Below are 72,089 nucleotides of genomic sequence, written 5' to 3' on the forward strand. Positions count from 1 at the left end.
GGACTTTTGTCCTTGTTTGTTTTTTGCATTTTGTTCCAGTTCACAGCTGCAGTTTCGTTTCTGTGTCTGGAAAGCTCTTGTGATCTGAAATTGCCACTCTGATGTTATGAGTTAATACTAGAGTCTTAAAGTAATTTCAGGATGGTGTATTGATAGGGTTTTCAGCTGACCATGAAAGTACCCTTTCTGTCTTCCTGCTATCTAGTAAGCGGACCTCGATTTTGCTAAACCTATTTTCATACTACGTTTGTCATTTTCATCTTAAATCACCGCCAATATATGTGGGGGCCTCTGTCTGCCTTTCGGGGAAATTTCTCTAGAGGTGAGCCAGGACTATATTTTCCTCTGCCAGGATTAGTTAGTCCTCCGGCCGGCGCTGGGCGTCTAGGGATAAAACGCAGGCTACGCTACCCGGCTACTGTTAGTTGTGCGGCAGGTTTAGTTCATGGTCAGTTTAAGTTTCCATCCTTCCAAGAGCTAGTTCCTATGTATGCTGGGCTATGTTCTCTTGCCATTGAGAACCATAACACAAATCAATGCCCAGCCTAGCACAAAAGGCCCGCCAAAACCTAGAAACAAACTGGGAACCTCTGTCGGACACAATATTCTCCGGAATACCATGCAAACGAACCACAATCTGAAAAAACAACGGAACCAACTCTGAAGAGGAAGGCAATTTAGGCAAAGGCACCAAATAAACCATCTTAGAAAACCGGTCACAAACAACCCAGATAACCGACATCCTCTGGGAAACCGGAAGATCAGAAATAAAATCCATAGAAATATGCGTCCAGGGCCTCTCAGGGACCGGCAATGGCAAAAGTAACCCACTAGCACGGGAACAACAAGGCTTGGCCCGCGCACAAGTCCCACAGGACTGCACAAAAGAACGCACATCACGTGACAATGAAGGCCACCAAAAGGACCTACCAACCAAATCTCTGGTACCAAAAATACCAGGATGACCAGCCAACACAGAACAGTGAACCTCAGAAATCACTCTACTAGTCCATCTGTCAGGAACAAACAATTTCCCCACAGGACAGCGGTCAGGTCTATCAGCCTGAAATTCCTTAAGAACCCACCGTAAATCAGGGGAAATGGCAGAAAGGACCACCCCTTCTTTCAGAATGCCGACCGGTTCAAGGACCTCAGGAGAATCAGGCAAAAAACTCCTAGAAAGGGCATCAGCCTTAATATTCTTAGAACCCGGAAGATACGAAACCACAAAATCAAAACGGGAAAAAAACAAGGACCATCGAGCCTGTCTAGGACTCAGCCGTTTGGCAGACTTACATAGTTACATAGTTACATAGTTATTAAGGTTGAAGGAAGACTGTAAGTCCATCTAGTTCAACCCATAGCCTAACCTAACATGCCCTAACATGTTGATCCAGGGGAAGGCAAAAAAACCCCATGTGGCAAAGAGTAACTCCACCATGGGGAAAAAAATTCCTTCCCGACTCCACATACGGCAATCAGACTAGTTCCCTGGATCAACGCCTTATCAAGGAATCTAGTGTATATACCCTGTAACATTATACTTTTCCAGAAAGGTATCCAGTCCCCTCTTAAATTTAATTAATGAATCACTCATTACAACATCTTAAGGCAGAGAGTTCCATAGTCTCACTGCTCTTACAGTAAAGAATCCGTGTCTGTTATTATGCTTAAACCTTCTTTCCTCCAGACGTAGCGGATGCCCCCTTGTCCCTGTCACCGGTCTATGATTAAAAAGATCATCAGAAAGGTCTTTGTACTGTCCCCTTATATATTTATACATTAAAATAAGATCACCCCTTAGTCTTCGTTTTTCCAAACTAAATAGCCCCAAGTGTAATAACCTATCTTGGTATTGCAGACCCCCCAGTCCTCTAATAACTTTGGTCGCTCTTCTCTGCACCCGCTCCAGTTCAGCTATGTCTTTCTTATACACCGGAGACCAGAACTGTGCACAGTATTCTAAGTGTGGTCGAACTAATGACTTGTATAGAGGTAAAATTATGTTCTCCTCATGAGCATCTATGCCTCTTTTAATACATCCCATTATTTTATTTGCCTTTGTAGCAGCTGCCTGACACTGGCCACTGAATATGAGTTTGTCATCCACCCATACACCCAGGTCTTTTTCATTGACGGTTTTGCCCAGAGTTTTAGAATTAAGCACATAGTTATACATCTTATTACTTCTACCCAAGTGCATGACCTTACATTTATCACCATTAAAGCTCATTTGCCATTTATCAGCCCAAGCTTCTAGTTTACATAAATCATCCTGTAATATAAAATTGTCCTCCCCTGTATTGATTACCCTGCAGAGTTTAGTGTCATCTGCAAATATTGAAATTCTACTCTGAATGCCCCCTACAAGGTCATTAATAAATATGTTAAAAAGAAGAGGGCCCAATACTGACCCCTGTGGTACCCCACTGCTAACCGTGACCCAGTCCGAGTGTGCTCCATTAATAACCACCCTTTGTTTCCTATCCCTGAGCCAGCTCTCAACCCACTTACACATATTTTCCCCTATCCCCATTACTCTCATTTTATGTAACAACCTTTTGTGTGGCACCGTATCAAAAGCTTTGGAAAAGTCCATATATACTACGTCCACTGGGTTCCCTTGGTCCAGTCCTGAACTTACCTCTTCATAGAAGCTGATCAAATTAGTCTGACATGAATGGTCCCTAGTAAACCCGTGCTGATACTGGGTCATGAGGTTATTCCTCTTCAGATACTCCAGCATAGCATCCCTTAGAATGCCCTCCAGGATTTTACCCACAGTAGAGGTTAAACTTACTGGCCTATAATTACCGAGTTCAGTTTTTGCCCCTTTTTTGAATATTGGCACCACATTTGCTATACGCCAGTCCTGTGGTACAGACCCTGTTATTATGGAGTCTTTAAAGATTAAAAATAATGGTCTATCAATGACTGTACTTAGTTCCTGCAGTACTCGGGGGTGTATCCCATCCGGGCCCGGAGATTTGTCAATTTTAGTTATTTTTAGACGCCGCTGTACTTCCTGCTGGGTTAAGCAGGTGACATTTAATGGGGAATTTTTATCACTAGTCATTTTGTCTGCCATGGGATTTTCTTTTGTAAATACTGATGAAAAAAAGTCATTTAGCATATTGGCTTTTTCCTCATCCTCATCCACCATTTCACCCAGACTATTTTTAAGGGGGCCAACACTGTCATTTTTTAGTTTCTTACTATTTATATAGTTAAAGAATATTTTGGGATTATTTTTACTCTCTCTGGCAATGAGTCTCTCTGTCTCAATCTTTGCTGCCTTGATTTGCTTTTTACAGAATGTATTTAATTTTCTGTATTTATTTAATGCCTCCTCACTACCTACTTCCTTTAATTCTCTAAATGCTTTCTTTTTGTCCCTTATTGCGCCCCTTACAGCTCTATTTAGCCATATTGGTTTCCTCCTATTTCTAGTATGTTTATTCCCATACGGTATATACTGTGCACAGGCCCTATCCAGGATGCTAATAAATGTCTCCCATTTTCTTTGTGTATTTTTGTGTCTCAGGATATCGTCCCAGTTAATTGCACCAAGATCCTCTCTCATCCGTTGGAAATTTGCCCTCCTGAAGTTTAGTGTCCTTGTCACCCCCCTACTACCCATCTTATTAAAGGTTAAAGGAAAACTTATTATTTTGTGTTCACTATTCCCCAAGTGACCCCCAACCCTTATATTTGATATGCAGTCTGGCCTGTTGGTTAATATTAGGTCTAGCAGTGCCCCCCTCCTTGTTGGGTCCTGAACCAGTTGTGAAAGGTAATTGTCTCTCATAGTTGCCAAAAACCGATTACCTTTGCTGGAACTGCAGGTTTCTGTTCCCCAATCTATTTCAGGGTAGTTGAAGTCCCCCATAATAATGACTTCTCCTTGAGTCGCAGCTTCATCTATTTGCTTTATGAGGATATTCTCCATTGCTTCCATTATTTTTGGAGATTTATAACAAATCCCTATCAGTAATTTATTATTTTTTCCCCCTCCCCTTATCTCCACCCACAGGGACTCTACATTTTCATTAAATTCACCTATATTATCACGCAGGATGGGTTTTAAGGAAGATTTTACATATAGACACACCCCTCCCCCTCGCTTATCTGTACGGTCATTTCTGAACAGGCTATAGCCCTGCAAGTTAACAGCCCAGTCATGGCTCTCATCCAGCCACGTCTCAGATATCCCCACCATGTCATAATTATGTTCCAACAACATTAGTTCTAATTCATCCATTTTGTTGGCGAGGCTTCTGGCATTAGTATACATGCACTTGATGTTACTCTCTGTACCTCTATTCTTTCTTAAATTACTAACTGTTCTAACCCCACCCCCCATGCCACCGCCACCCCCAACTTCCTTATTTGTGCCCAGGTCTCTATCTGCACTATCTTCCCCTCCTATAAAATGAATACCCTCCCCCCCAATCCCTAGTTTAAACACTCCTCCAACCTTCTAACCATTTTCTCCCCCAGCACAGCTGCCCCTTCCCCATTGAGGTGCAGCCCGTCCCTAGCGTAGAGCTTGTAGCCAACTGAGAAGTCGGCCCAGTTCTGAAGGAACCCAAACCCCTCCTTCCTACACCAATTCTTGAGCCACTTATTAACCTCCCTGATCTCCCGTTGCCTCTCTGGCGTGGCACGTGGTACAGGCAGTATTTCGGAAAATACCACGTTGGAGGTCCTTGCTTTCAGCTTGCAGCCTAATTCCCTGAAATCATCTTTAAGGACCTTCCACCTACCTCTAACTTTGTCATTTGTGCCAATGTGCACCATGACCGCTGGGTCCTCACCAGCCCCTCCCAGTAATCTATCCACCCGATCAGCGATGTGTCAGACTCGAGCGCCAGGTAGGCAGCACACCGTCCGACGATCCCTGTCTTTGTGACAGATTGCCCTATCTGTTCCCCTAATAATTGAGTCCCCCACTACCAGCACCTGTCTGGCCTGCCCTGCTCTCCTATTTCCCTCCTTACTGGAGCAGTCACTCCTCCGGCTTTCAGAGGAAATCAAATTCTTATGATCGGTCAGGACCACAATACAGTGCTTAGCTCCCTCAAGCCAATGTCGCCACTCCTCAAACGCCCACTTCATAGCCAACAACTCCCGATTGCCGACATCATAATTGCATTCAGCAGGCGAAAACTTGCGGGAGAAGAAGGCACACGGTTTCATCAAAGAACCAACAGAATCCCTCTGAGACAAAACGGCCCCTGCCCCAATCTCAGAAGCATCAATCTCAACCTGAAACGGAAGAGAAACATCTGGTTGGCGCAACACCGGAGCAGAAGTAAATCGGCGTTTAAGCTCCTGAAAGGCAGAGACAGCCGCAGAGGACCAATTCGCCACATCAGCGCCTTTTTTCGTCAAATCAGTCAAGGGTTTAACCACGCTGGAGAAGTTAGCAATGAAACGGCGATAAAAATTTGCAAAACCCAAAAATTTCTGAAGGCTCTTCACGGATGTGGGTTGAATCCAATTATGAATGGCCTGAACCCTAACTGGATCCATCTCCATAGATGAGGGAGAAAAAATAAAGCCCAAAAAAGAAACCTTCTGCACCCCAAAGAGACACTTAGACCCCTTCACAAACAAAGCATTGTCACGAAGGATCTGAAATACCATCCTGACCTGTTCCACATGAGACTTCCAATCATCAGAAAAAATCAAAATATCGTCCAAATATACAATCAAGAATTTATCAATATAAGTCCGGAAGATATCATGCATGAAGGATTGAAAAACAGATGGAGCGTTAGTGAGCCCGAATGGCATCACAAGGTATTCAAAATGGCCTTCGGGCGTATTAAACGTAGTTTTCCATTCATCACCCTGCTTAATACGAACAAGATTATATGCCCCCCGAAGGTCAATCTTCGTAAACCAACTAGCCCCCTTAATCCTAGCAAACAAATCAGAAAGCAAAGGTAAAGGGTATTGAAACTTGACCGTGATCTTATTCAAGAGGCGATAATCAATACAAGGTCTCAAGGAACCATCCTTCTTAGCAACAAAAAAAACCTGCTCCCAACGGTGAAGAAGATGGTCGAATATGCCCTTTCTCCAATCACTCCTTAACATAACTCCGCATGGCGGTATGTTCAGGCACAGACAGGTTGAAAAGTCGGCCCTTAGGAAACTTACTGCCTGGAATCAAGTCAATCGCACAATCACAGTCCCTGTGCGGTGGAAGGGAACTGGACTTGGGCTCATCGAATACATCCTGAAAATCAGACAAAAACTCTGGAATTTCAGAAGAGGAAGAAGAGGAGATTGACATCAAAGGAACATCATTATTAACCCCCTGACAACCCCAACTAGTCACAGACATAGATTTCCAATCCAACACAGGATTATGTACCTGCAACCACGGGAAACCCAGCACGATAACATCATGCAAATTATGCAGCACCAGAAATCGACAATCTTCCTGATGGGCTGGTGCCATGTGCATGGTCACCTGTGTCAAAAACTGGGGCTTATTTTTAGCCAAAGGTGTAGCATCAATCCCCCTTAAAGGAATAGGGTTCTGCAAAGGCTGCAAGGGAAAACCACAACGCCTGGCAAACTCAAAATCCATTAAGTTCAAGGCGGCACCTGAATCCACAAACGCCATGACTGAAAATGATGACAATGAGCAGATCAAGGACACCAATAACAGAAATTTAGGTTGTACAGTACTGATAGTAAATGAACTAGCAATCCTTTTTGTCCGCTTAGGGCAGACTGAAATGACACGAGAAGCGTCGCCACAATGACTTTGCTCTAAGGACGACGCCACAGCGTGCACAGTTTGACGCTCCCGCAAGCGCTGATCAATCTGAATGGCCAGAGACATAGAATCACTCAGACCGGAAGGCGTGGGAAACCCCACCACAACATCTTTAACGGATTCAGAAAGACCCTTTCTAAAACTTGCCGCCAAAGCATCATCATTCCATTTAGTCAACACAGACCATTTTCTAAATTTCTGACAATACAATTCTGCCGCCTCTTGACCCTGAGACAGGGCCAACAAGGTTTTCTCCACTTGATCCACAGAATTCGGTTCATCATATAATAATCCTAAAGCCTGAAAAAAGGAATCTACATTAAGCAAGGCCGGATTCCCAGATTCCAGGGAAAATGCCCAATCCTGTGGATCGCCACGCAGCAGGGAGATGACAATTTTAACCTGCTGAATGGAATCACCGGAGGATCACGGTCTCAGAGCAAAAAACAGTTTACAATTGTTTTTAAAACCCCAAAATTTGGACCTATCACCAAAAAACAAATCAGGAGTAGGAATCTACGGCTCTGAAGCAGGAGTCTGAACAATATAATCAGAAATACCCTGTACCCTAGCAGCAAGCTGGTCTACACGAGAAGCTAATTCCTGAACATCCATGCTGGCACAAGACTCCTCAGCCACCCATAAATAAAGAGGGAAGAAAAGACAAAACAGACTACAGAAAAAAATGGCTCAACACCTTTCTTCCCTTCTTCTGAGATGCATTTAACTCATTAATGGCCAGTTGTACTGTTATGATCTGGTGACCTTGGAGCCGCATGAAACTTTCTGTGGAGTCGGTGGACCCTGTACTGACCGCAAATCCTGAACTAACACTGCAACTAGAAGTAGCCATGGGGTGTGCCTAACAAGCCCTAGACACCTTGACACAGCCGGACTAAATACCCCTATAGATGGAAATAGGAATGCTACCTTGCCTCAGAGCAGACCCCCAAAGGATAGGCAGCCCCCCACGAATAATGACTGTGAGTAGGAGAAGAATAGACACACGCAGGTAGAAAACAGGATTTAGCAAAAGAGGCCACTCTAGCTAAATAGGAAAGGATAGGACAGATAACTAGGCGGTCAGTATTAAAACCCTTCCAAAAATATCCACAGCAGATAATACAAAAAGTTCCACAATCTAACTAAAGACATGGAAGGTATATCTGCCACTCCAGAGAATCCAACAAGACTGAGAAAATACTGACACAATCTAAGCTGGACAAGAAAACACAAATAATAACACTGAATTGTGAAGCACATAGCATGTGTGCCACAGGAAAAAAAAACAGACACTTATCTTTGCTGATTTGGCAGAAAGGCAGGAGGAACCAAGCAGAGGTCCAACACCTCCCAACAACAATTGACAACTGGCAAGGACTAATAAATCCTGCACGCCTAAATACCCCAGTCAAAACTGCAATCAGCAGATACACCTGACCAGGACTGCAACTCAGGGGCAACTGCATTACCACCTACAACCACCGGAGGGAGCCCAAAAGCAGAATTCACAACAGCCAGAGTGCGTCCTGTTATGGTTCTCAATGGCAAGAGAACATAGCCCAGCAAACATAAGTACTAGCTCTTGGAAGGATGGAAACTAAACTGACCATGAACTAAACCTGCCGCACAACTAACAGTAGCCGGGTAGCGTTGCCTACGTTTTTATCCCTAGACGCCCAGCGCCGGCCGGAGGACTAACTAATCCTGGCAGAGGAAAATATAGTCCTGGCTCACCTCTAGAGAAATTTCCCCGATAGGCAGACAGAGGCCCCCACATATATTGGCGGTGATTTTAGATGAAATGACAAACGTAGTATGAAAATAGGTTTAGCAAAATTGAGGTCCGCTTACTAGATAGCAGGAAGACAGAAAGGGCACTTTCATGGTCAGCTGAAAACCCTATCAAAATACCATCCTGAAATTACTTTAAGACTCTAGTATTAACTCATAACATCAGAGTGGCAATTTCAGATCACAAGAGCTTTCCAGACACAGAAACGAAACTACACCTGTGAACTGGAACAAAATGCAAAAACAAACGAGGACTAAAGTCCAACTTAGCTGGGAGTTGTCTAGCAGCAGGAACATGCACAGAAAGGCTTCTGATTACAATGTTGACCGGCATGGAAGTGACAGAGGAGCAAGGTTAAATAGCGACTCCCACATCCTGATGGAAACAGGTGAACAGAGGGGATGATGCACACCAGTTCAATTCCACCAGTGGCCACCGGGGGAGCCCAAAATCCAATTTCACAACAGTACCCCCCCCTCAAGGAGGGGGCACCGAACCCTCACCAGAACCACCAGGGCGATCAGGATGAGCCCTATGAAAGGCACGGACCAGATCGGAGGCATGAACATCAGAGGCAGTCACCCAAGAATTATCCTCCTGACCGTATCCCTTCCATTTGACCAGATACTGGAGTTTCCGTCTGGAAACACGGGAGTCCAAGATTTTTTCCACAACGTACTCCAACTCGCCCTCAACCAACACCGGAGCAGGAGGCTCAACGGAAGGCACAACCGGTACCTCATACCTGCGCAACAATGACCGATGAAAAACATTATGAATAGAAAAAGATGCAGGGAGGTCCAAACGGAAAGACACAGGGTTAAGAATCTCCAATATCTTGTACGGGCCGATGAACCGAGGCTTAAACTTAGGAGAAGAAACCCTCATAGGGACAAAACGAGAAGACAACCACACCAAGTCCCCAACACAAAGCCGAGGACCAACCCGACGCCGGCGGTTGGCAAAAAGCTGAGTCTTCTCCTGGGACAACTTCAAATTGTCCACTACCTGCCCCCAAATCTGATGCAACCTCTCCACCACAACATCCACTCCAGGACAATCCGAAGATTCCACCTGACCAGAAGAAAATCGAGGATGAAACCCCGAATTACAGAAAAAAGGAGACACCAAGGTGGCAGAGCTGGCCCGATTATTGAGGGCAAACTCCGCTAAAGGCAAAAAAGCAACCCAATCATCCTGATCTGCAGACACAAAACACCTCAAATATGTCTCCAAGGTCTGATTCGTCCGCTCGGTCTGGCCATTTGTCTGAGGATGGAAAGCAGACGAGAAAGACAAATCTATGCCCATCCTAGCACAGAATGCTCGCCAAAATCTAGACACGAATTGGGTTCCTCTGTCAGAAACGATATTCTCCGGAACACCATGCAAACGGACCACATTTTGAAAAAACAGAGGAACCAACTCGGAAGAAGAAGGCAACTTAGGCAGGGGAACCAAATGGACCATCTTAGAGAAACGGTCACACACCACCCAGATGACAGACATCTTCTGAGAAACAGGAAGATCCGAAATAAAATCCATCGAGATGTGCGTCCAGGGCCTCTTCGGGATAGGCAAGGGCAACAACAATCCACTAGCCCGAGAACAACAAGGCTTGGCCCGAGCACAAACGTCACAAGACTGCACAAAGCCTCGCACATCTCGAGACAGGGAAGGCCACCAGAAGGACCTTGCCACCAAATCCCTGGTACCAAAGATTCCAGGATGACCTGTCAACGCAGAAGAATGAACCTCAGAAATGACTTTACTGGTCCAATCATCAGGAACAAACAGTCTACCAGGTGGGCAACGATCAGGTCTATCCGCCTGAAACTCCTGCAAGGCCCGCCGCAGGTCTGGAGAAACGGCAGACAATATCACTCCATCCTTAAGGATACCTGTAGGTTCAGAGTTACCAGGGGAGTCAGGCTCAAAACTCCTAGAAAGGGCATCCGCCTTAACATTCTTAGAACCCGGCAGGTAGGATACCACAAAATTAAACCGAGAGAAAAACAACGACCAGCGCGCCTGTCTAGGATTCAGGCGTCTGGCGGACTCAAGATAAATTAGATTTTTGTGGTCAGTCAATACCACCACCTGATGTCTAGCCCCCTCAAGCCAATGACGCCACTCCTCAAAAGCCCACTTCATGGCCAAAAGCTCCCGATTCCCAACATCATAATTCCGCTCGGCGGGCGAAAATTTACGCGAGAAAAAGGCACAAGGTCTCATCACGGAACAATCGGAACTTCTCTGCGACAAAACTGCCCCAGCTCCGATTTCAGAAGCGTCGACCTCAACCTGAAAAGGAAGAGCAACATCAGGCTGACGCAACACAGGGGCGGAAGAAAAGCGGCGCTTAAGCTCCCGAAAGGCCTCCACAGCAGCAGGGGACCAATCAGCAACATCAGCACCCTTCTTAGTCAAATCAGTCAATGGTTTAACAACATCAGAAAAACCAGCAATAAATCGACGATAAAAGTTAGCAAAGCCCAAAAATTTCTGAAGACTCTTAAGAGAAGAGGGTTGCGTCCAATCACAAATAGCCTGAACCTTGACAGGATCCATCTCGATGGAAGAGGGGGAAAAAATATATCCCAAAAAGGAAATCTTTTGAACCCCAAAAACGCACTTAGAACCCTTCACACACAAGGAATTAGACCGCAAAACCTGAAAAACCCTCCTGACCTGCTGGACATGAGAGTCCCAGTCATCCGAAAAAATCAAAATATCATCCAGATACACAATCATAAATTTATCCAAATAATCACGGAAAATGTCATGCATAAAGGACTGAAAGACTGAAGGGGCATTTGAAAGACCAAAAGGCATCACCAAATACTCAAAGTGGCCCTCGGGCGTATTAAATGCGGTCTTCCACTCATCCCCCTGCTTAATTCGCACCAAATTATACGCCCCACGGAGATCTATCTTAGAGAACCACTTGGCCCCCTTTATGCGAGCAAACAAATCAGTCAGCAGTGGCAATGGATATTGATATTTAACCGTGATTTTATTCAAAAGCCGATAATCAATACACGGTCTCAAAGAGCCATCTTTCTTAGCCACAAAGAAAAAACCGGCTCCTAAGGGAGATGACGAAGGACGAATATGTCCCTTTTCCAAGGACTCCTTTATATATTCTCGCATAGCAGCATGTTCAGGCACAGACAGATTAAATAAACGACCCTTAGGGTATTTACTACCCGGAATCAAATCTATGGCACAATCGCACTCCCGGTGCGGAGGTAATGAACCAAGCTTAGGTTCTTCAAAAACGTCACGATATTCAGTCAAGAATTCAGGAATCTCAGAGGGAATAGATGATGAAATGGAAACCACAGGTACGTCCCCATGCGTCCCCTTACATCCCCAGCTTAACACAGACATAGCTTTCCAGTCAAGGACTTGGTTATGAGATTGCAGCCATGGCAATCCAAGCACCAACACATCATGTAGGTTATACAGCACAAGAAAGCGAATAATCTACTGATGATCCGGATTAATCCGCATAGTTACTTGTGTCCAGTATTGTGGTTTATTACTAGCCAATGGGGTGGAGTCAATCCCCTTCAGGGGTATAGGAGTTTCAAGAGGCTCCAAATCATACCCACAGCGTTTGGCAAAGGACCAATCCATAAGACTCAAAGCGGCGCCAGAGTCGACATAGGCATCCGCGGTAATAGATGATAAAGAACAAATCAGGGTCACAGATAGAATAAACTTAGACTGTAAAGTGCCAATTGAAACAGACTTATCAAGCTTCTTAGTACGCTTAGAGCATGCTGATATAACATGAGTTGAATCACCGCAATAGAAGCACAACCCATTTTTTCGTCTTAAATTCTGCCGTTCACTTCTGGACAGAATTCTATCACATTGCATATTCTCTGGCGTCTTCTCAGTAGACACCGCCAAATGGTGCACAGGTTTGCGCTCCCGCAGACGCCTATCGATCTGGATAGCCATTGTCATGGACTCATTCAGACCCGCAGGCACAGGGAACCCCACCATAACATCCTTAATGGCATCAGAGAGACCCTCTCTGAAATTCGCCGCCAGGGCGCACTCATTCCACTGAGTAAGCACAGCCCATTTACGGAATTTCTGGCAGTATATTTCAGCTTCGTCTTGCCCCTGAGATAGGGACATCAAGGCCTTTTCCGCCTGAAGCTCTAACTGAGGTTCCTCATAAAGCAACCCCAAGGCCAGAAAAAACGCATCCACATTGAGCAACGCAGGATCCCCTGGAGCCAATGCAAAAGCCCAATCCTGAGGGTCGCCCCGGAGCAAGGAAATCACAATCCTGACCTGCTGAGCAGGATCTCCAGCAGAGCGAGATTTCAGGGACAAAAACAACTTGCAATTATTTTTGAAATTTTGAAAGCAAGATCTATTCCCCGAGAAAAATTCAGGCAAAGGAATTCTAGGTTCAGATATAGGAACATGAACAACAAAATCTTGTAAATTTTGAACTTTCGTGGTGAGATTATTCAAACCTGCAGCTAAACTCTGAATATCCATTTTAAACAGGTGAACACAGAGCCATTCCAGGATTAGAAGGAGAGAGAGAGAGAGAAAGGCTGCAATATAGGCAGACTTGCAAGAGATTCAATTACAAGCACACTCAGAACTGAAGGGAAGGGAAAAAAAAAAAATCTTCAGCAGACTTCTCTTTTCTCTCCTTTCTCTGTCAATTAATTTAACCCTTTTTGGCCGGTCAAACTGTTATGGTTCTCAATGGCAAGAGAACATAGCCCAGCAAACATAAGTACTAGCTCTTGGAAGGATGGAAACTAAACTGACCATGAACTAAACCTGCCGCACAACTAACAGTAGCCGGTTAGCGTTGCCTACGTTTTTATCCCTAGACGCCCAGCGCCGGCCGGAGGACTAACTAATCCTGGCAGAGGAAAATATAGTCCTGGCTCACCTATAGAGAAATTTCCCCGATAGGCAGACAGAGGCCCCCACATATATTGGCGGTGATTTTAGATGAAAATGACAAACGTAGTATGAAAATAGGTTTAGCAAAATTGAGGTCCGCTTACTAGATAGCAGGAGGACAGAAAGGGCACTTTCATGGTCAGCTGAAAACCCTATCAAAATACCATCCTGAAATTACTTTAAGACTCTAGTATTAACTCATAACATCAGAGTGGCAATTTCAGATCACAAGAGCTTTCCAGACACAGAAACGAAACTACAGCTGTGAACTGGAACAAAATGCAAAAACAAACGAGGACTAAAGTCCAACTTAGCTGGGAGTTGTCTAGCAGCAGGAACATGCACAGAAAGGCTTCTGATTACAATGTTGACCGGCATGGAAGTGACAGAGGAGCAAGGTTAAATAGCGACTCCCACATCCTGATGGAAACAGGTGAACAGAGGGGATGATGCACACCAGTTCAATTCCACCAGTGGCCACCGGGGGAGCCCAAAATCCAATTTCACAACAGCGTCCTGTCTACCCTTTCTTTAACATTGGGCATGCAGGCCATGTGGATGTATGCGGATGCCTCCGCATGCGTCTTGATACTGCGCTGACCTGCATCGAACGCAACATGTTGCATTTTGTTGCTGTTGGTGCAGGGTCAAAACGACGCATGTGGAGGCATCCGCATACATCCGAATGGCCTGTGTACCAAAATGTTAAAGATATGGTATGCAGGACACATGCAGACGTAGGCAGAGCTGAAGGAAGAGGCGCAGCAGTGGGCAGGGCTTAATGGACAAATAAGGATTTCATCTGCAGCCTTGCCGAACGCTAGTGTAAAACTAGCCTAATATAGATTTAGGCCATCTGATTGAGCTGCAACAAGTGGGTTGTGATGCCATGCTTGAAATTCATGTTGCATTCACCCACAAGTGTGTGCTTACATGTTTATAAAGAAGTCTAGTCTGGGATAATCAACACTCTAGTTACCAAAAATGTGGCAGCTATTAAGCAGAAATCACATACACCAAATGATGTGGGCTTAGCTCCAAAATATTGTCAAATCATATGTGGATTAAATGTACATTTCATAATTGGATTAAACTTTTTAGCAGACTGAGGTTATACCTAGGAAGAACTGATATGTAAAACTTTCCTTCTAGCTAAATCATCAGCTGACAAATGCAGCAGCATAACTATTTACTGTAAAATACAATACAAGAAAAAATAGGAATGCACTCACCGGTCTGTTGAAGCAAAAAAAATTTCCTTTATTGGGGCATGTGCAGGAGACGTCAGGGAGAACGTGGAATGAAAGGACAACGATCGTTTCGCGCTGCTGCCCTTCTACAGGTTTAGGACCCATAGAAGCGCAGCAGCGCGAAACGATCGTCGTCCTTTCATTCCACGTTCTCCCTGTCGTCTCGTGCACATGCCCCAATAAAGGAAATTTTTTTTGCTTCAACAGACCAGTGAGTGCATTCCTATTTTTTCTTGTATTGTATTTTACATTATCTCTGGATCTTTGCACCTGAGGGTCTTGATTGTTCAGGCAGTTGTGGTAATAGCAGCGACATTAAGCGGTGGAGGTACAGACTCTGGGTCTCAGCGGTGCCGATTTTTTTCTTTTACTGGACATAACTATTTACTGTATTTACAAGCCTGCTTAATCAGCTTGTAATTGATGTTTTTACTTAAGTAGCTCTGCCAAGCCTATTAAACCAATCTTCTTTCCTTGCACTGAAAAGTAACTATACATTCCTTAATTATCTGATGTACACTGCCTTGCGAAAGTATTCAGCTCCCTGGAACTTTTCAACCTTTATCCGCATATCATGCTTCAAACATAAAGATAACAAATGTAAATTTTTGGTGAAGAATCGATAAGTGGAACGTAATTGTGAAGCTGAACGAAATTTATTGGTTATTTTTAATTTTTGTGGAAATTCAAAAACTGAAAAGTGGGGCGTGCAGTATTATTCGGCCCCTTTACTTTCAGTGCAGCAAACTCACTCCAGAAGTTCATTGTGGATCTCTGAATGGTCCAATGTTGTCCTAAATGCCTAATGATGATAAATATAATACAACTGTGTGTAATCAAGTCTCTTTATAAATGCACCTGCTCTGTGAATGTCTCAGGGTTCTGTTTGAAGCACAGAGAGCATCATGAAGACCAATGAACACAACAGACAGGTCCATGATACTGTTTTGGAGAAGTTTAAAGCCGGATTTTGGTACAAAATGATTTCCAAAACTTTAAACATCCCAAGCAGGACTGTGCAAGTGATCATATTGAAATGGAAGGAGTATCATACAACTGCAAATCTACCAAAACCCAGCCGTCCCTCTAAACTTTCATCTCAAACAAGGAGAAGACTGATCAGAGATGCAGCCAAGAGGCCCATAATCACTCTGGATGAATTGCAGAGATCTACAGCTGAGGTGGGACAGTCTGTCCATAGGACAACAATCAGTCGTACAAATCTGGCCTTTATGGAAGAGTGGCAAGAATAAAGCCATTTCTCAAAGATATCCATAAAAAGTGTAATTTAAAGTTTGCAACAAGCCCCCTGGGAGACACACCAAACATGTGGAAGAAGGTGCTCTGGTCAGATGAAAACAAAATTGATCTTTTTGGCAACAATGCCAAATGATATGTTTGGCGTAAAGGCAACACAGCACATTACCCTGAACACACCATCCCAACTGTAAAACATGGTGGTGGCAGCATCATGGTTTGGGCCTGCTTTTATTCAGCAGGGACAAGGAAGATGTAACCAAATGTAACCAAAGATGGATGGAGCCAAATACAGGACCATTCTTGAAGAAAACATGTTGGAGTCTGCAAAAGACCTGAGACTGGGACAGAGATTTGTCTTCCAACAAGACAATGATCACAAACATAAGGCAAAGTCTTCAATGGAATGGTTCACAAATAAAGTATCCAGGTGTTAGAATGGCCAAGTCAAAGTCCAGATCTCAATCCAATCAAGAATCTGTGGAAAGAGCTGAAAACTGCTGCTCACAAACTATCTCCATCAAACCTCAGTGAGCTCGAGCTGTTTGCCAAAGAAGAATGGGCAAGAATTTCAGTCTCTCGATGTACAAAACTGATAGAGACATACCCCAAGCAACTTGCAGCAGTAGTCACAGCAAAATGTGGTGCAACAAAGTATTATAAGTTAAAGGGGCCATATAATATTGCACGCCCCACTTTTCAGTTTTTGAATTTCCACAAAAATTTAAAATAACCAATAAATTTCGTTCAACTTCACAATTGTGTTCCACTTGTTGATTTTTCACCAATATCTTACATTTGGTATCTATATATTTGAAGCATGATATGTGGGAAAAGGTTGAAAAGTTCCAAGGAGCCGAATACTTTTGCAAGCACTGTATCTTTTCTACATGATACCCTGCATCAATGCCTCTTTCACTTGGATCGGCATTCTGTTTCTCCTGCTTCCAAGATGGCCATGCCTGCTCTGGCTTTCCTGTGTTGTAGGAAATCTTCAATTTCTTTTCAATTTCTCGCATGGAATAGCCTTCATTTCTAAGAACAAGAATAGACTGTCGAGTTTAACATGAAAGTTCTTTTTTTCTGCCCATTTTGAGAGTTTAATGGAACCAACAAATCTAATGCTCCAGATTCTCAACTAGCTCAAAGGAAGGTCAGGTTTAAAGGTTCTCTCATCAGCCAAAATGTTTTCAGCTGTGCTAACATACTTGCACAAAGATTTTCTAACCATCCATTAGTAGTGTTGAGCATACCGATACCGCAAGTATCGGGTATCGGCCGATACTTGCGGTATCGGAATTCCGATACCGAGTTCCGATATTTTTGTGGTATCGGAAATCGGAATCGGAAGTTCCCAGTGTATGGTTCCCAGGGTCTGGAGGAGAGGAGACTCTCCTTCAGTCCCTGGGATCCATATTCATGTAAAAAATAAAGAATTAAAATAAAAAATATGGAAATACTCACCCGTCCGGCGGCCCCTGGACCTTACCGATTGTAACCGGCAGCCTCCGTTCCTAAGAATGAGGAGTTTAGGACCCTCGATGACGTCGCGGCTTGTGATTGGTCGCGTGCCGCTCATGTGACCGCTCACGCAACCAATCACAAGCCGCGACATCATCGCAGGTCCTAAACTCCTCATTCTTAGGAACGGAGGCTGCCGGTTACAATCGGTAAGGTCCAGGGGCCGCCAGACGGGTGAGTATATCCATATTTTTTATTTTAATTCTTTATTTTTTACATGAATATGGATCCCAGGGCCTGAAGGAGAGTTTCCTCTCCTTCAGACCCTGGGAACCATCCAGGATAGCTTCTGATACTTGTGTCCCATTGACTTGTATTGGTATCGGGTATCGGTATCGGCGATATCCGATATTTTTCGGGTATCGGCCGATACTATCCGATACCGATACTTTCAAGTATCGGAAGGTATCGCTCAACACTATCCATTAGCCTTCTATGAGCTTGAAGGACTGCATCCATGCGGTTCAACAATGATTCATACAATTTATTAATGAAGTCATCAGGAATAGCAAAGAATGCAGTCTTACATGCTTCCCAGAGTTCATCTAGATTCTTTGATTTTGTCTTCCAAGCTTCCTCTTTCATCCTACCCCAAACATACTCAATGATGTTCATGTCTGGTGACTGGGCTGGCCAGTCCTTGAGCACCTTGATCTTTTTTGCCTGGAGGAACTTTGTTGTAGAGATGGATGTATGAGATAGAGCACCATCCTGCTGCAGAATTTGACCCCTTTTATGATTTGGAATATAAGATGTAGCTAATACTTCTTGATATTTTAGGCTATTGATATTGCCTTCCACCTTTCAAATGTTTTGCACACCCCCATACTGAATGTAACCCCAGACCATGATCTTTCCACCTCCAAATGTAACTGTTTTCTGGGTGTATTTTGGATCGATACGGGCTCCAGTTGGTTTCCTGCAGTATTTGATGTGGCTGTGGTGTAATTCTACTGAAGATTCATCAGAGAAATTCACCTTCTGCCACTTTTCCAGAGTCCATCTGTTTAGCAGGCTTTGGGACTTTGCAAATGCCACACGGTTTTTTATTTGCCTTTTGTTTGGTGCTGGTTTCTGGGCACTGATTCAACCATGGAAGCCATTTTGAGACAGAATCCTACAAACTGTTCTAGTTGACAAAGGGACTTGAGGTGACCAGGCCTGTTGGAGCTCTGCTGCAGTGGAAGAGGGGCTTGCTTTGGATTTTCTAACCAACAAACTTTCCTCCTGAGCAGTTGTCTTGCGGGGTCTGCAGGACCTGGGCTTGTCAAACACATCTCCAGTCCCTTCAAATATTTTTATTTCTTTGTTCTTTACGCTGAGACTTATTAAAGGTGCCAGCCACCTTTGCAGTGGATAGGGTCTTTAGTCTCTTGATAATCCAGGCTTTGGTCGCAGGGTGGATTCTTGGCATGTTGTCAGAGCTCAAGTTGCAGTTCAAGTGAAGGTCTGGAGTGCTGGGTTTCTTTTTATGCACACACACTAATTAATCGATCATTTACTAAGCACAGGTGAGGATGTAAACTATGATTGGGTGCATTATATGACCAGACGACAAAACTTTTGTCTTGCCAAAATCTGACCATTCTGTGTCCATTAACTGATCAATATTTCTGCATTAATGCCAATTTATTTTCTTAACCTAAACCACATTTCGGAGGGTTTCAGCTTTCAAAAGAATAATTTATACAACCAATGGATGAATTTAATGTCAGGTTATAAGCTTTTATTTACATAACATGGATAAGCGACATAACTTCTGTGAGGGAGTTTATAATTGTCAATATTGGGGCCTATTTAAGAACTGGAGACTCCAGAGACTTTAATTTTGCCATAACAGGTCAGCAGCTGCGAAGTAAAGATTTGGACATCCCACCCCCATGTCTCCTACCGGGTTCAAGTTTGGAAGCGGTTCCTTATGTCATGGTTGCTGATGAGGCATTTCAATTGAACCGCAATGTAATGAGGCCATATCCACGGAGAGCCCTGGCCCACATGAGCAGAATTTATTATTATTGGCTATCCTGCACATGAAGATTAGTGGTGTGCACTTTTGGAATCCTCTGTGCAAAATGGAGGATCCTGATGTCAGCCATCCAACTAAGTGAAGCAAATGTAAATGTTGTCATTAAAGCCTGTGTCATCCTGCACAATTTCACGAGGATCCATGTATGTCCATCAAATTATGCAGATGATGGAGTCAATGCAAAGAATGGCATAGCTGCAACACATGTTCAAAATCCACATCGTCAGCCCTCTGACCTTAAAGTGCAGGACATGTTTACAAACTATTTTGTATCACCAGAGGGATATACTCCATAGCAAGACAGTGTTGTGTCTGTTATAATAGCCTTTGTTGTTTTAATTTAATTAAACATCCGTTAGTGAGTAAACTGTTTGATGTACATTTTTTTATTCAATATACCATGTAGATCCCAAACATCAGCTATATATTGTTCAAAACAAAAAGAACACATCAGCTATATATTGTTCAAAACAAAAAGAACACATTATAATGACAGGTTTGTTTAGTTCCACTGTATTTTGTAAAAAAAAAAACCTATTCAAATCATATGGCGACTTAGGATAACATGAAACTTGCAAACAACAACATTTCCCATTAAAAAACACTTTTTACAAATTCTGGTAATAAGGTGTATGTGATGGCAGGTGCCCATCATGAGTGGTTTGCATATTTTGGGTTCCTACCTGATTGGGCCCCAGAGAGTTAGTTGAGGCTGGATTCCGGGCCAACGGAGGAGGGCCCTGTTGTGACACATGGTGTTGGCCACTTGGGTAATGGTATCCATACTCATGTGGATTTGTGTTTGCCATCTGAAAGTGATGGCATAGTCCCTACAGAGCCCTGAGCTCAAATGTATCAAGTTACTCTGATTACATGAAGATATAAAATGTATGCAAACCTACATCTGCATGAGATCTGTTTAATTGATAAAAATAAACTATTAACACTTCTATTTTTTAAATCAATTGTTAAAGTATTTTTTCTATGCCATATTAAAACTATTGCAAAGTACTGAAAAAGTGTTTAATTTTTGCTGCAGTCTTTTAGGATTGTGAGGTGACAAAAATGAGATTCTGATGTCTCATACTTTTCTCTTTATCATTTTGGGTTAACTAATTTTATATTTTCATAGGCTAAGGGCTTTACGAATGTGCTCATTTTAACAAATGAGAAAGAGGATTTTTTTCACTTTTTTAGTTACAGTTCTAAAAACTTTTTAATTTCATGTCCTTTTAAGAGACTTGAGCCTGTGATTTCTAGGTTTATTATACTTTGTACTGTAATACTGTAGTAGTGTAAACACATGATGATCTGCTATTCAGCTCAGCTTTCATAGCAGACCATGAAGAAGATCCAAAAAAGCATCTATGGGTGCAATCATATACAAAGCTTTAATACTTTTAACATAAATGCTTAAAATGTCAGATTGCATACTACTTTTTACTATAAATATATAATGCATAATAACATGTTATGGATTGGTAGATCAACACAAAATCAGAAGCAATAATAAATAATAATGCATAAATTCATACCTAGAATCACTGCCAGAAGATGAATACAATACCAGAACCATCATCAGTACTGGATACAGCACGAAAACCACTACCAGTACATGAATAAATTATCATAGTCAGCATTAGTAAATTATATACCATCAAAACCATTACTACATGAACAGATCACCAGAAAAAGTATAAGTGCATGAATACCCCACCATTGCAATCATAAGAACATGTATACAGCACCAAAATGACCATCTGTACATGAATGCCACGCCAGAACGTTTATTAGCACATTAATATATCATCAAAACCATCAGTACAGGAGTACATAACCAAAACTATGGATACATAAGCACATCCATCATCAGTACATCAATTTAGCACCATAATAATCGTTTATACATTAATACATCACCAGAAACAAAACATGATGAGCACAGTAATACATCACTAGATCCATCACTAGTATGGAAATACAGCACCACAACCAGAACCAAAAGATCATGAATAAATCACCAAAACCACCATGTCATCCCAGATGTGCTTATTGGAAGATAAGCTGAGAGACACTGTATGCCATGGTAGTTCATTTAGGCCATGCAGGCTGCTCCCAGTACCACAAGCAAAATGCAGCCATTACTTTTCTTGGAATACTCGGGTACTCGGCCAGAACAACAAGCCCAATGTAAGTCTATGGGAGACCTGAGTATTTTTACCGCGATCAACCCCGGGGTCCTTTTAAGGTCTAAAAACGTCAGAAAATGATGGAAACACTGCTCAAATGACACAGGAACATCATTGGGATCGCCCTGGAATTATTCCTGACTCCTAGTTCACAGCTTTAAACAATGTTTTCCGAGATTCATGCCATTTTTCCCGGTGCCACAAAAAACACACTAAAACAAAACCAAAATGGATTTTGCTGGGAAACATGTTAAGGTACATCCTTTACAGGTTAATGACTTGCCTGTAAGGCCAAAAAATTAACCCCAGACCGAAAAATTCCTCCCCCATTTAGGCTTAGTTCAGAGCGGTTTTTGAAGCGTTTTTTAACATTGCTTTCAACCACTACAAATGCGTTCACTAGGAAATGTCATTGTAACATTTAACAATCCTAGCTGGCCATGTGGTGTGTGACACATAAGCAGACCCATCTTGTTTCATTTATGAAGGAGAGACTCTTAAAGTCACAGAGCCTATTTTTACTGGTGCATCAGGTGGCATTAATCTTCTTAAAGGGCCATTATTAAACAGTGGGCCTTCTAAGCTGTTGTAGCCTATGCTGTGAGTGGATGGGCTGCCAAAAATTACGAGTAACCACAATACTCCTTTAATAAGATGTCCAGGGGGGACTCCCGAAAAAGTGTTGTATTGAATTCAAGGCCTGCACTGCTGCCAATTCATATGCACTCCAATAAGCCTTTGAACCCACATACTGGATGGGCCCCTGAAAATCCACTTCACAATATGCATTTTGTACTGTGTACTCCTTTGTTTTACACATTGGCAGCAAAGCCAGCCCTGCATTACTTGTGAGCAGAGAGGTTTTCAGAGTGCTGAGAAGAGGGATGGTGATGCTAATTATGGCGTTATCGCTGCTCACCATCTTGGTGCAGACCTCAAAGTTTTGTAGGATGGTACATATATCGGAAATTCATGTCCACTCCTGAGGTCTTATGTGTGGAGACTAAACAGAATATTGATGTCTTTTTTGATGTTGGTAGTCAACAACTGCCGTCTTCTGCTCACAAATACTTTCCAACATATGCAGTGTAGAGTTCCAGTGCATGAGGACATCACACACCAGCCAGTGAGCTGGAAACTGCAAACATTGCTGAAGCATGGCAAGGGAGTCTGAAGCTGTTGCTGACTTTCTAAAATGGGCAGACAGATGGCGTACTTTCACTAGCAGATCCGGAATCTCCGAGTAACTTTTCAGAAATCGTTGAACCACGAAGTTAAGCACATTGGCCAAGCCTCAGAGCCGCCACCAGGTTAAGGCCATTGTCACACATGACCATGCCTGGCTGTAGGTTCAGCGGTGTCATCCAAACATCTGACTGCTCTTTCAGCACTGTCCTCAACTCTTCTGCATTGTGCGGTTTGTCACCTATATAGATTAGCTTCAGCACAGCCTGTTGCCACTTGGCTGAGACAGTACTGCAGTGCTTCCAGCTTCTGACTGATGTGTTGATTTCAGAGATGGAGGATGAAGAGGAGGAGGAGGTGCAGAAGCTGTAGACTGTGGGGGAAACCATGATTGACATAGGACCAGCAATCCTCAGTGTGGTAAGGATGTGTTCCATCCCAAGGTCCAACTGGGTCCTGGCTTCCAATATGTTAACCCAGTGTGCCATCAGTGAGATATACCGTCCCTGCCCACAAGCACTTGTCCATGTTTCCGTGGTTAGGTGACTTTCCCTGTAACAGCATTGTTGTGGGCACAGGTAATGTTGTGGGACACATGCTGGTGTAATGCTGGTGCGGCACACCGTGAGAAATAATGGCGACTGGAGGCCGAGTACCTTGGGACGGCCGCCGGCATCTGGTTGCGGAAAGCTTCCGTCTCAATGAGCCTAAAAGGCAGCATTTCTAGTGCAAGCAGAATAGAAATATTAGAATTAAGGACTGTGGCATGTGGGGCGTTGGCTGGGCATTTCCACTTGCGTTCCAAAGACTGGGTTATAGGCAACTGAAGGGTGTGCTGGGACTAGGACATGGACGGGCTTGATGATGGTGCTGCTTGACAGTGGGCCACAACAGTTGCAGGGCTAGAGGCATCTTCACATGCATGGTGTACTGGGGATTGGCTTCTACGCAAAACAGTGGAAGAAGCAGTGGTGTGACATGCAGGCAGTGGTCCTGGAGCCTGGGGTTTGGCCCACAAATTTGGGTGCTTTGCTGTCATGTGCCTGATCATGCTGGTGTTTGTCAGGCTGGTTGTTTTGCTACCCCTGCTGATGGAGGCATGGCAGGTGCTGCAAATGCCCTGTTTGGGGTTATCGGCAGAGTCTTTAAAAAATAACCAGACTCGGGAAGACCTAACAGTTGGAATGGCAACTTCCCTCATCTTGGTGTTACGGGGAACGAATGCACACCTTCTGTCTGGGGCCACCACAGTGCTTCTTCCTGCCTGTTGGGGTGATGTGCCTCTTTCCTCATGTGTGCTGCTGCCCTCGCTCTGCATGTCTTCCTGCCAGGTTGGGTCAGTCACATAGTCATCCACCACCTCCACTTCCACATCCGCACGCTGCTCCTCCTCCTGACTTTCTGGCAATTGTGTCTCATCATTTTCACCTCTTCTGACACTTTCCCACCATCGTCTTTGTGCGATCGGGGCTGGTCAAAGCTTTGGGCATCTGTACATGAGATCTCATCTGTCCCCACTTCAAGTTGACCAGCCGAGAGTTCTGAATCTTTAAATGGAAAACTGAACAGCTCTTCAGAGTGTCAAAGTGTGGGATCAGTTGTCTCACGGCACTTGGCATGGTGGAAGGAAGGAGGATCAGGGTGAGGAATATCTGGGCCACACTCACGGCTACTCAGACATGACTGTGTGGAAGATGTGGCGATGGTGGTGTGACTAAGTGACTGGAAGCATTTTCCGCTATCCAACCAACAACCGTTTCACACTGCTCTGGCTTCAATAGTGGTGTGCTGCGGTCCCCTAGAAACTGGGACAGGAGGGTTGAGCAAGAAGATTTGGGTCTTTGTTGTTGCCCACTTTCACCTTGGCCACGGCCTCGTCCTCTGCATGCAGCATCATCATCACGTCCACTTCCCCGTCCCTTGCCTCGCCCATTTTAAATGGATTACTGCACTATTTCAAATGCTCAACACAAATATATTTATTAGTAGTGAAATAATATCTGATCAGTATGCCTGCAAATCTATGATTTTTCAAACCCAAACACCAGGCAGTCCTCAGCCAGACATAACAGACTGTAGTCAATTTTGGGGGGCTTTTTTGTGAAGTTAATTTATGCAAAATAGTGCTGTATATAATTAGAGTAACAGACAGCAAAAAAAAAAAGTGGTCCTCCGGCCTACAATGACCAAACTTGGAGCATGCAGATATATGAGGGCTGTCACGGAAATACCACAGTGGCAAATATGTAGACTGCTTTTTTTTCAAATGCCAAATAGTGCTGTATATAATTAGAGTAACATACAGCAAAACCAGTGGCAAAACGGCCTACAATGCCCAAACTTGGAGCACACAGATATATGAGGGCTCTCACGGAACTACCACACTGGAAAATATGTGACCTTTTTATATTTTTTTATGCTAAATAGTACTGTATATAATTAGAGTAACAGTCAGCAAAAACAGTGGCAAAACGGCCTACAATGACCAGACTTGGAGCACGCAGATATATGACGGCTGTTACGGAAATACCACACTGGCAAATATATGGCCTTTTTTTTTTAAAATGCCAATTGTCAAAATGGCCTAAAATGCAAAAACTTGGAGCACGCAGATATATGAGGCCTTTTTTGGTGAATTTAAAACACCCAAAAAAAAACAGTGGCACAAGGCTAGCACACACAACTATGCTACGTATGCCTGACAAACTATGACTTTTAAACAGGCCTCAGTCTGACACAACAGGCTGTATATTTTTTGGGGCAGGTGAATTTTGGGGAAAAAAATGCTACTAGGTATATAGTAAAGAAGCTGCAGCAGCAGACAGTTATGGAGCTTTGGGAGGGATGTAGTGGGAGCAATTGCACATACAGTGCCTGCAGGCCTTGCACTGATGTGGATATGCTGTGTCCTGCCTACCTAGCGCTGCAATTTCGGGACCCATGAATTAGCTGTAAAAAGGACTGTTGTGGATTTAAGAGTTCCAGACCTACACTAACTCTAAAAACCATGATTTTGACCCTATCTCGGCAGCAGCTCTCCCTACTCTCGCTGAGTCCGGAGCAGAATGCGTCAAGCAGGACAACGCCAGGTCTCTTATACTCGGGATGATGCTGTGCGGCCAAGCCAATTACTGCACGACCACAACAAAGATGGCTGCGGTGTTTCATGGCCTGGCAGACAATCCCTGTATCGTGATTGGGTCTCTAAAGTCTGCCAAAAATGCTGGACGGAGACACCAGTTACCGTCAAATAATCTCGGAAATGCTCGGTGCTCGCCGAGTACACCGAGCATAGTGATATTTGGGCGAGTAACGAGTAGTGGTGAGCATGTTCGCTCATCACTATAGATTATTCCACCTTAAACTGTAGAATTGGGAGTAGAACCAATGTGACCTTTTGACGGCCTCTTCATGTCATTGCCCATGTGATCTCATCAGATTTGAAGAATGGTGCATAGTCATCTATTCCGTGCAACTCATAAAAGTAGACTCCACATACCAAACCTAAAGGATCAAATTATCAGAACTCATTTTAATTTCAATGGGTTACAAGTAGGGTTGAGCGAAACGGGTCGATCATTTTCAAAAGTCGCCGACTTTTGGCTAAGTCGGCGTCTCATGAAACCCGATCCGACCCCTGTGCTTGTCGGCCATGCGGTACGCGACTTTCGCGCCAAAGTCGCGTTTCAATGACGCGAAAAGCGCCATTTCTCAGCCAATGAAGGTGAACGCAGAGTGTGGGCAGCGTGATGACATAGATCCTGGTCCCCACCATCTTAGAGAAGGGCATTGCAGTGATTGGCTTGCTGTCTGCGGCGTCACAGGGGCTATAAAGGGGCGTTCCCGCCGACCGCCATCTTACTGCTGCTGATCTGAGCTTAGGGAGAGGTTGCTGCCGCTTCGTCAGAAGCAGGGAGAGCGTTAGGCAGGGTCCACTAACCACCAAACCGCTTGTGCTGTAGCGATTTCCACTGTCCAACACCACCTTCGGTGTGCAGGAACAGTGGAAGCTATTTTTTTTTTTTTTTTTCCTCAGCGTTGTAGCTCATTGGGCTGCCCTAGAAGGCTCCGTGATAGCTGTATTGCTGTGTGTACGCCACTGTGCAAACCAACTGCTTTTTTCAAAGCACATATCCTCTTGTTCCTTTCTGCACAGCTATCTTTTTTGTTTGTCCACACTTTTTATTTAATTTGTGCATCAGTCCACTCCTATTGCTGCCTGCCATACCTGGCTTAGATTACTGCAGGGAGATAGTAATTGTAGGACAGTCCCTGTTTTTTTTTTTTTTTGTGGGAGATTAAGATTGGCATTTCTGCTACAGTGCCATCCCTGTGTGTGCCATCTCTCACTGAGTGGGCCATAGAAAGCCTATTTATTTTTTCCGTGATTTGTGTTCTAAATTCTACCTCAACACAAAAACACTACATCAATCAGTGGTAGAAAAATATTGGCCTCAGTCAGGGCTTGTGTGCCACTGCTGTGTGTGCTATCTCTCATTCAGTGGGCTATAGAAAGCCTATTTATTTATTTATTTTTTTTCTTATTATTTGGTTTCTAAAGTCACCCTGAAAAAAAAAAAAAAAAAAAAAAAACAGTGGGAGAGTAATATTGCCCTTTCAGCTTGTGTGCCAGTCTTGACTCCTGGGTGTGCCACCTCTCTCTCATTCAGTGGGCCATAGAAAGCCTATTTATTTTTTTGGTTTTTTTAATATTATTTGGTTTCTAAAGTCTCCCTGAAAATAAAAAAAAAAAAACTTAAAAAAACAGTGGGAGAGTAATATTGCCCTTTCAGCTTGTGTGCCAGTCTTGACTCCTGGGTGTGCCACCTCTCTCATTCAGTGGGCCATAGAAAGCCTATTTATTTTTTTTTTTAAATATTATTGGGTTTCTAAAGTCTCCCTTAAAAAACAAAAAATACATAAAAAAACAGTGGGAGAGTAATATTGCCCTTTCAGCTTGTGTGCCAGTCTTGACTCCTGGGTGTGCCACCTCTCTCATTCAGTGGGCCATAGAAAGCATTTTTTTTTTCCTTGATTTGTGTTCTAAAATCTACCTCAACACAAAAACACTACATCAATCAGTGGTAGAAAAATATTGGCCTCAGTCAGGGCTTGTGTGCCACTGCTGTGTGTGCTATCTCTCATTCAGTGGGCTATAGAAAGCCTATTTATTTATTTATTTTTTTTCTTATTATTTGGTTTCTAAAGTCTCCCTGAAAAAAAAAAAAAAAAAAAAAAACAGTGGGAGAGTAATATTGCCCTTTCAGCTTGTGTGCCAGTCTTGACTCCTGGGTGTGCCACCTCTCTCTCATTCAGTGGGCCATAGAAAGCCTATTTATTTTTTTGGTTTTTTTAATATTATTTGGTTTCTAAAGTCTCCCTGAAAATAATAAAAAAAAAACTTAAAAAACAGTGGGAGAGTAATATTGCCCTTTCAGCTTGTGTGCCAGTCTTGACTCCTGGGTGTGCCACCTCTCTCATTCAGTGGGCCATAGAAAGCCTATTTATTTTAAAAAAAAAATATTATTGGGTTTCTAAAGTCTCCCTTAAAAAACAAAAAATACATAAAAAAACAGTGGGAGAGTAATATTGCCCTTTCAGCTTGTGTGCCAGTCTTGACTCCTGGGTGTGCCACCTCTCTCATTCAGTGGGCCATAGAAAGCCTATTTATTTTTTTTTTTAAATATTATTGGGATTCTAAAGTCTCCCTTAAAAAACAAAAAATACATAAAAAAACAGTGGGAGAGTAATATTGCCCTTTCAGCTTGTGTGCCAGTCTTGACTCCTGGGTGTGCCACCTCTCTCATTCAGTGGGCCATAGAAAGCATTTTTTTTTTTCCTTGATTTGTGTTCTAAAATCTACCTCAACACAAAAACACTACATCAATCAGTGGGAGAAAAATATTGGCCTCAGTCAGGGCTTGTGTGCCACTGCTGTGTGTGCTATCTCTCATTCAGTGGGCTATAGAAAGCCTATTTATTTATTTATTTTTTTTCTTATTATTTGGTTTCTAAAGTCTCCCTGAAAAAAAAAAAAAAAAAAAAAAACAGTGGGAGAGTAATATTGCCCTTTCAGCTTGTGTGCCAGTCTTGACTCCTGGGTGTGCCACCTCTCTCTCATTCAGTGGGCCATAGAAAGCCTATTTATTTTTTTGGTTTTTTTAATATTATTTGGTTTCTAAAGTCTCCCTGAAAATAAAAAAAAAAAAACTTAAAAAAACAGTGGGAGAGTAATATTGCCCTTTCAGCTTGTGTGCCAGTCTTGACTCCTGGGTGTGCCACCTCTCTCATTCAGTGGGCCATAGAAAGCCTATTTATTTTTTTGGTTTTTTTAATATTATTTGGTTTCTAAAGTCTCCCTGAAAATAAAAAATAAAAAACTTAAAAAAACAGTGGGAGAGTAATATTGCCCTTTCAGCTTGTGTGCCAGTCTTGACTCCTGGGTGTGCCACCTCTCTCATTCAGTGGGCCATAGAAAGCCTATTTATTTTTTTTTTTAAATATTATTGGGTTTCTAAAGTCTCCCTTAAACCCTTCATGACCTTGCCGTTTTTTGCAATTCTGACCAGTGTCCCTTTATGAGGTAATAACTCAGGAACGCTTCAACGGATCCTAGCGATTCTGAGATTGTTTTTTCTTGACATATTGGGCTTCATGTTAGTGGTAAATTTAGGTCGATAATTTCTGAGTTTATTTGTGAAAAAAACGGAAATTTGGCAAAAAATTTTTAAAATTTCGCAATTTTCACATTTTGAATTTTTATTCTGTTAAACCAGAGAGTTATGTGACACAAAATAGTTAATAAATAACATTTCCCACATGTCTACTTTACATCAGCACAATTTTGGAAACAAATTTTTTTTTTGCTAGGAAGTTATAAGGGTTAAAATTTGACCAGTGATTTCTCATTTTTACAACAAAATTTACAAAACCATTTTTTTTAGGGACCACCTCACATTTGAAGTCAGTTTGAGGGTTCTATATGGCTGAAAATACCCAAAAGTGACACCATTCTAAAAACTGCACCCCTCAAGGTGCTCAAAACCACATTCAAGAAGTTTATTAACCCTTCAGGTGTTTCACAGCAGCAGAAGCAACATGGAAGTAAAAAATGAACATTTAACTTTTTAGTCACAAAAATGATATTTTAGTGAAAATTTTTTTATTTTCCCAAGGGTAAAAGGAGAAACTGGACCACGGACGTTGTTGTCCAATTTGTCCTGAGTACGCTGATACCTCATATGTGGGGGTAAACCACTGTTTGGGCGCACGGCAGGGCTCGGAAGGGAAGGAGCGCCATTTGACTTTTTTAATGAAAAATTGGCTCCAATCTTTAGCGGACACCATGTCGCGTTTGGAGAGCCCCCGTGTGCCTAAACATTGGAGCTCCCCCACAAGTGACCCCATTTTGGAAACTAGACCCCCCAAGGAACTTATCTAGAAGCATAGTGAGCACTTTAAACCCCCAGGTGCTTCACAAATTGATCCGTAAAAATGAAAAAGTACTTTTTTTTCACAAAAAAATTATTTTAGCCTCAATTTTTTCATTTTCACATGGGCAACAGGATAAAATGGATCCTAAATTTTGTTGGGCAATTTCTCCTAAGTACACCAATACCTCATATGTGGGGATAAACCACTGTTTGGGCACATGGTAAGGCTCGGAAGGGAAGGAGCGCCATTTGACTTTTTGAATGAAAAATTATCTCCATCGTTAGCGGACACCATGTCGCGTTTGGAAAGCCCCTGTGTGCCTAAACATTGGAGCTCCTCCACAAGTGACCCCATTTTGGAAACTAGACCCCCCAAGGAACTCATCTAGAGGCATAGTGAGCACTTTAAACCCCCAGGTGCTTCACAAATTGATCCGCAAAAATGAAAAAGTACTTTTTTTTCACACACAATTTCTTTTAGCCTCAATTCTTTCATTTTCACATGGGCAACAGGATAAAATGGATCCTAAAATTTGTTGGGCAATTCCTCCTGAGTATGCCGATACCTCATATGTGGGGGTAAACCACTGTTTGGGTGCACGGCAAGGCTCGGAAGGGGAGGCGTGCCATTTGACTTTTTGAATGGAAAATTAGCTCCAATCGTTAGCGGACACCATGTCGCGTTTGGAGAGCCCCTGTGTGCCTAAACATTGGAGCTCCCCTACAAGTGACCCCATTTTGGAAACTAGACCCCCCAAGGAACTTATCTAGATGCATAGTGAGCACTTATAACCCCCAGGTGCTTCACAGAAGTTTATAACGCAGAGCCGTGAAAATAAAAAAATAATTTTTCTTTCCTCAAAAATGATTTTTAGCCCAGAATTTTTTATTTTCCCAAGGGTAATAGGAGAAATTGGACCCCAAATGTTGTTGTCCAGTTTGTCCTGAGTACGATGATACCCCATATGTGGGGGTAAACCACTGTTTGGGCGCACGGCAGGGCTCGGAAGGGAAGGCATGCCATTTGGCTTTTTGAATGGAAAATTAGCTCCAATCATTAGCGGACACCATGTCGCGTTTGGAGAGCCCCTGTGTGCCTAAACATTGGAGCTCCCGCACAAGTGACCCCATTTTGGAAACTAGACCCCCAAGGGAACTTATCTAGATGTGTGGTGAGCACTTTGAACCCCCAAGTGCTTCACAGAAGTTTATAACGCAGAGCCATGAAAATAATAAATGTGTTTCCTTTCCTCAAAAATATTTTTTTAGCCCAGAATTTTTTATTTTTGCAAGAGTAACAGGAGAAATTGGACCCCAAAAGTTGTTGTCCAGTTTCTCCTGAGTACGCTGATACCCCATATGTGGGGGTAAACCACTGTTTTGGCACACGTCGGGGTTCGGAAGGGAAGTAGTGACGTTTTGAAATGCAGACTTTGATGGAATGCTCTGCGGGCATCAGGTTGCGTTTGAAGAGCCCCTGATGTGCCTAAACAGTAGGAACTCCCCACAAGTGACTCCATTTTGGAAACTAGACCCCCAAGGGAACTTATCTAGATGTGTGGTGAGCACTTTGAACCCCCAAGTGCTTCACAGAAGTTTATAACGCAGAGCCGTGAAAATAATAAATGTGTTTCCTTTCCTCAAAAATATTTTTTTAGCCCAGAATTTTTTATTTTTGCAAGAGTAACAGGAGAAATTGGACCCCAAAAGTTGTTGTCCAGTTTCTCCTGAGTACGCTGATACCCCATATGTGGGGGTAAACCACTGTTTTGGCACACGTCGGGGTTCGGAAGGGAAGTAGTGACGTTTTGAAATGCAGACTTTGATGGAATGGTCTGCGGGCATCATGTTACGTTTGCAGAGCCCCTGATATGCCTAAACAGTAGAAACCCCCCACAAGTGACCCCATTTTGGAAACTAGACCCCCCAAGGAACTTATCTAGATGTGTGGTGAGCACGTTCAACCCCCAAGTGCTTCACAGAAGTTTACAACGCAGAGCCGTGAAATAAAAAATCATTTTTCTTTCCTCAAAAAAGATGTTTTAGCAAGCAATTTTTTATTTTCACAAGGGTAACAGGAGAATTTGGACCCCAATATTTGTTGCCCAGTTTGTTGTGAGTACGCTGATACCCCATATGTGGGGGTAAACCACTGTTTGGGCACACGTCAGGGCTCGGAAGGGAAGTAGTGACATTTGAAATGCAGACTTTGATGGAATGGTCTGCGGGCGTCACATTGCATTTGCAGAGCCCCTGATGTGCCTAAACAGTAGAAACACCCCACAAGTGACCCCATTTTGGAAACTAGACCCCCGAATGAACTTATCTAGATGTGTGGTGAGCACTTTCAACCCCCAAGTGCTTCACAGAAGTTTATAACGCAGAGCCGTGAAAATAAAAAATAATTGTTCTTTCCTCAAAAATTATGTTTTAGCAAGTAATTTTTTATTTTTGCAAGGGTAACAGGAGAAATTGGACCCCAACAGTTGTTGCCCAGTTTGTCCTGAGTATGCTGGTACCCCAAATGTGGGGGTAAACCACTGTTTGGGTGCACGTCGGGGCTTGGAAGGGCGGGAGCACCATTTGACTTTTTGAACGCAAGATTGGCTGGAATCAATGGTGGCGCCATGTTGCGTTTGGAGACCCCTGATGTGCCTAAACAGTGGAAACCCCTCAATTCTAACTTCAACACTAACCCCAACACACCCCTAATCCTAATCCCAACTGTAGCCATAACCCTAATCACAACCCTAACCCCAACACACCCCTAACCACAACCCTAACCGCAACACAACCGTAACCCTAATTCCAACCCTAATCCTAACCCTAATCCCAACCGTAACCCTAATCCCAACCCTAACCACAACTGTAACCCCAACACACCCCTAACCCTATCCGTAACCCTAACCACAAGCCTATTCTTAACCCTATTTCCAACCCTAGCCCTAATTCCAACCCTAACCCTAAGGGTATGTGCCCATGTAGCGGATTCGTGTGAGATTTTTCCGCACGATTTTTGAAAAATCTGCAGGTAAAAGGCACTGCGTTTTGCCTGCGGATTTACAGCAGATTTCCAGTGTTTTTTTGTGCGGATTTCACCTGCGGATTCCTATTGAGGAACAGGTGTAAAACGCTGCGGAATCCGCACAAAGAATTGACATGCTGCGGAAAATACAATGCAGCGTTTCTGCACGGAATTTTCCGCACCATGGGCACAGCAGATTTGGTTTTCCTTAGGTGTACATGGTACTGTAAACCTGATGGAAAACTGCTTCGAATTCGCAGCGGCCAATCCGCTGCGGATCCGCGGCCAATCCGCTGCCAATCAGCTGCGGATCCGCGGCCAATCCGCTGCCAATCCGCTGCAGATCCGCGGCCAATCCGCTGCCAATCCGCGGCCAATCCGCTGCAGATCCGCGGCCAATCCGCTGCCGATCCGCTGCCGATCCTCTGCGGATCCGCGGCCAATCCGCTGCCGATCCGCTGCAGATCCGCGGCCAATCCGCTGCGGATCCGCTGCCGATCCGCTGCGGATCCGCTGCGGATCCGCGGCCGATCCGCTGCGGATCCGCGGCCGATCCGCTGCGGATCCGCGGCCGATCCGCTGCGGATCCGCGGCCGATCCGCGGCCGATCCGCGGCCGATCCGCTGCGGATCCGCTGCGGATCCGCTGCGGATCCGCGGCCGATCCGCGGCCGATCCGCTCTGTGTGCACATGCCATAACCCTACCCCTAACCCTAACCCTACCCGTAACCCTAACCTAAAAGAAAAAAAAATATTTTCTTTATTTTATTATTGTCCCTACCTATGGGGGTGATAAAGGGGGGGGTTTATTTATTATTTTTTTATTTTGATCGCTGTGGTAGAACCTACCACAGCGATCAAAATGTACCTGTAACGAATCTGCCAGCCTGCAGATTCGGCGGGCGTACTGAGCATGCGCCCGCCATCTTGGAAGATGGCGGCGCCCAGGGAGAAGACGGACCGACTTCGGGAGGATCGGTAAGTATGAGGGGGTGGTGGGGGGGTGGATTTCATTAATTTGTGGTGTGCAGTGCACGTATTTCACACACAGTTGTGTTGCATCACACACACACATACACACACATACACGCACACGCATGCATTTATACACATACATACATTCATGCACACACACGGCACACACATACATACACACACATACACACACATACACGCATGCATACATATACATATATATACATACACATACATACACATACACCCCTCTTTGTAATCTATTTTACAAATTTATCCTGTGGTTACACTTCTGGTAATACATTATGCCTGTCTTGGGTTTCGAATATACTAAATGGTTCATTATCTTCTTTTTTTTATATTTTTTTATATTTTTTCCAATACCATAGGGCCATGCTGTCATCTGGTTATTGTGCGCTCAATTAATTTCATGAATTTCTTTAAATCACTACGCAAACCATATTCATTATAATATATGGGGGACTAGGATATGCAATACGTATGCGCCTATAAGTTTTCCTTTGTCTTTGCGCAGTAATTACATGTTTCTGCGCTGAGGACTTCTCCGGGTTTGGAGAAGTCTTTGTACAAATGCTGCGCATGCGCAGACTGCCCACTTTGGCGTCTGCGCAGTTTGGCAGCCGGAGGCATAGCTCGGGTGACAGCTTTCTCTATGTGCGCACGCATGCGCTTTAATCAGCTTGTGACCAAACTTTATTGCTCTTACTTTGGTCTTGAACATGGACAAGATGGCGGCGGCATCATATGGCGGCGGCATCATATGGCGGCGGCATCATATGCAATCTCTTTGCACACAGGTGAATTTGTTTTATGTCTTTAGGAATGTGTATATAGGTTACTGCACGGTACGTTCACATCACACAATTTTCTTTCCCTGAGGAAGCCGCCATTTGGGCGGCGATACGCGTGGGAGCCTACCCACAGGCTGCTTCCCCTCTCTACATGGATCTTTACCCTTTCCACACGGATTTTCATTCATGGTCATGGGCTTGAATTTTTGGTATGATAGGGGTGTTTCATGGGATTGAGGTTTATTTCATTGGGCTTTCATACATTCCTTGCAGTCCTTCCTCTCCCTTTCCCTTTCAGGCCACGTGTGTTTACCACATAATAGCTATCTCTTGAGTCATATTTCTGACTCTATCTACAGGCACGTGTTTCCTTTAGGGCCCCTTTGTACTGTATCTCCCTGACCATGATTTGTATATTGTTGCGGTCATTCTATATAGGAATTATGCACCTCATGTTGGTAGTCATGGTATTGCAACATTGATACCACTTTGTTCAGTGGTCATTATTTCTATATTTTGACTGTGTGGTTAGATTTTGTGGATTGTCTTATGGGGAGAAGCATGCCTTTTGTGGGATGTCATTTTCCCTATCATAGGATTTGACTATTATTCCAGCATAGGCATGTTATTGCATTGTATGCAATTTTAAATGTTTTTAAATGTTTTGTGTCATCGTTCCTTGCATGTACACATATACATTTTTTGAGGTCTTTTGCCAATAATAAATATATATTTTCATTATTTATCATTGTTCGGAGGTGTTCCTTTATATATGGGCATGATCTTTTTGTCTTGCTGTCTTTTTCATGTTTTGTTACAAACCCATGGTGAACCCTCCTCCCCTTGATACATTTTGTGGTGCCCTCCACCCATTTACTTGTTTTGGGGGGGTGGATCGGAGCACAGGGGGGGGATCGGAGGACCGGGGGAGCGGACAGGAGCACGGGGGAGCGGACAGGAGCACGGGGGAGCGAACAGGGGGACGGAGGGGGGTACCTGACAGAACGGAGGACTGGGGAGGAGATCGGGGGCGGTGGGGGGGGCCAGTACATGATTTCCAGCCATGGCAGATGCTATTGCAGCATCGGCCATGGCTGGATTGCAATATTTCACCATTTTCATAGGTGAAATATTGCAATTTGCTCTGATTTATGTTGCACTTTCAACAGCCAATCAGAGCGATCGTAGCCACGTGGGGGCAAAGCCACCCCCCCTAGGCTGAAGTACAACTCCCCCTCTCCCTGCAGATCGGGTAAAATAGGAATTAACCCTTTCACCCGATCTGCAGGGATGCGATCATTCCATGACGCCGCATAGGCGTCATGGGTCGGGAAGGGGTTAAAAAACAAAAAATACATAAAAAAACAGTGGGAGAGTAATATTGCCCTTTCAGCTTGTGTGCCAGTCTTGACTCCTGGGTGTGCCACCTCTCTCATTCAGTGGGCCATAGAAAGTCTATTTATTTTTTTTTTTAAATATTATTGGGATTCTAAAGTCTCCCTTAAAAAACAAAAAATACATAAAAAAACAGTGGGAGAGTAATATTGCCCTTTCAGCTTGTGTGCCAGTCTTGACTCCTGGGTGTGCCATCTCTCTCATTCAGTGGGCCATAGAAAGCATTTTTTTTTTTTCCTTGATTTGTGTTCTAAAATCTACCTCAACACAAAAAACACTACATCAATCAGTGGGAGAAAAATATTGGCCTCAGTCAGGGCTTGTGTGCCACTGCTGTGTGTGCTATCTCTCATTCAGTGGGCTATAGAAAGCCTATTTATTTATTTATTTTTTTTCTTATTATTTGGTTTCTAAAGTCTCCCTGAAAAAAAAAAAAAAAAAAAAACAGTGGGAGAGTAATATTGCCCTTTCAGCTTGTGTGCCAGTCTTGACTCCTGGGTGTGCCACCTCTCTCTCATTCAGTGGGCCATAGAAAGCCTATTTATTTTTTGTTTTTTTTAATATTATTTGGTTTCTAAAGTCTCCCTGAAAATAAAAAAAAAAAAACTTAAAAAAACAGTGGGAGAGTAATATTGCCCTTTCAGCTTGTGTGCCAGTCTTGACTCCTGGGTGTGCCACCTCTCTCATTCAGTGGGCCATAGAAAGGCTATTTATTTTTTTGGTTTTTTTAATATTGTTTGGTTTCTAAAGTCTCCCTGAAAAAAAAAAATAAATAAATTAGGTGGGAGATTAATATTGACATTAGTGCTTGAGTGACAGTCCTGCGTGTGTGTCATCTCTGTGATTTTGTGCCACAGAAAACAGAGTGTGTAACATTGTGCCTGATTTTCCTTGTGGTCTCACCAACCTGTTAAGGGATATTGAAATCATACTGAAGTTATAGCTCACCGTGTAAGTTGTTTGACAGCAACAAATAAATTTACTTTGGTTAAGATTTTAAAACAATGAGGAAGTCTGGTGCAAGAGGTCGTCGTGGGCGTTCATTGTCAGCTGGTAATGATGGTAGTGGTAGTGGAGCATCAGGTGGTCGTGGGGATAAAAATATTCCACCTAAGTCTGGAGCTGTGGAGCCAGTTTCGTCGTCAGGCTACACAAGGCCTCGAACGCTCTCTTTTCTGGGAGTAGGAAAACCGCTTTTAAAGGCGGAGCAGCAACAGCAAGTTTTGGCTTACATTGCAGACTCAGCCTCTAGCTCTTTTGCCTCCTCTTCCGAAACTGGTAAATGTAAAAGCAGCGCGTCGCTTGTGGATGTTCACGGTCAGGGACAAGTCGCTTCCTTGTCCTCCTCAGCAAAAACTACAACAAGAGAGAAGGATGCAGCAGGCGACACAACGGGTCACTCCATGGAGCTCTTTACACATACCGTCCCTGGCTTAGAAAGTGAAACATTTAACAGGCCATGCCCATTACAAGTATATTCTGACATGGAGTGCACTGATGCACAGCCACAGCCAGAGTACTATGCTGCTCCTTTGACTCAGACCACCACATTGCCCTCTCAGGGTACAGATCCACAATCAGACCCTGATGAGACTATGTTGCCCCGCCACGAACGCTATACCACCGACCGACACAGTGACACAGACGAAGTTGCACACGAGCTCGAAGAGGAGGTAATAGATGACCCAGTTATTGACCCCGATTGGCAGCCATTGGGGGAACAGGGTGCAGGATGCAGTAGTTCAGAAGCGGAGGTGGAGGAGGGGCCGCAGCAGGCATCAACATCGCAACAGGTTCCATCTGCCGGGCCCGTATCTGGCCCAAAACGCGTGTCAAAGCCAAAACCTGTTGGAGGACAGCGTGGCCATCCGGTTAAAGCTCAGTCTGCAATCCCTGAAAAGGGATCCGAGTCTAGGAAGAGTGCAGTCTGGCATTTTTTTAAACAACATCCAACTGATCAGCGCAAAGTCATCTGTCAAAAATGTTCAACTAGCTTAAGCAGAGGTCAGAATCTGAAAAGTCTAAATACTAGTTGCATGCATAGACACTTAACCACCATGCATTTTCAAGCCTGGACTAACTACCAAACGTCCCTTAAGGTTGTAGCACCCTCGGCCAATGAAGCTAGTCAGCAACGCAACATCCCTTCCGTCACTGTAAGGCCACCATTTTCCGCACCACCGGCAGTATCTGTGCAGGTTTCTTTGCCAGCCAAAAGCAGTCAGGGTCAGGGAACCACCAGTTTTGTAGGAGGAAATATTGCATCTAGGGCACCGGCGGAAACAATACCGTCTCCAACCGTCTCTCAGTCTGCCATGTACACCGGCACACCCGAAAGTTCCACGATCTCCAGCTCTCCAGTCCAGCTCACCCTACATGAGACTCTGGTTAGAAAAAGGAAGTACTTATCCTCGCATCCGCGTACACAGGGTTTTAACGCCCACATAGCTAGACTAATCTCGTTAGAGATGATGCCCTACCGGTTAGTTGAAAGCGAAGCTTTCAAAGCCCTGATGGAGTACGCTGAACCACGATACGAGCTACCCAGTCGACACTTTTTTTCCAGAAAAGCCATCCCAGCCCTGCACCAGCATGTTAAACAGCGCATCGTCCATGCACTCAGGCAATCTGTGAGTACAAAGGTGCACCTGACTACAGATGCATGGACCAGTAGGCATGGCCAGGGACGTTATGTGTCCATCACGGCACACTGGGTGAATGTGGTGGATGCAGGGTCCACAGGCGACATCAATTTAGGGACAGTTGTGCCTAGCCCACGGTCTAGGAAACAGTTGGCTGTAGGCGTTCGCACCCCCTCCTCCTCCTCCTCCTCGTCCTCCTGCAGAAGCTACAGCTCTTCCACAGAACGCAGTCTGCCAACCACTCCATCGGCAGATGACACTGTTGCACACCAGTTGTCCCATTATGGGCCAGCTACTGCCAAGCGTCAGCAGGCTGTATTGGCTATGAAGTGTTTGGGCGACAACAGACACACCGCGGAAGTTCTATCTGAGTTCTTGCAACAAGAAACGCAGTCGTGGCTGGGCACAGTAGATCTTGAGGCAGGCAAGGTAGTGAGTGATAACGGAAGGAATTTCATGGCTGCCATCTCCCTTTCCCAACTGAAACACATTCCTTGCCTGGCTCATACCTTAAACCTGGTGGTGCAGTGCTTATTGAAAACTTATCCTGGGTTCTCCGACCTGCTCCTCAAAGTGCGTGCACTTTGCTCACATATCCGACGTTCGCCTGTACACGCCAGCCGTATGCAGACCTATCAGCGGTCTTTGAACCTTCCCCAGCATCGCCTAATCATAGACGTTGCAACAAGGTGGAACTCAACACTGCACATGCTTCAGAGACTGTGCGAACAGAGGCGTGCTGTTATTTATTTGTGGGAGGATACACGGGCAGGCAGTAGGATGGCAGACATGGAGTTGTCAGGTGTGCAGTGGTCTAAGATACAAGACATGTGTCAAGTCCTTCAGTGTTTTGAGGAATGCACACGGCTGGTTAGTGCAGACAACGCCGTAATAAGCATGAGCATCCCCCTAATGCGTCTGCTGATGCAAAGTTTGACGCACATAAAGGAGCAGTCGTCTGCACCAGAGGAAGAGGAAAGCCTTGATGACAGTCAGCCATTGTCTGGTCAGGGCAGTGTACAGGACGAGGTAGCGGGCGAAGAGGAGGTGGAGGACGAGGAGGATGATGGGGATGAGTATATTTTTAATGCCGAACCTTTCCCGGGGGCACAGGAAATTGGTTGCGTGTCACGGCCGGGTTCTGGTTTTTTGAGGGACACAAGTGACGTAGATTTGCCTGCAACTGCCCCTCAACCAATCACAACCGGAGATTTGACAACTGGAACTTTGGCCCACATGGCGGATTATGCCTTACGTATCCTAAAAAGGGAAACACGCATTACGAAAATGATGAACGATGACGATTACTGGTTGGCCTGCCTCCTTGATCCACGCTATAAAGGCAAATTGCAAAATATTATGCCACATGAGAACTTGGAACTAATATTAGCAACCAAACAATCAACTCTTGTTGACCGTTTGCTTCAGGCATTCCCAGCACACAGCGCACGTGATCGTTCTCACACGAGCTCCAGGGGGCAGCAGACTAGGAGTGTTAGGGGTGCACACATCAGAAGTGGCGTTGGACAGAGGGGTTTTCTGACCAGGTTGTGGAGTGATTTTGCTATGACCGCAGACAGGACAGGTACTGCTGCATCAATTGAAAGTGACAGGAGACAACATTTGTCCAGTATGGTTACTAACTATTTTTCATCCCTTATCGATGTTCTCCCTCAACCGTCATTCCCATTTGATTACTGGGCCTCCAAATTAGACACCTGGCCAGAATTGGCAGAATATGCATTGCAGGAGCTTGCTTGCCCGGCAGCAAGTGTCCTATCAGAAAGAGTATTCAGTGCTGCAGGTTCAATATTAACCGAAAAAAGGACTCGTCTGGCTACCCAAAATGTTGACGATCTAACATTCATTAAAATGAACCACAACTGGATTTCAAAATCTTTTGCCCCACCTTGCCCGGCCGACACCTAGCTTTCCTATGAAAATCTCTTGCCTGTGAATTACTTTTCTAATGTCTAATTTGCTGCAGCTGATTGTACAGCATACGACATGTTTACACCTCCCTAAATGGCAAAACTCCCCACACGGGGCCGTGGTATCGCGACTTGGCGCAAGCACCCGTGAGACTGCTGTTTGTCTGAAGAGGTGGGTGTGCTCGCTTTTGGTTGACGGCATTGCTACTGGGTCCCTCATAGTACAATGTAGTGTCTCTGGCGGTGGTGGTGCGCACCCAACGTCAGACACACCGTTGTAACATGAGGGGCCCTGGGGCGGTCCCGCCGGCCTCAAGAGAGTTCCCCCCTACCCCAGCTCAAAATGTGCTCTACCACGTGCAAAATTATGTCGCACAGCTCCACCAATCTTTAGTCTATTCGCTGACATCATTCAATGTCTGGCACTGACAATACAAATTTGTAGACATCTATGATGCAACTTAAAGTAGTCTGTGTCTGTGTCCTATATTGGCACCATTAAATAGTTACTGCCAAATTACTATGTCAGAAACTCAGTAGATGAGCCCACCCCTGTACCTAAGTATGCCACCTTTTTTTTTGTTTTGGTTGTTTTGCGAGACATTAACATCTATTTATATTTTGGGAGTACTGGGACAGACACTCCTTGCACTACTCCTCCACTCACCACCAAGCTGCCTGTGTATCCATGTAACCGCTGTAAAGCTGCCATGAGCCTATTGTTTGTTATTTTAGGCCTTTGATAGCCTGTCTGCGGTCCCTACTTTAAATACTCCTCCACTCATCACCAGCTGCCTGCCCGTGTATCCATGTAACCGCTGTAAAGCTGCCATGAGCCTATTGTTTGTTATTTTAGGCCTTTGATAGCCTGTCTGCGGTCCCTACTTTAAATACTCCTCCACTCACCACCAAGCTGCCTGTGTATCCATGTAACCGCTGTAAAGCTGCCATGAGCCTATTGTTTGTTATTTTAGGCCTTTGATAGCCTGTCTGCGGTCCCTACTTTAAATACTCCTCCACTCACCACCAAGCTGCCTGTGTATCCATGTAACCGCTGTAAAGCTGCCATGAGCCTATTGTTTGTTATTTTAGGCCTTTGATAGCCTGTCTGCGGTCCCTACTTTAAATACTCCTCCACTGACCACCAAGCTGCCTGCCCGTGTATCCATGTAACCGCTGTAAAACTGCCATGAGCCTATTGTTTGTTATTTTAGGCCTTTGATAGCCTGTCTGCGGTCCCTACTTTAAATACTCCTCCACTCACCACCAAGCTGCCTGTGTATCCATGTAACCGCTGTAAAGCTGCCATGAGCCTATTGTTTGTTATTTTAGGCCTTTGATAGCCTGTCTGCGGTCCCTACTTTAAATACTCCTCCACTCATCACCAGCTGCCTGCCCGTGTATCCATGTAACCGCTGTAAAGCTGCCATGAGCCTATTGTTTGTTATTTTAGGCCTTTGATAGCCTGTCTGCGGTCCCTACTTTAAATACTCCTCCACTCACCACCAAGCTGCCTGTGTATCCATGTAACCGCTGTAAAGCTGCCATGAGCCTATTGTTTGTTATTTTAGGCCTTTGATAGCCTGTCTGCGGTCCCTACTTTAAATACTCCTCCACTCACCACCAAGCTGCCTGTGTATCCATGTAACCGCTGTAAAGCTGCCATGAGCCTATTGTTTGTTATTTTAGGCCTTTGATAGCCTGTCTGCGGTCCCTACTTTAAATACTCCTCCACTGACCACCAAGCTGCCTGCCCGTGTATCCATGTAACCGCTGTAAAACTGCCATGAGCCTATTGTTTGTTATTTTAGGCCTTTGATAGCCTGTCTGCGGTCCCTACTTTAAATACTCCTCCACTCACCACCAAGCTGCCTGTGTATCCATGTAACCACTGTAAAGCTGCCATGAGCCTATTGTTTGTTATTTTAGGCCTTTGATAGCCTGTCTGCGGTCCCTACTTTAAATACTCCTCCACTCATCACCAGCTGCCTGCCCGTGTATCCATGTAACCGCTGTAAAGCTGCCATGAGCCTATTGTTTGTTATTTTAGGCCTTTGATAGCCTGTCTGCGGTCCCTACTTTAAATACTCCTCCACTCACCACCAAGCTGCCTGTGTATCCATGTAACCGCTGTAAAGCTGCCATGAGCCTATTGTTTGTTATTTTAGGCCTTTGATAGCCTGTCTGCGGTCCCTACTTTAAATACTCCTCCACTCACCACCAAGCTGCCTGCCCGTGTATCCATGTAACCGCTGTAAAACTGCCATAAGCCTATTGTTTGTTATTTTAGGCCTTTGATAGCCTGTCTGCGGTCCCTACTTTAAATACTCCTCCACTGACCACCAAGCTGCCTGCCCGTGTATCCATGTAACCGCTGTAAAACTGCCATGAGCCTATTGTTTGTTATTTTAGGCCTTTGATAGCCTGTCTGCGGTCCCTACTTTAAATACTCCTCCACTCACCACCAAGCTGCCTGTGTGTCCATGTAACCGCTGTAAAGCTGCCATGAGCCTATTGTTTGTTATTTTAGGCCTTTGATAGCCTGTCTGCGGTCCCTACTTTAAATACTCCTCCACTGACCACCAAGCTGCCTGTGTATCCATGTAACCGCTGTAAAGCTGCCATGAGCCTATTGTTTGTTATTTTAGGCCTTTGATAGCCTGTCTGCGGTCCCTACTTTAAATACTCCTCCACTCATCACCAGCTGCCTGCCCGTGTATCCATGTAACCGCTGTAAAGCTGCCATGAGCCTATTGTTTGTTATTTTAGGCCTTTGATAGCCTGTCTGCGGTCCCTACTTTAAATACTCCTCCACTCACCACCAAGCTGCCTGTGTATCCATGTAACCGCTGTAAAGCTGCCATGAGCCTATTGTTTGTTATTTTAGGCCTTTGATAGCCTGTCTGCGGTCCCTACTTTAAATACTCCTCCACTCACCACCAAGCTGCCTGTGTATCCATGTAACCGCTGTAAAGCTGCCATGAGCCTATTGTTTGTTATTTTAGGCCTTTGATAGCCTGTCTGCGGTCCCTACTTTAAATACTCCTCCACTCACCACCAAGCTGCCTGCCCGTGTATCCATGTAACCGCTGTAAAACTGCCATAAGCCTGTTGTTTGTTATTTTAGGCCTTTGATAGCCTGTCTGCGGTCCCTACTTTAAATACTCCTCCACTGACCACCAAGCTGCCTGCCCGTGTATCCATGTAACCGCTGTAAAACTGCCATGAGCCTATTGTTTGTTATTTTAGGCCTTTGATAGCCTGTCTGCGGTCCCTACTTTAAATACTCCTCCACTCACCACCAAGCTGCCTGTGTATCCATGTAACCGCTGTAAAGCTGCCATGAGCCTATTGTTTGTTATTTTAGGCCTTTGATAGCCTGTCTGCGGTCCCTACTTTAAATACTCCTCCACTCACCACCAAGATGCCTGTGTATCCATGTAACCGCTGTAAAGCTGCCATGAGCCTATTGTTTGTTATTTTAGGCCTTTGATAGCCTGTCTGCGGTCCCTACTTTAAATACTCCTCCACTGACCACCAAGCTGCCTGCCCGTGTATCCATGTAACCGCTGTAAAACTGCCATGAGCCTATTGTTTGTTATTTAAGGCCTTTGATAGCCTGTCTGCGGTCCCTACTTTAAATACTCCTCCACTCACCACCAAGCTGCCTGTGTATCCATGTAACCGCTGTAAAGCTGCCATGAGCCTATTGTTTGTTATTTTAGGCCTTTGATAGCCTGTCTGCGGTCCCTACTTTAAATACTCCTCCACTCATCACCAGCTGCCTGCCCGTGTATCCATGTAACCGCTGTAAAGCTGCCATGAGCCTATTGTTTGTTATTTTAGGCCTTTGATAGCCTGTCTGCGGTCCCTACTTTAAATACTCCTCCACTCATCACCAAGCTGCCTCTGTATCCATGTAACCGCTGTAAAGCTGCCATGAGCCTATTGTTTGTTATTTTAGGCCTTTGATAGCCTGTCTGCGGTCCCTACTTTAAATACTCCTCCACTGACCACCAAGCTGCCTGCCCGTGTATCCATGTAACCGCTGTAAAACTGCCATGAGCCTATTGTTTGTTATTTTAGGCCTTTGATAGCCTGTCTGCGGTCCCTACTTTAAATACTCCTCCACTGACCACCAAGCTGCCTGTGTATCCATGTAACCGCTGTAAAGCTGCCATGAGCCTATTGTTTGTTATTTTAGGCCTTTGATAGCCTGTCTGCGGTCCCTACTTTAAATACTCCTCCACTGACCACCAAGCTGCCCGTGTATCCATGTAACCGCTGTAAAGCTGCCATGAGCCTATTGTTTGTTATTTTAGGCCTTTGATAGCCTGTCTGCGGTCCCTACTTTAAATACTCCTCCACTGACCACCAAGCTGCCTGTGTATCCATGTAACCGCTGTAAAGCTGCCATGAGCCTATTGTTTGTTATTTTAGGCCTTTGATAGCCTGTCTGCGGTCCCTACTTTAAATACTCCTCCACTGACCACCAAGCTGCCTGTGTATCCATGTAACCGCTGTAAAGCTGCCATGAGCCTATTGTTTGTTATTTTAGGCCTTTGATAGCCTGTCTGCGGTCCCTACTTTAAATACTCCTCCACTGACCACCAAGCTGCCTGCCCGTGTATCCATGTAACCGCTGTAAAACTGCCATAAGCCTATTGTTTGTTATTTTAGGCCTTTGATAGCCTGTCTGCGGTCCCTACTTTAAATACTCCTCCACTGACCACCAAGCTGCCTGCCCGTGTATCCATGTAACCGCTGTAAAACTGCCATGAGCCTATTGTTTGTTATTTTAGGCCTTTGATAGCCTGTCTGCGGTCCCTACTTTAAATACTCCTCCACTCACCACCAAGCTGCCTGTGTATCCATGTAACCGCTGTAAAGCTGCCATGAGCCTATTGTTTGTTATTTTAGGCCTTTGATAGCCTGTCTGCGGTCCCTACTTTAAATACTCCTCCACTCACCACCAAGATGCCTGTGTATCCATGTAACCGCTGTAAAGCTGCCATGAGCCTATTGTTTGTTATTTTAGGCCTTTGATAGCCTGTCTGCGGTCCCTACTTTAAATACTCCTCCACTGACCACCAAGCTGCCTGCCCGTGTATCCATGTAACCGCTGTAAAACTGCCATGAGCCTATTGTTTGTTATTTAAGGCCTTTGATAGCCTGTCTGCGGTCCCTACTTTAAATACTCCTCCACTCACCACCAAGCTGCCTGTGTATCCATGTAACCGCTGTAAAGCTGCCATGAGCCTATTGTTTGTTATTTTAGGCCTTTGATAGCCTGTCTGCGGTCCCTACTTTAAATACTCCTCCACTCATCACCAGCTGCCTGCCCGTGTATCCATGTAACCGCTGTAAAGCTGCCATGAGCCTATTGTTTGTTATTTTAGGCCTTTGATAGCCTGTCTGCGGTCCCTACTTTAAATACTCCTCCACTCACCACCAAGCTGCCTGTGTATCCATGTAACCGCTGTAAAGCTGCCATGAGCCTATTGTTTGTTATTTTAGGCCTTTGATAGCCTGTCTGCGGTCCCTACTTTAAATACTCCTCCACTCACCACCAAGCTGCCTGTGTATCCATGTAACCGCTGTAAAGCTGCCATGAGCCTATTGTTTGTTATTTTAGGCCTTTGATAGCCTGTCTGCGGTCCCTACTTTAAATACTCCTCCACTCACCACCAAGCTGCCTGCCCGTGTATCCATGTAACCGCTGTAAAACTGCCATAAGCCTATTGTTTGTTATTTTAGGCCTTTGATAGCCTGTCTGCGGTCCCTACTTTAAATACTCCTCCACTGACCACCAAGCTGCCTGCCCGTGTATCCATGTAACCGCTGTAAAACTGCCATGAGCCTATTGTTTGTTATTTTAGGCCTTTGATAGCCTGTCTGCGGTCCCTACTTTAAATACTCCTCCACTCACCACCAAGCTGCCTGTGTATCCATGTAACCGCTGTAAAGCTGCCATGAGCCTATTGTTTGTTATTTTAGGCCTTTGATAGCCTGTCTGCGGTCCCTACTTTAAATACTCCTCCACTGACCACCAAGCTGCCCGTGTATCCATGTAACCGCTGTAAAGCTGCCATGAGCCTATTGTTTGTTATTTTAGGCCTTTGATAGCCTGTCTGCGGTCCCTACTTTAAATACTCCTCCACTGACCACCAAGCTGCCTGTGTATCCATGTAACCACTGTAAAGCTGCCATGAGCCTATTGTTTGTTATTTTAGGCCTTTGATAGCCTGTCTGCGGTCCCTACTTTAAATACTCCTCCACTCACCACCAAGCTGCCTGTGTATCCATGTAACCGCTGTAAAGCTGCCATGAGCCTATTGTTTGTTATTTTAGGCCTTTGATAGCCTGTCTGCGGTCCCTACTTTAAATACTCCTCCACTCACCACCAAGCTGCCTGTGTATCCATGTAACCGCTGTAAAGCTGCCATGAGCCTATTGTTTGTTATTTTAGGCCTTTGATAGCCTGTCTTCGGTCCCTACTTTAAATACTCCTCCACTGACCACCAAGCTGCCTGCCCGTGTATCCATGTAACCGCTGTAAAACTGCCATGAGCCTATTGTTTGTTATTTTAGGCCTTTGATAGCCTGTCTGCGGTCCCTACTTTAAATACTCCTCCACTGACCACCAAGCTGCCTGCCCGTGTATCCATGTAACCGCTGTAAAACTGCCATAAGCCTATTGTTTGTTATTTTAGGCCTTTGATAGCCTGTCTGCGGTCCCTACTTTAAATACTCCTCCACTGACCACCAAGCTGCCTGCCCGTGTATCCATGTAACCGCTGTAAAACTGCCATGAGCCTATTGTTTGTTATTTTAGGCCTTTGATAGCCTGTCTGCGGTCCCTACTTTAAATACTCCTCCACTCACCACCAAGCTGCCTGTGTATCCATGTAACCGCTGTAAAGCTGCCATGAGCCTATTGTTTGTTATTTTAGGCCTTTGATAGCCTGTCTGCGGTCCCTACTTTAAATACTCCTCCACTCACCACCAAGATGCCTGTGTATCCATGTAACCGCTGTAAAGCTGCCATGAGCCTATTGTTTGTTATTTTAGGCCTTTGATAGCCTGTCTGCGGTCCCTACTTTAAATACTCCTCCACTGACCACCAAGCTGCCTGCCCGTGTATCCATGTAACCGCTGTAAAACTGCCATGAGCCTATTGTTTGTTATTTAAGGCCTTTGATAGCCTGTCTGCGGTCCCTACTTTAAATACTCCTCCACTCACCACCAAGCTGCCTGTGTATCCATGTAACCGCTGTAAAGCTGCCATGAGCCTATTGTTTGTTATTTTAGGCCTTTGATAGCCTGTCTGCGGTCCCTACTTTAAATACTCCTCCACTCATCACCAGCTGCCTGCCCGTGTATCCATGTAACCGCTGTAAAGCTGCCATGAGCCTATTGTTTGTTATTTTAGGCCTTTGATAGCCTGTCTGCGGTCCCTACTTTAAATACTCCTCCACTCACCACCAAGCTGCCTGTGTATCCATGTAACCGCTGTAAAGCTGCCATGAGCCTATTGTTTGTTATTTTAGGCCTTTGATAGCCTGTCTGCGGTCCCTACTTTAAATACTCCTCCACTCACCACCAAGCTGCCTGTGTATCCATGTAACCGCTGTAAAGCTGCCATGAGCCTATTGTTTGTTATTTTAGGCCTTTGATAGCCTGTCTGCGGTCCCTACTTTAAATACTCCTCCACTCACCACCAAGCTGCCTGCCCGTGTATCCATGTAACCGCTGTAAAACTGCCATAAGCCTATTGTTTGTTATTTTAGGCCTTTGATAGCCTGTCTGCGGTCCCTACTTTAAATACTCCTCCACTGACCACCAAGCTGCCTGCCCGTGTATCCATGTAACCGCTGTAAAACTGCCATGAGCCTATTGTTTGTTATTTTAGGCCTTTGATAGCCTGTCTGCGGTCCCTACTTTAAATACTCCTCCACTCACCACCAAGCTGCCTGTGTATCCATGTAACCGCTGTAAAGCTGCCATGAGCCTATTGTTTGTTATTTTAGGCCTTTGATAGCCTGTCTGCGGTCCCTACTTTAAATACTCCTCCACTGACCACCAAGCTGCCCGTGTATCCATGTAACCGCTGTAAAGCTGCCATGAGCCTATTGTTTGTTATTTTAGGCCTTTGATAGCCTGTCTGCGGTCCCTACTTTAAATACTCCTCCACTGACCACCAAGCTGCCTGTGTATCCATGTAACCACTGTAAAGCTGCCATGAGCCTATTGTTTGTTATTTTAGGCCTTTGATAGCCTGTCTGCGGTCCCTACTTTAAATACTCCTCCACTCATCACCAGCTGCCTGCCCGTGTATCCATGTAACCGCTGTAAAGCTGCCATGAGCCTATTGTTTGTTATTTTAGGCCTTTGATAGCCTGTCTGCGGTCCCTACTTTAAATACTCCTCCACTCACCACCAAGCTGCCTGTGTATCCATGTAACCGCTGTAAAGCTGCCATGAGCCTATTGTTTGTTATTTTAGGCCTTTGATAGCCTGTCTGCGGTCCCTACTTTAAATACTCCTCCACTCACCACCAAGCTGCCTGTGTATCCATGTAACCGCTGTAAAGCTGCCATGAGCCTATTGTTTGTTATTTTAGGCCTTTGATAGCCTGTCTTCGGTCCCTACTTTAAATACTCCTCCACTGACCACCAAGCTGCCTGCCCGTGTATCCATGTAACCGCTGTAAAACTGCCATGAGCCTATTGTTTGTTATTTTAGGCCTTTGATAGCCTGTCTGCGGTCCCTACTTTAAATACTCCTCCACTCACCACCAAGCTGCCTGTGTATCCATGTAACCGCTGTAAAGCTGCCATGAGCCTATTGTTTGTTATTTTAGGCCTTTGATAGCCTGTCTGCGGTCCCTACTTTAAATACTCCTCCACTGACCACCAAGCTGCCCGTGTATCCATGTAACCGCTGTAAAGCTGCCATGAGCCTATTGTTTGTTATTTTAGGCCTTTGATAGCCTGTCTGCGGTCCCTACTTTAAATACTCCTCCACTGACCACCAAGCTGCCTGTGTATCCATGTAACCGCTGTAAAGCTGCCATGAGCCTATTGTTTGTTATTTTAGGCCTTTGATAGCCTGTCTGCGGTCCCTACTTTAAATACTCCTCCACTGACCACCAAGCTGCCTGTGTATCCATGTAACCGCTGTAAAGCTGCCATGAGCCTATTGTTTGTTATTTTAGGCCTTTGATAGCCTGTCTGCGGTCCCTACTTTAAATACTCCTCCACTGACCACCAAGCTGCCTGCCCGTGTATCCATGTAACCGCTGTAAAACTGCCATAAGCCTATTGTTTGTTATTTTAGGCCTTTGATAGCCTGTCTGCGGTCCCTACTTTAAATACTCCTCCACTGACCACCAAGCTGCCTGCCCGTGTATCCATGTAACCGCTGTAAAACTGCCATGAGCCTATTGTTTGTTATTTTAGGCCTTTGATAGCCTGTCTGCGGTCCCTACTTTAAATACTCCTCCACTCACCACCAAGCTGCCTGTGTATCCATGTAACCGCTGTAAAGCTGCCATGAGCCTATTGTTTGTTATTTTAGGCCTTTGATAGCCTGTCTGCGGTCCCTACTTTAAATACTCCTCCACTGACCACCAAGCTGCCTGCCCGTGTATCCATGTAACCGCTGTAAAACTGCCATGAGCCTATTGTTTGTTATTTTAGGCCTTTGATAGCCTGTCTGCGGTCCCTACTTTAAATACTCCTCCACTCACCACCAAGCTGCCTTTGTATCCATGTAACCGCTGTAAAGCTGCCATGAGCCTATTGTTTGTTATTTTAGGCCTTTGATAGCCTGTCTGCGGTCCCTACTTTAAATACTCCTCCACTCATCACCAGCTGCCTGCCCGTGTATCCATGTAACCGCTGTAAAGCTGCCATGAGCCTATTGTTTGTTATTTTAGGCCTTTGATAGCCTGTCTGCGGTCCCTACTTTAAATACTCCTCCACTCACCACCAAGCTGCCTGTGTATCCATGTAACCGCTGTAAAGCTGCCATGAGCCTATTGTTTGTTATTTTAGGCCTTTGATAGCCTGTCTGCGGTCCCTACTTTAAATACTCCTCCACTCACCACCAAGCTGCCTGTGTATCCATGTAACCGCTGTAAAGCTGCCATGAGCCTATTGTTTGTTATTTTAGGCCTTTGATAGCCTGTCTGCGGTCCCTACTTTAAATACTCCTCCACTCACCACCAAGCTGCCTGCCCGTGTATCCATGTAACCGCTGTAAAACTGCCATAAGCCTATTGTTTGTTATTTTAGGCCTTTGATAGCCTGTCTGCGGTCCCTACTTTAAATACTCCTCCACTGACCACAAAGCTGCCTGCCCGTGTATCCATGTAACCGCTGTAAAACTGCCATGAGCCTATTGTTTGTTATTTTAGGCCTTTGATAGCCTGTCTGCGGTCCCTACTTTAAATACTCCTCCACTCACCACCAAGCTGCCTGTGTATCCATGTAACCGCTGTAAAGCTGCCATGAGCCTATTGTTTGTTATTTTAGGCCTTTGATAGCCTGTCTGCGGTCCCTACTTTAAATACTCCTCCACTGACCACCAAGCTGCCCGTGTATCCATGTAACCGCTGTAAAGCTGCCATGAGCCTATTGTTTGTTATTTTAGGCCTTTGATAGCCTGTCTGCGGTCCCTACTTTAAATACTCCTCCATTAACCACCAAGCTGCCTGTGTATCCATGTAACCGCTGTAAAGCTGCCATGAGCCTATTGTTTGTTATTTTAGGCCTTTGATAGCCTGTCTGCGGTCCCTACTTTAAATACTCCTCCACTGGCCACCAAGCTGCCTGTGTATCCATGTAACCGCTGTAAAGCTGCCATGAGCCTATTGTTTGTTATTTTAGGCCTTTGATAGCCTGTCTGCGGTCCCTACTTTAAATACTCCTCCACTGACCACCAAGCTGCCTGCCCGTGTATCCATGTAACCGCTGTAAAACTGCCATAAGCCTATTGTTTGTTATTTTAGGCCTTTGATAGCCTGTCTGCGGTCCCTACTTTAAATACTCCTCCACTGACCACCAAGCTGCCTGCCCGTGTATCCATGTAACCGCTGTAAAACTGCCATGAGCCTATTGTTTGTTATTTTAGGCCTTTGATAGCCTGTCTGCGGTCCCTACTTTAAATACTCCTCCACTCACCACCAAGCTGCCTGTGTATCCATGTAACCGCTGTAAAGCTGCCATGAGCCTATTGTTTGTTATTTTAGGCCTTTGATAGCCTGTCTGCGGTCCCTACTTTAAATACTCCTCCACTCACCACCAAGCTGCCCGTGTATCCATGTAACCGCTGTAAAGCTGCCATGAGCCTATTGTTTGTTATTTTAGGCCTTTGATAGCCTGTCTGCGGTCCCTACTTTAAATACTCCTCCACTGACCACCAAGCTGCCTGCCCGTGTATCCATGTAACCGCTGTAAAACTGCCATGAGCCTATTGTTTGTTATTTTAGGCCTTTGATAGCCTGTCTGCGGTCCCTACTTTAAATACTCCTCCACTCATCACCAGCTGCCTGCCCGTGTATCCATGTAACCGCTGTAAAGCTGCCATGAGCCTATTGTTTGTTATTTTAGGCCTTTGATAGCCTGTCTGCGGTCCCTACTTTAAATACTCCTCCACTCACCACCAAGCTGCCTGTGTATCCATGTAACCGCTGTAAAGCTGCCATGAGCCTATTGTTTGTTATTTTAGGCCTTTGATAGCCTGTCTGCGGTCCCTACTTTAAATACTCCTCCACTCACCACCAAGCTGCCTGTGTATCCATGTAACCGCTGTAAAGCTGCCATGAGCCTATTGTTTGTTATTTTAGGCCTTTGATAGCCTGTCTGCGGTCCCTACTTTAAATACTCCTCCACTCACCACCAAGCTGCCTCTGTATCCATGTAACCGCTGTAAAGCTGCCATGAGCCTATTGTTTGTTATTTTAGGCCTTTGATAGCCTGTCTGCGGTCCCTACTTTAAATACTCCTCCACTCATCACCAGCTGCCTGCCCGTGTATCCATGTAACCGCTGTAAAGCTGCCATGAGCCTATTGTTTGTTATTTTAGGCCTTTGATAGCCTGTCTGCGGTCCCTACTTTAAATACTCCTCCACTCACCACCAAGCTGCCTGTGTATCCATGTAACCGCTGTAAAGCTGCCATGAGCCTATTGTTTGTTATTTTAGGCCTTTGATAGCCTGTCTGCGGTCCCTACTTTAAATACTCCTCCACTCACCACCAAGCTGCCTCTGTATCCATGTAACCGCTGTAAAGCTGCCATGAGCCTATTGTTTGTTATTTTAGGCCTTTGATAGCCTGTCTGCGGTCCCTACTTTAAATACTCCTCCACTCATCACCAGCTGCCTGCCCGTGTATCCATGTAACCGCTGTAAAGCTGCCATGAGCCTATTGTTTGTTATTTTAGGCCTTTGATAGCCTGTCTGCGGTCCCTACTTTAAATACTCCTCCACTCACCACCAAGCTGCCTGTGTATCCATGTAACCGCTGTAAAGCTGCCATGAGCCTATTGTTTGTTATTTTAGGCCTTTGATAGCCTGTCTGCGGTCCCTACTTTAAATACTCCTCCACTCACCACCAAGCTGCCTGTGTATCCATGTAACCGCTGTAAAGCTGCCATGAGCCTATTGTTTGTTATTTTAGGCCTTTGATAGCCTGTCTGCGGTCCCTACTTTAAATACTCCTCCACTCACCACCAAGCTGCCTCTGTATCCATGTAACCGCTGTAAAGCTGCCATGAGCCTATTGTTTGTTATTTTAGGCCTTTGATAGCCTGTCTGCGGTCCCTACTTTAAATACTCCTCCACTGACCACCAAGCTGCCTGCCCGTGTATCCATGTAACCGCTGTAAAACTGCCATGAGCCTATTGTTTGTTATTTTAGGCCTTTGATAGCCTGTCTGCGGTCCCTACTTTAAATACTCCTCCACTGACCACCAAGCTGCCTGTGTATCCATGTAACCGCTGTAAAGCTGCCATGAGCCTATTGTTTGTTATTTTAGGCCTTTGATAGCCTGTCTGCGGTCCCTACTTCAAATACTCCTCCACTGACCACCAAGCTGCCCGTGTATCCATGTAACCGCTGTAAAGCTGCCATGAGCCTATTGTTTGTTATTTTAGGCCTTTGATAGCCTGTCTGCGGTCCCTACTTTAAATACTCCTCCACTGACCACCAAGCTGCCTGTGTATCCATGTAACCGCTGTAAAGCTGCCATGAGCCTATTGTTTGTTATTTTAGGCCTTTGATAGCCTGTCTGCGGTCCCTACTTTAAATACTCCTCCACTGACCACCAAGCTGCCTGTGTATCCATGTAACAGCTGTAAAGCTGCCATGAGCCTATTGTTTGTTATTTTAGGCCTTTGATAGCCTGTCTGCGGTCCCTACTTTAAATACTCCTCCACTGACCACCAAGCTGCCTGCCCGTGTATCCATGTAACCGCTGTAAAACTGCCATAAGCCTATTGTTTGTTATTTTAGGCCTTTGATAGCCTGTCTGCGGTCCCTACTTTAAATACTCCTCCACTGACCACCAAGCTGCCTGCCCGTGTATCCATGTAACCGCTGTAAAACTGCCATGAGCCTATTGTTTGTTATTTTAGGCCTTTGATAGCCTGTCTGCGGTCCCTACTTTAAATACTCCTCCACTCACCACCAAGCTGCCTGTGTATCCATGTAACCGCTGTAAAGCTGCCATGAGCCTATTGTTTGTTATTTTAGGCCTTTGATAGCCTGTCTGCGGTCCCTACTTTAAATACTCCTCCACTCACCACCAAGCTGCCCGTGTATCCATGTAACCGCTGTAAAGCTGCCATGAGCCTATTGTTTGTTATTTTAGGCCTTTGATAGCCTGTCTGCGGTCCCTACTTTAAATACTCCTCCACTGACCACCAAGCTGCCTGTGTATCCATGTAACCGCTGTAAAGCTGCCATGAGCCTATTGTTTGTTATTTTAGGCCTTTGATAGCCTGTCTGCGGTCCCTACTTTAAATACTCCTCCACTGACCACCAAGCTGCCTGCCCGTGTATCCATGTAACCGCTGTAAAACTGCCATGAGCCTATTGTTTGTTATTTTAGGCCTTTGATAGCCTGTCTGCGGTCCCTACTTTAAATACTCCTCCACTCACCACCAAGCTGCCCGTGTATCCATGTAACCGCTGTAAAACTGCCATGAGCCTATTGTTTGTTATTTTAGGCCTTTGATAGCCTGTCTGCGGTCCCTACTTTAAATACTCCTCCACTCACCACCAAGCTGCCCGTGTATCCATGTAACCGCTGTAAAACTGCCATGAGCCTATTGTTTGTTATTTTAGGCCTTTGATAGCCTGTCTGCGGTCCCTACTTTAAATACTCCTCCACTCACCACCAAGCTGCCTCTGTATCCATGTAACCGCTGTAAAGCTGCCATGAGCCTATTGTTTGTTATTTTAGGCCTTTGATAGCCTGTCTGCGGTCCCTACTTTAAATACTCTTCCACTGACCACCAAGCTGCCTGCCCGTGTATCCATGTAACCGCTGTAAAACTGCCATGAGCCTATTGTTTGTTATTTTAGGCCTTTGATAGCCTGTCTGCGGTCCCTACTTTAAATACTCCTCCACTGACCACCAAGCTGCCTGTGTATCCATGTAACCGCTGTAAAGCTGCCATGAGCCTATTGTTTGTTATTTTAGGCCTTTGATAGCCTGTCTGCGGTCCCTACTTTAAATACTCCTCCACTGACCACCAAGCTGCCCGTGTATCCATGTAACCGCTGTAAAGCTGCCATGAGCCTATTGTTTGTTATTTTAGGCCTTTGATAGCCTGTCTGCGGTCCCTACTTTAAATACTCCTCCACTGACCACCAAGCTGCCTGCCCGTGTATCCATGTAACCGCTGTAAAGCTGCCATGAGCCTATTGTTTGTTATTTTAGGCCTTTGATAGCCTGTCTGCGGTCCCTACTTTAAATACTCCTCCACTGACCACCAAGCTGCCTGTGTATCCATGTAACCGCTGTAAAGCTGCCATGAGCCTATTGTTTGTTATTTTAGGCCTTTGATAGCCTGTCTGCGGTCCCTACTTTAAATACTCCTCCACTGACCACCAAGCTGCCTGCCCGTGTATCCATGTAACCGCTGTAAAACTGCCATAAGCCTATTGTTTGTTATTTTAGGCCTTTGATAGCCTGTCTGCGGTCCCTACTTTAAATACTCCTCCACTGACCACCAAGCTGCCTGCCCGTGTATCCATGTAACCGCTGTAAAACTGCCATGAGCCTATTGTTTGTTATTTTAGGCCTTTGATAGCCTGTCTGCGGTCCCTACTTTAAATACTCCTCCACTCACCACCAAGCTGCCTGTGTATCCATGTAACCGCTGTAAAGCTGCCATGAGCCTATTGTTTGTTATTTTAGGCCTTTGATAGCCTGTCTGCGGTCCCTACTTTAAATACTCCTCCACTCACCACCAAGCTGCCCGTGTATCCATGTAACCGCTGTAAAGCTGCCATGAGCCTATTGTTTGTTATTTTAGGCCTTTGATAGCCTGTCTGCGGTCCCTACTTTAAATACTCCTCCACTGACCACCAAGCTGCCTGTGTATCCATGTAACCGCTGTAAAGCTGCCATGAGCCTATTGTTTGTTATTTTAGGCCTTTGATAGCCTGTCTGCGGTCCCTACTTTAAATACTCCTCCACTGACCACCAAGCTGCCTGCCCGTGTATCCATGTAACCGCTGTAAAACTGCCATGAGCCTATTGTTTGTTATTTTAGGCCTTTGATAGCCTGTCTGCGGTCCCTACTTTAAATACTCCTCCACTCACCACCAAGCTGCCCGTGTATCCATGTAACCGCTGTAAAACTGCCATGAGCCTATTGTTTGTTATTTTAGGCCTTTGATAGCCTGTCTGCGGTCCCTACTTTAAATACTCCTCCACTCACCACCAAGCTGCCCGTGTATCCATGTAACCGCTGTAAAACTGCCATGAGCCTATTGTTTGTTATTTTAGGCCTTCGAAGCCTGTCTGCGGTCCCTCCTTCCACTAGGCCTCCACTGACCAGACCACTGCTGCCCGTGTACCCCTGGAACCAATTTTAAAGTGCCTACAGCCAGCCCATTTTATTTTGTTAGGCCTTCGAAGCCTGTCTGCGGTCCCTCCTTCCACTAGGCCTCCACTGACCAGACCACTGCTGCCCGTGTACCCCTGGAACCAATTTTAAAGTGCCTACAGCCAGCCCATTTTATTGTGTTAGGCCTTCGAAGCCTGTCTGCGGTCCCTCCTTCCACTAGGCCTCCACTCACCTGACCACTGCTGCCCGTGTACCCCTGGAACCAATAATAAAGTGCCTACAGCCAGCCCATTTTATTATGTTAGGCCTTTGAAGCCTGTCTGCGGTCCCTCCTTCCACTAGGCCTCCACTGACCAGACCACTGCTGCCCGTGTACCCCTGGAACCAATAATAAAGTGCCTACAGCCAGCCCATTTTATTATGTTAGGCCTTCGAAGCCTGTCTAAGGTCCCTCCTTCCACTAGGCCTCCACTCACCTGACCACTGCTGCCCGTGTACCCCTGGAACCAATAATAAAGTGCCTAGAGCCTATTTTTTTATTTAATTTAATATTAATAAAGCCAGGATGAACTACGATATACCACGCTATGAGCTACCCAGTTGACAATTCTTTTGCGAGAAAAGCCATCCCACCCCTCCACCTGCATGTTAAAGACCGCATTGTCCTTGCATTCTGTCAATTTGTCAGTCCAAAGGTATACCTGACAACAGACACATGGACCTGTAGGCCTGGCCACGGAAGGTTACGTGTCCTTTGTGGCTAAATGGGTTAATGTATTGGATGCATGGTCCACACAGGGGACAGCCTGCAAAGTCTGTCTGCAGTCCCTAGTTCAAGTTGTCCTCAACTGAATAAAGCTGAGCTTCTACCTTCTGGCTCTGATTAACTGCTGTTTTTAAAAAAATTGGCTGTTCCGTCCTTCTAAAGGTGTCTGCCCCTGCCTGGTGTCGTCCTCAACTGAATAAAGCTGAGCTTCAACCTTCAGTTCCAAACATACAACAGAAAACTGGTACAATACAAAAAGTGGCCTCCAGCTACAAAAACTTTCTCCTACAAGTAGTTAACTGACAGTTTTTTTTCCAGTGAAAACACAGATATGGCATCCAACGAGTGTTGTCCTGTCTCGTCTTCTTTATATTATTGCCAAGAAGCTGCAACTGAATAAAGCTGAGCTTCAACCTTCAGTTCCAAATTACCATTTTTAAAAAAGCAATTGGCTGTTCCGGCCTACTAAAGGTGTCTGTCTGCCCCTGCCTGGTGTTGTCCTCAACTGAATAAAGCTGAGCTTCAACCTTCTGTTCCAAATTACCATTTTTAAAAATGCAATTGGCTGTTCCGGCCTACTAAAGGTGTCTGTCTGCCCCTGCCTGGTGTTGTCCTCAACTGAATAAAGCTGAGCTTCTACCTTCTGCCTCTTACTAACTGCTGTTTTTTTAAAAAAATTGGCTGTTCCGGCCTACTAAAGGTGTCTGTCTGCCCCTGCCTGGTGTTGTCCTCAACTGAATAAAGCTGAGCTTCAACCTTCTGTTCCAAATTACCATTTTTAAAAATGCAATTGGCTGTTCCGGCCTACTAAAGGTGAATGTCTGCCCCTGCCTGGTGTTGTCCTCAACTGAATAAAGCTGAGCTTCAACCTTCAGTTCCAAATTACCATTTTTAAAAATGCCATTGACTGTTCCGGCCTACTAAAGGTGTCTGTCTGCCCCTGCCTGGTGTTGTCCTCAACTGAATAAAGCTGAGCTTCAACCTTCTGTTCCAAATTACCATTTTTAAAAATGCAATTGGCTGTTCCGGCCTACTAAAGGTGTCTGTCTGCCCCTGCCTGGTGTTGTCCTCAACTGAATAAAGCTGAGCCTCAACCTTCTGTTCCAAATTACCATTTTTAAAAATGCAATTGGCTGTTCCGGCCTACTAAAGGTGAATGTCTGCCCCTGCCTGGTGTTGTCCTCAACTGAATAAAGCTGAGCTTCAACCTTCATTTCCAAATTACCATTTTTAAAAATGCCATTGGCTGTTCCGGCCTACTAAAGGTGTCTGTCTGCCCCTGCCTGGTGTTGTCCTCAAATGAATAAAGCTGAGCTTCTACCTTCTGCCTCTTACTAACTGCTGTTTTTTTTTAAAAATTGGCTGTTCCGGCCTACTAAAGGTGTCTGTCTGCCCCTGCCTGGTGTTGTCCTCAACTGAATAAAGCTGAGCTTCAACCTTCTGTTCCAAATTACCATTTTTAAAAATGCAATTGGCTGTTCCGGCCTACTAAAGGTGAATGTCTGCCCCTGCCTGGTGTTGTCCTCAACTGAATAAAGCTGAGCTTCAACCTTCAGTTCCAAATTACCATTTTTAAAAATGCCATTGGCTGTTCCGGCCTACTAAAGGTGTCTGTCTGCCCCTGCCTGGTGTTGTCCTCAACTGAATAAAGCTGAGCTTCTACCTTCTGCCTCTTACTAACTGCTGTTTTTTTTAAAAATTGGCTGTTCCGGCCTACTAAAGGTGTCTGTCTGCCCCTGCCTGGTGTTGTCCTCAACTGAATAAAGCTGAGCTTCAACCTTCTGTTCCAAATTACCATTTTTAAAAATGCAATTGGCTGTTCCGGCCTACTAAAGGTGTCTGTCTGCCCCTGCCTGGTGTTGTCCTCAACTGAATAAAGCTGAGCCTCAACCTTCTGTTCCAAATTACCATTTTTAAAAATGCAATTGGCTGTTCCGGCCTACTAAAGGTGAATGTCTGCCCCTGCCTGGTGTTGTCCTCAACTGAATAAAGCTGAGCTTCAACCTTCAGTTCCAAATTACCATTTTTAAAAATGCCATTGGCTGTTCCGGCCTACTAAAGGTGTCTGTCTGCCCCTGCCTGGTGTTGTCCTCAACTGAACAAAGCTGAGCTTCAACCTTCTGTTCCAAATTACCATTTTTAAAAATGCAATTGGCTGTTCCGGCCTACTAAAGGTGTCTGTCTGCCCCTGCCTGGTGTTGTCCTCAACTGAATAAAGCTGAGCTTCTACCTTCTGCCTCTTACTAACTGCTGTTTTTTTAAAAAATTGGCTGTTCCGGCCTACTAAAGGTGTCTGTCTGCCCCTGCCTGGTGTTGTCCTCAACTGAATAAAGCTGAGCTTCAACCTTCTGTTCCAAATTACCATTTTTAAAAATGCAATTGGCTGTTCCGGCCTACTAAAGGTGAATGTCTGCCCCTGCCTGGTGTTGTCCTCAACTGAATAAAGCTGAGCTTCAACCTTCAGTTCCAAATTACCATTTTTAAAAATGCCATTGGCTGTTCCGGCCTACTAAAGGTGTCTGTCTGCCCCTGCCTGGTGTTGTCCTCAACTGAATAAAGCTGAGCTTCTACCTTCTGCCTCTTACTAACTGCTGTTTTTTTTAAAAATTGGCTGTTCCGGCCTACTAAAGGTGTCTGTCTGCCCCTGCCTGGTGTTGTCCTCAACTGAATAAAGCTGAGCTTCAACCTTCTGTTCCAAATTACCATTTTTAAAAATGCAATTGGCTGTTCCGGCCTACTAAAGGTGTCTGTCTGCCCCTGCCTGGTGTTGTCCTCAACTGAATAAAGCTGAGCCTCAACCTTCTGTTCCAAGTTACCATTTTTAAAAATGCAATTGGCTGTTCCGGCCTACTAAAGGTGTCTGTCTGCCCCTGCCTGGTGTTGTCCTCAACTGAATAAAGCTGAGCCTCAACCTTCTGTTCCAAATTACCATTTTTAAAAATGCAATTGGCTGTTCCGGCCTACTAAAGGTGTCTGTCTGCCCCTGCCTGGTGTTGTCCTCAACTGAATAAAGCTGAGCTTCAACCTTCAGTTCCAAATTACCATTTTTAAAAATGCCATTGGCTGTTCCGGCCTACTAAAGGTGTCTGTCTGCCCCTGCCTGGTGTTGTCCTCAACTGAATAAAGCAGAGCTTCAACCTTCAGTTCCAAATTACCATTTTTAAAAATGCCATTGGCTGTTCCGGCCTACTAAAGGTGTCTGTCTGCCCCTGCCTGGTGTTGTCCTCAACTGAATAAAGCTGAGCTTCTACCTTCTGCCTCTTACTAACTGCTGTTTTTTTAAAAAATTGGCTGTTCCGGCCTACTAAAGGTGTCTGTCTGCCCCTGCCTGGTGTTGTCCTCAACTGAATAAAGCTGAGCTTCAACCTTCTGTTCCAAATTACCATTTTTAAAAATGCAATTGGCTGTTCCGGCCTACTAAAGGTGTCTGTCTGCCCCTGCCTGGTGTTGTCCTCAACTGAATAAAGCAGAGCTTCAACCTTCAGTTCCAAATTACCATTTTTAAAAATGCCATTGGCTGTTCCGGCCTACTAAAGGTGTCTGTCTGCCCCTGCCTGGTGTTGTCCTCAACTGAATAAAGCTGAGCCTCAACCTTCTGTTCCAAATTACCATTTTTAAAAATGCAATTGGCTGTTCCGGCCTACTAAAGGTGAATGTCTGCCCCTGCCTGGTGTTGTCCTCAACTGAATAAAGCTGAGCTTCAACCTTCAGTTCCAAATTACCATTTTTAAAAATGCCATTGGCTGTTCCGGCCTACTAAAGGTGTCTGTCTGCCCCTGCCTGGTGTTGTCCTCAACTGAATAAAGCTGAGCTTCAACCTTCTGTTCCAAATTACCATTTTTAAAAATGCAATTGGCTGTTCCGGCCTACTAAAGGTGTCTGTCTGCCCCTGCCTGGTGTTGTCCTCAACTGAATAAAGCTGAGCTTCTACCTTCTGCCTCTTACTAACTGCTGTTTTTTTAAAAAATTGGCTGTTCCGGCCTACTAAAGGTGTCTGTCTGCCCCTGCCTGGTGTTGTCCTCAACTGAATAAAGCTGAGCTTCAACCTTCAGTTCCAAATTACCATTTTTAAAAATGCAATTGGCTGTTCCGGCCTACTAAAGGTGAATGTCTGCCCCTGCCTGGTGTTGTCCTCAACTGAATAAAGCTGAGCTTCAACCTTCAGTTCCAAATTACCATTTTTAAAAATGCCATTGGCTGTTCCGGCCTACTAAAGGTGTCTGTCTGCCCCTGCCTGGTGTTGTCCTCAACTGAATAAAGCTGAGCTTCAACCTTCAGTTCCAAATTACCATTTTTAAAAATGCAATTGGCTGTTCCGGCCTACTAAAGGTGTCTGTCTGCCCCTGCCTGGTGTTGTCCTCAACTGAACAAAGCTGAGCTTCCACATTCTGGCTTTCGCCCTATACTATCAGATATTAAACTGCATTTGGCCTACTAGTGTGGTTATGCCCTTGAAACAGTGTCTGCTGCTCTTGGGTTTGCTACTCCACTGAACAAAGCAATGCCGCCTGTTTAGTCCTGTTACCAATTTTGAACTGCATTTAGCCTACTTTATTCTTTGGCCCTATATCTGTTTCCTCCTCATCCTGCCCATTGCCCAGCCACTGCTAGATGAGTCTGCTGGTACATTGACCTAGACCACTACATTCCCCTTATACTCTACACAGCCAGAATCTGACCTTGCTGAAAGTAAGGTTCCCCTTCCCGCATGTTATACCACCTTACACAGGGACAGAGAGGAAGGTGCAGATGAAAGTGCAGGTTCCTTCATCAGGTGGGGGGGCATACTCGTTGGCGACGTCACTGGCACAGGGCCCCTCAGAGTACGCAAAAGTGTCGCTGCTGGTGGGAGGCGCCCCCGCCATGCAAACACACATCGCTGTACTTTGAGGGGCCCTGTGCCAGTGCCAATGCGAACGAGTGGGCCCCCCCTGCTTGCTCAGGATCACAGCACTTGCAACGTTGAAATACTTACCTTTCCCTGCAACACCGCCGTGACGTAGTCCGCATTTCCTGGGCCCACGAAAAACTTGAGCCGGCCCTACTCCCCCCACAACTTTTGCCAAATGACCCCCAATTCCCTATGCCCAACTATTATTATAAAGTTAATTAAGATTGACAAGCTTCAGAAACAAGAATGGATGTTTTTGGCATTAAAATGGGCACTGTAGGTGTTTTCCTGGCCTCCACTCACTGCCGACTATGCTTCCCCATTGACTTGCATTGGGTTTCGTGTTTCGGTCGATCCCCGACTTTTAGCGATAATCGGCCGACTGCACTCGACTCGACTCTGGACAAAATCGGGTTTCACAAAACCCGACTCGATCTTAAAAAAATGAAAGTCGCTCAACTCTAGTTACAAGACAGACATCAAACTATTTGATCATTTGTCATGACATTGATCTTTCAGCAACTCTTTCCCTGGAGCTATTTTTTAATTCAACACTTGACCGGAGGTTGCCAGTGATGCCTTGAGCAGCCTGCATAGTCTAGCATAGCCTTCATAATCTACATGCTGATCTCTTATCTCCTATTGAGCACATCTGAGATGTCAATGGTCAATGCCCAAATGCATTTAGTTTGGCAGAAAATTCTTTAGACGATCATTAATAATGTCATTGAAAGCATGCAGTCATACTGAAGAAACTGAAATTTAAAAAATATTGTTCCCATTTTTTCATCATTTTCATGTTATTGACACTTTGTTCAGTCCACTGATTTTCATAATTCTACAACTTTTCTTTATTAAAGTTGCAATTTCAATGTTGTGGAGTATATATAATTTATACGGTTTAGCTGTGATAAACAATAAATCTTGCCGTTTTTGTATTGACCTTTTATGCACAGCGCTGACTATTTAATTGTAATGGAACTAGGATGACTGATAAAACTTGGAGTAAATAAACATTTTATACTCCACTTATAAAAAGGAATCGGTCTTGTTGCTAGGAAGCCCAGGTATAAATATTGTGTTACATTGCTACATCATAAAATATGTAAACAGTTTATTCCCTAGATTGCATTACTATGTGACAGACATGTCAGTTCTGTCATTACAGGTCCAGTAAGCACCATAATGACCTCAGTTATGCCCCAATGCTCATTATATGTTGGTATAGTCATAAATCATTGCAGAATTTAGAAACATAAAATATAAACCTTTGGGAGCAGGAACATTCACTTGGTCAAAAGAGTATTGTAAATGTCTGAGTTTTAGTTTGATATGAACATCATTAAGAATAGTATATTTTGCCAGCAAAAGACATGCTCTCTATAGCACTGTCAACAACATTTTATGCCATCCATCACCTTGGCCATAACCAGCTTATTTTATTTCTGGTTGAATATATATTGTTTCTTTTATGGTGCTTTTTTTTATTTCTAGCAAATAGGCTGTCAAAACACATTTCTAATCAAAATTTCACCCTCTCAGTAAGCTAAAAGAGTCATCACTAGAGAATTACATGACCTCCACCTTAAAATCCCAAAGACCCTGCCCTTGTCTCATTTTGCATGGTTCTTTGGCAGACCTTTATTTTATGGACCACTCACTTTTCCTAAACACTTTCTATTCCTTTGACACTTGTAACATAAGACTGGAGCTTAACATGGAAAAATGTATGTGGATTAGAGTCAGTGACATTTTACAGATTTTCGCTGCAGGATGCCATTTTGAGTTGTATGTTCTGTCATTTTGCTTAATATAATGTAACCTGTTGTAGAAAAGTCTTTTAAAGGGGGAAATGTTGCTTTTCATCATAAAGCATGATGTAAGAATAACCCAGTTTTACTGTTTCCTTTTCCCAAAAGTAGACAAGTTTAAAATTATAAGAAAAAATAATAACATTTTTGCTCTCTTATTTATCTTAAAAAATAATATTTTTTTAAAGAAAAAATATTTTTTGACCCATCTATTCCAAATGGCAAAGAGGAAAAAAACATTTTAAATAGCTTCAAAATTAATCACTGATTCATTTATAAAACAGTTGCAAGAAAAACTAAGTGAACTAACACATCAGGCTGTCGCCTACCACGGAAACCTTCAAAAGAAACCTGAAGACCAACCTCTTCCGACAAGCCTACAACCTGCAGTGATCCTCAGTCTACTGAACCGTCGCATGACGAGCTCTACCCTCTCCTAGTGTATCCTCACCCATCCCCTGTAGACTGTGAGCCCTCGTGGGCAGGGTTCTCCCTCCTTATGTACCTGTGTGCCTTATTTTTGCTCATGTCTATTGTACTTGTCTATATTTGCCCCGGTCACATGTAAAGTGTCATGGAATAAATGGCGCTATAAAAATGTATAATAATAATAATAATAATTGAACCTTTTGGAGTTGAGCAAATAAATTTGAGATGAATCAAATGGTTACATTTTGTTTAAGATTCACCTTCCCTCAGTTCTGCCTGTACCTTTCCTGCCACAGTTTGTCTTCTAATTAGCTCTTCTGTCTTATTTTCTGTCTCCTATCTTCTACTTTACTTTTCTTTTCCTCTATCTTTGCATCAGTCTTACAGCCACCTACTGCAGAATCTTCTATTCACTAGGATCCATGTCATTTCAAAAGGTGGGACACATGCCACTGATGCGGGTTACTCTCCACATGACATAGGAAGACCCATCTGTCAGTGTCCTTCAAGTAGCCTTCAAGTCAAATTTTCCATAATTTGTGATTGCTCATGAATTTCATATGCAAATTCATTTGCAATTTAAAAAAAAAAAAAGTCCGCCAATTTGGTAAAACATTTATGGCCAGCAAACGCTAAAACCCCTTTCCCCCTTAAAATACACTTCACCATTCATCTCTCTGGCCACGATCAGGCATTAGGGGTAACGGTGCATCGTAACATTATGCTGTGATGTCATTATGTGCATTATGCCCTTACAATGCACAGTGACTGGGCTGGAAATTCTGATCCATAGTGAAGAGGGATGGAGATGTGAAAAAAGAAGACTGGCTACATTGTTCAGTGGAGTGTCCAGAGAGATGTGCACTGAAATGAGAATTTATTTTTGTTTTTATATCCTACATTTATCTAATGACACCTCAGAGCATAATATTGAGCATTAAATTTGCCACAGATAAAGGTGTCACAACTCAAATTTGACCACTTGTGAGTTAAGACTATATATGCATGAGCTTTTGATGAGGTTTTTGATGTTGCAGATTTACTGAAACATTTCTGCACTTATTATGTAAATTTGGTTATGTATGTTTTTTCATGGCATTTTTAGTTTGCATTTTTATTGCTTTTTTGATGCTGCAATTTTTGTCTTGTTGATATGTCATGCTTTACATAAAGCTGATTTTTTATTGTTCCTGTTTGGTTTTGACAAAACTTTATTGATACAGTCATGTGCAAATTACTAAAAAAGTTTTTATGTTTTTTTTATCTGCAGATTTTCCACATCTTCTGCAATTTTATGAAAATAATCTGCACATAAAACTCACCATACCCGTCAGAAAAATTGACATGTTGCGGATTTGAAACATGCATTGCAGGTCAGTTTAATCAGACACTGATGTTGCAATTATTCATTCAAGCTCTGAATTCAGGCTGTCAAATTTTTTTTACAACATGAATATAATGACTGTGTCCATTTAAATTTAGGACATTTCTAACAGAGATGAATGAATAAGTTTGGAAAATGATCGTCAAACATAAATTTGGCACAAATGTCGCACATTTGGATTCGTTATTGGAAACACAAGCAAATTTTCATAAAATCAGTAAAAGCCAGTAACATTTGGTAGAAGTGCAGGAAAATAATTGCATTGCCACTAAAGTATTTTTAGTTCTTTGGCTAGTGTAGTGGTGGTGTATGATGAGTGGGGGACACATGTTTGATGAGGAGAGGGGGTGGGGAGAGCTCGGAGGATCAGCGTGCTAGTAAATTGTTTTTCTAACTTTATGTATGCACAATGTGGCTAGCTAATCAGGGTGCAGGAAACATGCACAATGTCCAGACAAAATGACTTGTGCCATTGCCTGCTGAAATCACATGTTCCTCTCTATATAGAAAGTGGATATCTTGTTTTAGCGCCATTTTGTCAGCATAACAGAGCAGAGAGGCAGCTCCTGATGCTGGTCCTGGCTGCTGACTTATTTTAACTACTTAGCCAGGCAGTTGTTTCTACATCAGATAGCTTAGAAAGCTAGTGTCCTGTGTGGCTGTGAAATCGACCTTCCACAGATTTTTTTTCTTGTGGCATTAATGAGTTCCACAGGCAAAGAGAGCAAGGCAAATGTCTTAAAAGTGTGTTGTGCACTTGCTCCATGCACGAAAAGCCCATTCAAAATCAATTTTTTCAGCTGATAAACGTGATTCAGCAAAGCATATGTCATCTTGTCTTTTAGTGCTGCAAAACTTAATCTGTGTGCATAGCTGCTGCGAATTAAAAAAAAATTATGTTACTAATGTAATACAGCATGCCATATCTCACCTCATTTTGTGTGGGTGAAATTCATCTGCGTGCAGAGCTGTTTCAGAGGAAAAAATTACATTTTTCTCTGTTAAAAATGTTATGCAGCACCCAATACCCCACCTTCTCAACTTGTGGTGGTGAAATTCATCTGTGTGCAGAGCTGCTGCAGATAAAAAAATATATTTTATTCTGTTGCTAACGTGATTCAGCAAGGCATTTGACATCTTGTCATTTAGTGCTGCTGAACTTAATCTGTGTGCGGTGCTGTTGCAGGGAAAAAAACTATGTTTTCACTTGCTAACATGATTCAGCACACAATATCTCATCTTGTCATTTAGTGGCAGTGAAATTCATCTTTGTGCAGAGCTGTTGCAGAGTACAGAAACCTATTTTTTTCTGTTGCTAAATGTAATACAGGGCGCAATATACCACCTTGTCATATAGTTGTAGCAAAATTAATTTGTGTGCAGAGCTGTTGCAGAGTAAAAAATGTTTTTATCATTTGCTGATACAGAATTCCATATCTCACCTTGTTATTTAGTGTTGGTAAAATTAATCTGTGTGGAGACCTGTTGCAGAGTAAGAAAAAAAAATTATACAACAAGCGTGATATAGCAGGCTAGGGCTGAGCTTGAATTTGTTTGGAGCATATATTCTATTGTATACAGGCCTCATCCACACATAAAAAATATTTTAATCTCTTACTAGCATGATACAGTAGGGGAGAACTCTCTTTGAAATTGTTTGGAGCATATATTCATTGTTATAGAGGCCTCATCCACACAAACAATTTTTTCTTCTGTGACTATTGTCATAAAGTATGGGGGATCTCAGTTTTGAATTGTTTGGAGAATACCTTCTTTGTAATAAAGGCCTCATCCACATACATAGAAAAATCTTCTGCTACTAGCTTCATACAGTATGGGAGATCTCAGTTTGAAATTGTTTGGAGCATATCTTCTTTGTTATACAGGCCTTACCCACACTGAAAAATTCTTTTTTTTGTTACTAACATAATGCAGCAGGGGAGATCTCACTTTAACATTGTTTGTAGCATATCTTCTATGTTACACAGGCCTCATCAGCCCTAAAAAATACTTTCTTCAGTTTCTAACGTGATACAGTAAGAGAAATCTCAGTTTGAAATTGTTTGTAGCATATCTTCTGTTATACAGGCCTCATCCACACTAAAAAATATTTTCTTCTGTTACTAATGTGATACAGTAGTGGAGATCTCTTGTTTGAAATTGATTGGAGCATATGTTCTTTGTTATACAGTTCTCATCCAAACTGAAACAATTATTTATTCTGTTACTAACGTGATGCAGTAGGGGAGATTTCACTTTGAAATTGTTTGGATCATATCTCCTATGTTATATAGGCCTCATCCATACTAAAAGAAAATTTCTTAGGTTACTAATGTGATACAGTAGGGGAGATCTCACTTTGAAATTGTTTAAAACACACCTTCTATGTAATACAGGTCTCATCCAAACTAAAAAAATAATTTCTTCTGTTACTAATGTGATTCAGCACTCCATATTTCACCATGTCATTCATTGCCACTGAAATCCAGCTGTGTATAGAGCTGTTGCAAAAGTAAAAAAAGCTATTTTTTTCAGTGTCTAGACTGATTTAGCACGCTATGTTTCACGATGTCATTTAGTGCCGCTGAAATTCAGCTGTGTGCAGAGCTGGTGCAGAGTAAAAAAATCTAATTTTTTTGCTTCTAATAGTGTGCTCTTACCACACTATATGAGCAACATGACTGGGAAAAGTGAGGTTGTTGTGGAAGAGAGAATAGGCTTGGTGTTCAAGGTGTACGTGGGCTAGGTGGTAATGTTAGTGAAATCATTAGTGAACCAACACCATTACATCCTATCCAAAAACAACTGACAACTTCTGTTACTAGATAGGCTACTCCACTACATTTCTTTGGCAGCCTCACAATGGTACGCCTTGTTGATGAGGTCCAGAAAGAGCATGTTCTTGAGTGCATTGGAAGTGCAGCTTTAAGTGGCCTCTCCTCTTCTTTCTCCACCTCAACATCATACACAGTGCAGTCCACAAAGGTGGCACCCCAATTAGAGTCAAGAGGAGGAGATCATCTGTACCAATTTACAATTTTTTTTTAACTCGGATCCGGGGTAGGATGAAGCAGGGTCTGAATAGCATCCTGACTCTCATCACCAGATGTTAACCCCGGGAGAAAAGGTGATCCTGATGAGACTCAGATATCTGAGGCTCACGTGGACTGTACTGTGTTGTCAGGACACGAAGAGGAGAGCACCGCTCATACAGCCAGCAAGACAGGCCCTGTATTGCTGGGACCTTCCGCACATAGATACACCACAACAGCGCTGTGCAACAGTGCACTCACAAACCTCAAGGGAACTCCCTGTAAATCCTATTTACCCTATGTAAAGCGACTATATGATTAAGACTCGGGAGAAGTAGAAACATCAGTTTAGCTTCTGTCCTATAAATAAATTTTCATTATTATTGCAACATAGATTATCAGAGAGTGCAGTGTATTCTATTAATTCTGATTTTTAACCCCTTCCCGACCTATGACGCATACGCTGCGTCATGAAAGTCGGTGCCAATCCGACCTGTGACGCAGCATATGCGTCATGGCAGAATCGCGTTCCTGCAGGTCGGGTGAAAGGGTTAACTGAAATTTCACCCGACCTGCAGGTACAGGGGAACTTGTACTTTAGCCCAGGGGGGGTGGCTCAGTCCCCACTTGGCTACGATCGCCCTGGTGACCACTTTGTCACCACCCCCCAGATCTGATTGGAGCTAGCGTCCATGTGACGCTAGCTCTCCATTCAGATGTGGGGGGGGCGGAGAAAACCATGGCTGCCTCGCTGTCCAGCTTCATGCCTTCCGTGGAAGCTGAACAGCGAGGTGCCTGCATACTGCCCTGCCACATACAGCGATCGCCGCCGCCGCTGCAGTCATCGCCGCCGCTGCAGTCACCGCCACCGCCAGGTGCTCCCCTCTGCTTCTCTCCCCCCCTTGCGATTCCATGCCCCCCGACCTTCGCTCCCTCCCCCCTGCCCCCGGTGATCGCCCCCTCCCCCCTGCCCCGGAGATCACTCCCCTGCTGCTGCCAGCTCCATTTCCACCTTCTGCTGCATCGCATCTGATAGCCCCCGCCCCAGTGATCCCCCTGATCTTTCCTCTGATCGCCCCCCTGATCTCCCCCCTGCCCTGTGGATCACCCCCTGCCTCGCTGATGTCCTCCCCTGCCCCACTGATGTCCCCCCTGCCCCTCAGATCTCCCCCCTGCCTTGTGGATCGCCCCCTGCCCTGCTGATGTCCCCCCTGCCCTGCAGATCTCCCCCCTGCCCTGTGGATTGCCCCCTGCCCCGCTGATGTCCCCCCTGCCGCGCTGATGTCCCCCCTGCCCCGCAGATCTCCCCCCTGCCCCGCTGATGTCCTCCCCTGCCCCGCTGATGTCCTCCCCTGCCCGCTGATGTCCTCCCCTGCCCTGCTGATGTCCTCCCCTGCCTCGCTGATGTCCTCCCCTGCCCCGCTGATGTCCCCCCTGCCCCGCAGATCTCCCCCCTGCCTTGTGGATCGCCCCCTGCCCTGCTGATGTCCTCCCCTGCCCCAGTTTTCCCATTAGGGTTGGGATTAGGGGTAGGGTTAGGATTAGGGTTGGGATTAGGGGTAGGGTTAGGATTAGGGGTAGGGTTGGGATTAGGGGTAGGGGTGTGTTGGGGTTAGGGTTGGAGATAGAATTGGGGGTTTCCACTGTTTAGGCACATCAGGGCTCTCCAAACGCGACATGGCGTCTGATCTCCATTCCAGCCAATTCTGCGTTGAAAAAGTAAAACAGTGCTCCTTCCCTTCCGAGCTCTCCCGTGCACCCAAACATTTGGGGTATCAGCGTACTCAGGACAAATTGGACAACAACTTTTTTGGTCCAATTTCTTTGTTACCCTTGGCAAAATAAAAATTTGGGGGGCTAAAAAACCCTTTTTGTGGGAAAAAAATGATTTTTTGTTTTCACGGCTCTGCGTTATAAACTGTAGTGAAACACTTAGGGGTTCAAAGTTCTCTCAACACATCTAGATAAGTTCCTTGGGGGTCTAGTTTCCAATATGGGGTCACTTGTGGGGGGTTTCTACTGTTTAGGTACATTAGGGGCTATGCAAACGCAATGTGATGCCTGCAGACCAATCCATCTAGGTCTGCATTCCTAATGGTGTTCATTCCCTTCCGAGCTCTGCCATGCACCCAAACGGTGGTTCCCTCCCACATATAGGGTATCAGCGTACTCAGGACAAATTGGTCAACAGCTTTTGGGGACCAATTTCTCCTGTTACCCTTGTGAAAATAAAAAATTGCGGGCTAAAAATCATTTTTGAAGAAAAAAAAGATTTTTTTATTTTCACGGCTCTGCGTTATAAACTTCTGTGAAGCATTTGGGGGTAAAAAGTGCTCACCACACATCTAGATAAGATCCTTGGGGGTCTAGTTTCCAAAATGTGGTCATTTGTGGGGGGGTTCTACTGTTTAGGCACATCAGGGGCTCTGCAAATGCAACGTGACACCCGCAGACCATTCTATCAAAGTCTGCCTTTCAAAAAGTCACTACTTCCCTTCCGAGCCCCGACT

This window comes from Ranitomeya variabilis, chromosome 2, assembly GCF_051348905.1.
Source record: "Ranitomeya variabilis isolate aRanVar5 chromosome 2, aRanVar5.hap1, whole genome shotgun sequence".
NCBI classification, from domain to species: Eukaryota; Metazoa; Chordata; class Amphibia; order Anura; family Dendrobatidae; genus Ranitomeya; species Ranitomeya variabilis.